Source organism: Coffea arabica, chromosome 11e, assembly GCF_036785885.1.
Source record: "Coffea arabica cultivar ET-39 chromosome 11e, Coffea Arabica ET-39 HiFi, whole genome shotgun sequence".
Classification (NCBI taxonomy): domain Eukaryota; kingdom Viridiplantae; phylum Streptophyta; class Magnoliopsida; order Gentianales; family Rubiaceae; genus Coffea; species Coffea arabica.
In genome coordinates, this window is record NC_092331.1 from 51,559,154 (window position 1) to 51,631,242 (window position 72,089).

General features: G+C 34.8%; 4 protein-coding genes and 1 non-coding gene across 9 annotated transcripts in view; 3 read left to right on the forward strand and 2 right to left on the reverse strand.

Moving 5' to 3' along the window:
* The first annotated feature begins 13,428 nt into the window (after positions 1-13,428).
* Positions 13,429-16,370, forward strand: LOC113718981 (uncharacterized). Its single transcript, XM_072072123.1, has 3 exons — positions 13,429-13,654; positions 14,925-15,292; positions 15,756-16,370. Exons 1-3 carry the CDS (start codon positions 13,429-13,431, stop codon positions 16,368-16,370), a joined length of 1,209 nt encoding a protein of 402 aa, XP_071928224.1.
* A 461-nt stretch (positions 16,371-16,831) lies between these two features.
* Positions 16,832-20,166, reverse strand: LOC113719568 (uncharacterized). 3 transcript variants are annotated; one of them, XM_027244791.2, is made up of 5 exons: positions 19,516-20,164; positions 19,106-19,294; positions 18,561-18,671; positions 17,572-18,050; positions 16,832-17,469 (listed from the first exon to the last, which is right to left on the reverse strand). In XM_027244791.2, the coding sequence occupies exons 1-5, from the start codon at positions 20,006-20,008 to the stop codon at positions 16,858-16,860; spliced, it is 1,884 nt and encodes a 627-aa protein (XP_027100592.1). In that variant the 5' UTR covers positions 20,009-20,164; the 3' UTR covers positions 16,832-16,857. The 3 variants fall into 3 exon arrangements, with proteins under 3 accessions (XP_027100592.1, XP_027100591.1, XP_071928769.1); XM_027244790.2 differs by having other exon boundaries at positions 19,097-19,294; positions 19,516-20,163; XM_072072668.1 differs by lacking the exon at positions 18,561-18,671 and having other exon boundaries at positions 19,097-19,294; positions 19,516-20,166.
* A 16,156-nt stretch (positions 20,167-36,322) lies between these two features.
* Positions 36,323-41,655, reverse strand: LOC113718721 (zinc finger protein 4-like). Of its 3 annotated transcripts, none has more exons than XM_027243621.2 (3): positions 41,300-41,655; positions 39,239-39,336; positions 36,323-37,298 (listed from the first exon to the last, which is right to left on the reverse strand). In XM_027243621.2, exon 3 carries the CDS (start codon positions 37,207-37,209, stop codon positions 36,463-36,465), a length of 747 nt encoding a protein of 248 aa, XP_027099422.1. In that variant the 5' UTR covers positions 37,210-37,298; positions 39,239-39,336; positions 41,300-41,655; the 3' UTR covers positions 36,323-36,462. The 3 variants fall into 3 exon arrangements, with proteins under 3 accessions (XP_027099422.1, XP_027099425.1, XP_027099424.1); XM_027243624.2 differs by having other exon boundaries at positions 39,225-39,336; XM_027243623.2 differs by lacking the exon at positions 39,239-39,336 and having other exon boundaries at positions 41,300-41,654.
* An 11,822-nt stretch (positions 41,656-53,477) lies between these two features.
* LOC113717767 (uncharacterized) lies at positions 53,478-54,905 on the forward strand. The gene is made up of 2 exons (XR_011825614.1): positions 53,478-53,648; positions 54,468-54,905. It is a non-coding gene; the product is annotated as an uncharacterized protein (transcript).
* Positions 54,906-65,947: 11,042 nt separating this feature from the next.
* The window catches only part of LOC113718757 (histidine kinase 4), a 9,827-nt gene continuing 3,685 nt past the window's right edge, over positions 65,948-72,089 (forward strand). The window contains exons 1-9 of the mRNA XM_027243671.2: positions 65,948-67,198; positions 68,115-68,518; positions 68,722-68,955; positions 69,077-69,246; positions 70,885-71,103; positions 71,183-71,369; positions 71,462-71,513; positions 71,630-71,859; positions 72,080-72,089. The exon at positions 72,080-72,089 is cut by the window's right edge and continues 89 nt beyond it. Coding sequence (XP_027099472.1) covers positions 68,186-68,518; positions 68,722-68,955; positions 69,077-69,246; positions 70,885-71,103; positions 71,183-71,369; positions 71,462-71,513; positions 71,630-71,859; positions 72,080-72,089 — 1,435 coding nt within the window. The 5' untranslated portion in view covers positions 65,948-67,198; positions 68,115-68,185. The remainder of the gene's footprint in view (positions 67,199-68,114; positions 68,519-68,721; positions 68,956-69,076; positions 69,247-70,884; positions 71,104-71,182; positions 71,370-71,461; positions 71,514-71,629; positions 71,860-72,079) is intronic.

A 72,089-nucleotide genomic window follows, 5' to 3' on the forward strand; every position in this document is an offset into this window, starting at 1 on the left:
ATTATTTTGATAGGCAATATGTCATTTGTGATGTTATTGGTAAGGGTACAATGCAAATTAAAATGTATGATGGTATTTTGAGGACACTCACTAATGCTAGACATGTTCTGGATTTGAAAAAGAATCCCATCTCTTTGGACACTTTGGAGGCTCTTAAGTGCAAATACATAGTTGAAAATGATGCTATGAAGGTTTTTAAAGGTGCTCTTGTTGTTATGAAAACTTGCAGGTCTAATAGTTTATTTCTTTTTGTAAGGATCTACTGTCACAAGTTCGGTTGCAGTTTCGTCATCATTTTTATCTAATTCTAATATTATCAAATTATAGCATATGCATTTGGGATATATGAGCGAGAAAAAGTTGGGCATACTAAGTAAAAGGAGACTTATTTGCGGTTAGAGTATTGGGCCATTGAAATTCTGTGAACATGATATATTTGGGAAGCAGAAAAAAGTTAGTTTCAATTTACCAGTAATTCATAAGATGAAAGGTACTCTTGATTATTTTCATTCAAATTTTTGGGGTCTATCTTGTATTCCGTCTAAAGGTAATGTCAGGTTTATGTTGATTTTCATTGATAATTATTCAAGAAAATTTGGATTTATTTTCTTAAATATAAAAATGATGTTTACCTCACTTTCAAGCAATAAAAATTTTTGATTGAGAAACAAACAGGTAGACAAATCAAGCAGTTTAAAACAGATAATAGTATGAAATTTTGTGATGGTGAATTTGATGAAATTTGCAAGAATGAAGAAATTATTTCGCTTTGCACTGTCAGAATGATGTCTCAACAAAATGACATGACCGAACATATGAACAGAACACATTTGGAAAGAGCAAGGTATATGATCACTAATGCTGGGTTGACAAAGGATTTTTGGACAGAGACAATCTCTATGGTTTGTTACATTATCAATTGTACTCCTTCTGCAAATTTTGATTTTGAAACTCCTGAGAAAGTCTAATCAGGTATTCCTACTGATTATTCTGATTTAAAAATTTTTGAGTGTTCAACATACATGTATGTGAATGTTGAAAAATTAGTGTCTCGAGCAAATAATTCATTTTTCTTGGATATGTTTTTGAGGTAAAAGGGCACAGATTGTGGTGTCCTGATTTCCAATTTTTAAAATTTATAATTAGTATAGATATTCTTTTGATGGACTTTTTATGTTATCTTTCAACAAAGAATCTTCTAGTTCTTGTCATATAGATGATAAGATGCAAAAGCAGGTAGAGTTTGAGATTGATAGTTCTGATCTTTTCATTCAACAATTGTCAATAGATGCACCTGAATCTACTTATGAAAATAATCCAAAAGAGGAGCAACATTTCATAGGAAAAAATAGACCAAAAAGGGATATTCGACTACCACAAAGATATGTAGATTTGATCCCATATGTTTTGTCTGTTGCAGAAGAAACTAATGGAGTTGATAAGCCTACTACCTATTCAGAGGCAGTTTCTTGTGATGGTTCTGTTAAGTAGTTGATTGCGATGAATGAAAAAATTAAATCTCTCCATCGAAATGGGACTTAGATTCTTGTGAAGCCGTGTTTAGATAAGAAAATTATTGGATGTAAATGAATTTTTAAGAAGAAAGATGGTATTCTAGGATTTGAAGATGTACAGTACAAAGCACAATTGATTGCAAAGGACTATAGTCTAGTACAAGGTATTGATTTTAAAAATGTATTTTCACCTATTGTTAAGCATAGTTCTATTCATGTTTTACTTGCTTTGATTGTCATGTATGATTTGGAGTTGGAGCAGTTTGAAGTTAAGACAGCTTTCTTACATGATGAATTTGAAGAGAAAATTTATATGAAATAAGTTCAGGGATTTGAAATTAAAGGAAAGGAAAACTATATTTGTTTGTTAAAGAAATCCTGATATGGATTGAAGCAGTCTTCAAAACAGTAGTATAAGAGGTCCGATACTTTCATGTTGGGTCATGGTTATTTAAGAAATATGTATAATAGTTGTGTTTACTTCTAAAAGTTAGATAATAGTTTTTTCATTTATTTGTTGCTTTATGTTGATGACATGCTTATTGCTGTCAAGAATTTGTTAGAAATTCACATTTTAAAGTTGCAATTAAGCAGTAAATTTTGAAATAAAACATTTGGTAGTAGTTAAGAAAATTCTTGACATGAAAATCAAGAGAGATCGAAGAGTTGAAAAGTTATTGTTAACTCAAGAAATTTTTCTTGAGAAAGTCTTGGAGAAATTTAATATGAAATATGCTATACTGATGACTACTTCTCTTACTAGTCATTTTTGACTATTTGCTATTTAGTCACCACAGTCAGTGGAAGAGTAAGAGTATATAGCATAGGTTCCCTATTCCAATGTAGTCAGTAGTTGACAGGTGTCGAGCCTGTGCAATAATAATAAATACCTACTCAAGAAAAATACAAATTTTGTATATAGCGGTGAGTAGGGTCCAATCCACAGGAACTGGGGATAAACTTGTTTCCTTTCGAGTCAAGATAAATGGGGGGTTTTAGGATTAAATGCTAACGAACTAAATAAATCAACTGCAAAAAATAATTACTTGACAGAAATAAATGGGGAAACTCTAGCCAAGGGTGTACTTCAAAAATGGTTCAGGCACTAATCATTGATTCACAAATAATTCCAACATTTATTAATAGATTGGTTATAGCTGTCATGCACGCGATAAACAACCAATCTTTCCTTAATTTATCGATAGTCAAGGTACGACCGTTGACTATTTCTCAATAGCTGTCATGCACGCGATAAACAACCAACCTTTCCTTAATTTATCGATAGTCAAGGTACGACCGTTGACTATTTCTCTAACCCAGAAACAATCCTAGGTACGACCGTTGACTATTTCTCTAACCCGGAAACAATCCTAGGTACGACCGTAGGATTTAATTTCTAGATTGCATTAAGGTTTAGAAAAGCCCAATCCTAACTAACAAACACGCTACGAGGGTTTGTTTAAACTAGATCGTATGTTCGCCTGACATAAACCCAATTATGCCAGTTGCTACCGGGACAGAGGTAATCGAACAATTACGGATCCAACTACCCCTAATTAGCAAAATAGCCTATATGAATAATTAAATATTGCGCACCTATTCAATCATACACGATAGCTATACTAACAATTAAAAGCAAAAAACACACAAATACCAACAAATGCAGGAAGTAATTAAAGTAATTCAGATCTCAAAGTTATTATTGAACCAAATTTTCAGTTGTCCCCTTGACTAGAAAGCGGAGATTTAGCTACACATTCTCAAAGGGAATCCGCAGGACTCCCTTGATAACCATTGGTTCCTTCTCCACAAACTAACTAAGAGTAAGCCGAAAATCAGCCGCAGCAAGTGACGGCCGTCTTTTACTTCCAAGAGTTCCAACTCTTAATCACGCGGGATCCGGCCTTTTGTCCTCCCCAAAGTCGGCTAAAGGAGAGAAGTCAAGACCAAGTACAATGCTGTTTTTTTTCTAGTAAAAAGAAAATGAATTATTTAAGGAAACAACTACTAGTCGAATGAAAATCAAGTTTCTAGTCCCCGTAATAGCTGACTCCTTCGAGTATTAATGACAAAAATGTAACCTATCAGTAGTATTATATATGTAATGATTTGTACTCATTCAGATATCGCATAAACAGTCAGTGTTATTAACAGATATATGTCTTATCCTGAAAAAGCATATTGGTAGGCTATGAAGCCGATTTTCAGACACTTGCGAAAGACTTCAAACAGTTGTCTGAAGTTTGGGAGAAATATTGACACTTTGATTGGTTTTATAGACTTTAACTATATCGAGGATCTTGACAGGAGAATATCACTTTTGAGATTATATGTTCTGTATTGGTGGTTGTGCAATTAGTTGAAAAGCTACTTTCCAACCTATTGTAACTTTATCTACTGCGGAGGCAGAATATATGAATTAACCGAGGCAATTAAAGAAGTCTTGTGATAGGTTGTTGAAGCCTGTGCAATAATAAAAATAAACCTAATTGCCAATTAAAATAACCAAAACCCGATTTCAAGTACTGGAGCAGGGACTCTAAGTGTGCAATGGGTTACTTGATTCACCCTATTCCCGAAGAGTTTACTTGATCCGATATACCCGAATAGGATGACTTTTACACAAATAATTATTAATTTGTAAACAGGGCAAGTAGGGTCGTATCCTCAGGGATTGGGTGTATTTGTCTCTTTAGAAATTCAAAGTAACACAGGGGGTGTTTTTGTATAGGGGGTGACAATTAAAACAATTCAACTAAAATAAAATAGCCAACTAAAAATTAAATGATAATTCACTAAAATTAGAGTAACAATAATTAAAGATCTAGCTAAGAAATAACTTCAGCAATGGTTCACCTAATTGATCATCGATGCACAAGTAATTCCAGTTATTTATTAATAAATATGTTATAATTGCCAAACGAGCGATGGCAGTCAACCCCTCCTTATTGTATCGGTGATTAAGGTACGCCCATTAATCACTGCTCTAATTGAGAAATAATTCTATGTACGCCCGTAAGATTTAATTCCCCAATTGCCTTACGTATTAGAGGAGCTCTATTCTAATCAAATAACACACTACCTGGGTTATTTCAAATTAGCCTGCGTATCCCCCTGACACAAACCTAATCGTGTCAGTTGTCACTATTTCAAGGCAAATAAACAATTACGGATTTAAATGCCCTAATTGACAATAGATTACCAAATTAACTAATTATCCGGATCCAAGACAATCAATTAATTAAATAATCATAAGTACTGCAATCAAGGAATATACGAATACCAATAAATAAAAAAAAAGATAAAATTAAATCGATCTCATAATTTTTGTTAGGCGAACTAAAGCTTACATTGTTCCTTGACTAGAGTAAGGAAATTAGTTCATTCTTGATGAACGAAGCTCACAGGAAATTGAAGCAACAATAGCGGCCATTAGCCTTGTTCGTGAGAATTCAATTTGATCGATTGAATAAGGAAAAACCAGCAACTACAGAGAATGATTCAATTCTTCATAAGGTTCCTGACATGCGTAGGAGAACTCCACTGCCAAAAGCTAAGAAGGAAAAGTCAAAAAGAAAAAGCTAAGCTAGAGGTCCCTCATACGAAGAAGGAAAAGCTCCCCCAAAGAAAAGTCAACAACTAAGCTTCCAAGTAGTCGGCTTTGTTTCTTCCCTCCTTCCCTGCCACTGTGCGGCGCCCTCCAAGCCAAAGAAAAAAAACCAGCCGTCCTCTCCTCTTCAGCAATTACCAAAATGGGCCAAAGTTTTTCTTTGCGAACAACGCCCCTGGGATAAGCTCTATTACTTGGACTCTTTTCCTATTAAATTGGCACTTGTTATCATATTTTCGTTCTACTCCCTGAAATAAATGCAAAATATCAAAAGTGAGTAGAATTTAACAATTAATCCACATCGGGTTAGGTAATAGGGGAAATTAATAATAAAATAAATGATAAAATTGCAACCTATCATCTTGTGGTTGAAGAATTTGTTTGATGAGTTTAGTCTACATCAAGGTATTATTGCAATTTACTATGATAGTAAAAGTGTCATTCACTTAACTAAAAACTAGATGTATCATGAAATGATGAATCATGTTAATGTTAAATTTTACTTCATTCGAGATACTATTGCTAAGAAAGAAGCTCTTGCTCAAAAAATTAATATTAAGAAAAATCTTGTTGACATGTTCACGAAACCTCTTCCAGTTCACAAGTTCAAGCAGTATGTAGATTTGATTGGTGTTCGTTATTGGTGATTTCGACTCATTGGGACTTATGTGGAAAAGATAGAGCAAATTTACTATTGTCAATGTTGGAAATACGCCAAGGAGAAGATTTGTTATGTGTGGCATTGTCTCATCTCATTTTTTGTAAGGGAGTCTTTTCTCTTAATTGGCTATAAATAGAATGGGCTTGTAATGGGATTAAGTGCATCAAATCAAGAAAGTTTTAATGGGTTATTTGAGTCTTTGGTTCATTAAATCTTTTGTTAAGTAAAATATTTTGGACTCTCTTATGTTTAAGTACTAGGTGTTTTAGGTTTAAAAACACCTTTTTAGACATTTTTATACTCTTTTCTTCATAGTAAAATTTTGCTTCTCCTCTGCCTATGGACGTAGGTCAGTTTGATCGAACCATGTAAATTCCTGTATTCCTGTTTTATTTATTTATATTTTGTTATTTGTCTTTTGGGATTGTCAAAAACTCTTTTGTCAATTTCTTGGGTCAGACCTAACAACTGTGACTTGGCATAGGTGAAATTTTTTCAGGCACCAAATTTTGTCAATGAAAGGTTCATAACTTCTAGAGAAGCAAACTTCTTCAAGGCCTAGCAAATCACTTCAACATTCGACTACTGTGCATAGCACATACTAGTCGTTTCCTCTCACATAGGGTTGCAAACGAATCGATCCGCTCGCGTCGAGCTCGAGCCAGCTCGAGTCAAACTCGAGCTCGAACTCGAGCTCAGAATATTAAGCTCGTTAGCTCGCGAGCCGGCTCGCGAGGTTGAGTATATATATTTTTTATTTTTATTTTTATTTTTATTTAATAATAAAATTACGTATATTAATTTTTTATTTTTTATTTTCATAGTAAAATTACGTATTTATCCTTAATATTTTATTATTTATTAAGAAAAAATATTATTTTATTTATTTTTTAAAAAATAAAATAATTATTTTTTATTTTTTTCGAGCTCGAGCTCGAGCTTGAAATTGCCGGCTCGTCGAGCTCAAGTTTGATAAAATTCAGTCGAGGCTCGGCTCGATTAGCTCAAAGCTCGACTCGGCTCGGCTCGTTTGCAGCCCTACTCTCACACCACAAAAACAATGGTGCCTTCAGTTCTTCTATGGCAATGAAAGTCGTAGGATCTATTTGTAAACTGACCATTTACTCAACCTAGCAATCAACATGACTAAGTGGAAACACTACACAAGCAAAAATTGTTGCAGACAAGTGGTAGGACAACGGCAATTCTAGATTGGAAAAAAAAACAATAGTATGATTGTGAAAATTGTGGGAGAGCAACAATTTAGAGCTCCTGTTGGCTGTTTCAATACTAAAATATCAGAATTCTAACTAGTAGGCAGCCGCAAAAAGTTTCTGATCATGAAAAGCTTTCAGTAAATGGGACTAAATATATCAAGTGAAATTCTATAATTCCTTTCTAGGAAGTACGAGTGCAAAAATCAACAAGAAAATGGAATTTCCAATCAAGTGAATGATAAGGATCTTTAGATCATTAGTTCCAAATCAAAGTTTCTCCTCCTCCTTAATTTTCATAATTGATTTTTCAACTGAGTCACCCCAGTGCTGCGCTTCAATCGTCTGCAAAGTAGATATTTCCACAAAATCAATGGAAGCATCGTTGAGCTTCTCACATTTTTGTAACGCCAACTACTGAAGCTTAGGCATGTGATCTTCACTGGCAATCCATTCGACAATGTTTGGATTGTCTAATTTCAAGAATTTGAGTTCTGGGAACTCGTCATCACTCATTTCCCATGTAGTATCCTCAAAAACTATTGAAACTAATTTGAGAACCTCATGATTTTCCAATCTGCCAATTGTCGGAATATGATCCCACTGCAAAGAGAGATGTGACAATGACAGCCTTTTAAGACTTGAAGGAAAGCTAAATTCACCAGCATTAAGTGCCCTACCACAATATAGTATTTTAAGTGACTCCAAGTTAAATCTTCCGATCTCAGAAATTCAGAGCTATTCTGTGAAAAGAAAATCCCCTGATTTTGTAAAGACACAACTCAATCTTTTAACATTAGACATCCTTCTGATGATTTCCTCCATATGATCCCCACAAGAAAGATAGGGAGTTGAGAAAGACACCAAATTGGACAATGCTGGGTTTGTGGTCCAACCCATTTGGTAGGCCAAACCACAATTTAATCTCATTAGGTTTCCAAGTCAATTCTTGACTTGAGATTATGGCATGTGACTACTCAATTTGACTCAGTGTTGTTAGACCGGGACCGAACCGGCTAATTCGACTGTGAACCAGCCTTTTTTCCAAACTGGTTTGTAGCACAAAGCCCTTTTGGTTAAAAAATAGTCAAAAACTATCAAAAATCGGCTAAATCAGTGACCCGATTCAACTGGTTGACACGGTTCTCAAACTTTTCTTTCTTCTTTTTCCCAAACATAATTGTAACACTTTCATTTATTAATAGGAATGAGTAAACCCACTTACTTAGTGCAAATATCAAGATCACTCGTTTTCTTGAATGATCTCTAAATTAAGACATTTTCATTCCTACGATCTTATCAATTTAGGATCAGTGATTCTAACTTACATTAAATTGTTTTAATTTAATTTTTCAAGTAGTTTTGGAGAATGGACATACTTTAGTCATGAATTTACATTTTTATATATAATTATTTGGTGTATATAGAAAATTTATATTTTCTATGGTTGGCCAAATATAACCAAGAACTTAATTTTAATATTTTCAAAACTTATAAAAATATAAAAGAATTATGATATCATGCTGATATCAACGAGTTTTTTAGAACGGTCTAATCGATCCGACCAATTGATCCCTGACCCAGTATTAATCGAGTCTCTATCTGGTCCGAATTTAATAACATTGATTTGACTGGTACTTGGAGCCGCACAAGAGAAAATAAACATCAATCCACACAACAACTGTTCTAGCCGCCACTTTTCTTTCTTACTGGGAAATGAAGAGAGAGAAAAAAGTGACTTGGGAGAAAAGAAGTTAGAGAGAAAAACTTCAAAATCTTGATTGAATGGTGATTTGAAACCCGATTGAGATGAAATTTTAGCTACACGATACTCGTGTCAAATTCTACCCATCGACTAGTTTAGATTTTGGATTTCCTCTTCACTTGATAATACCCTTCCAAACCCACTTTTTTAATAGTTGTAAATTTTGGGAGATGAATTTGAAACAATTTTGCATGATTGATGTTGGTGATGTTGTTGTCATATGAATGCTTCGGGTAGACCTGTGTATTCCTATTACTGTGATAATGAAATTTTTTTTTTACTAGACTAGGTCTTGTGTTTTTTTTTCTCAATTTGCATTTTTCATGTTAAAAATTTTGGTGTCTTGTACCTTTTATTTTTTTTTTTTTGCATTTTACTATTACTGTTGACATCGTGACTTAGTAATTTTGTTTGTTCCTATTTTTATTGATATTTGGAAAAAGAATATTTTGTTTTGGGTTAATTCTAATATTGTATGACTACACCAGTATCCCTTTCATAACAAAGTAGTATCAGAACAGTGAGGATGGCCTACTCATTTGTACTGGTTAAAATAGATGATTCAGATAGTGGTTGTATGTTAAAATTAAATGCAACTAATTAATCGATTTGAAAGCCTAAAATGAAAGACTATTTGTGATACAAACCCCGCCAGAGACAGAAACCCATATTTCACAAGTTCCGAATCTAGAAGATTAATACCTATGGTTTGATAGCGAAAAAACTTAACCCTAATTAATTCTAGAAGTCACAAACATGTTGACTCAACCCGTAACTAATCGAATTAAAGAACCAAATTTACAAGATAAAAGGCGCCAAAATTCAGGAGGTTGCTTCTAAGAAGCCAAGAGAGAACTCTCTCTTCATACCAATAGTTGGCTGGAAAATATCACTCTTATTCATATATTGAATATCGTTAGACAAGACTTTATTATAACCTTTACAAGACACAAGTATTCTAATCAAATATGGAAACAAATTACTACTTTTCTAAAACTTTAGCTCGGCTCCAACATAAGTCAACATGACCTAGCCTTTATTTCCTAATCAAATGACTTAATCTAACTCTTAAACCAACTCTTAACTAATGATTAACAAAGCTGGAAATTTAACTAAGCAAATGACTAAAGCATTAAACTTGGAATAGTTTCGGGTTGCAATTCCTTCACTTGTACCAACATCAATGACTTGACGATAGCCTTCATTCCGTCAACTAATATGGCTAGAAGCTAAAGGAAACAAACGACTTCAAGAGTTTAAAATTGAAACTGGTTTGGCTCAAACTTGGAACAAGTTGGACATAACATGTTCTCGAATCTTCACTAAAAACATGATGCTTGAGAAGTCAGGTTTATATCATTCCCCTCTTCTTGAAAGAAATTTGTCCCCAAATCAACGACTTGTTTGGACAGTATCAACATTGGAAACAACTTTATGATGACTAGCCATTCCATATGTCATTTGTGCAACGGCAGGATGTATGTGAACTCAAAAGGAATATGAAACCAAGCACACAAAGGGGCCTGATTCAGCAAGTTAAGAACATCATTGGGATGGTGCTTGACACAAACATTCATGTCACCCAATATATGAGGCAGCAAAGGATCGAAATCCACTTCATATGACTCATACTAACTAGCAAAATGTGAAGCAGACAAAAGGAACAATTGGGAACTAGATTCTGAAGGCTAGAATAAGCTTAAAAAACGACAAGGGGAAAGCATCAAATGACGTGATAAGGGGCAAGGCTGGAATAAGCATCAATTTGTATTGTAGAGATTTTTTTAAGCATGTTTTAGGGGTTAAGAATAGACCAAGTGATATGAGTGATTAAAAGTGGGCTGCTATGCATAGAAAAATTGTTGGTAATATTAGAAAGTGGATTGATCAGATTATTTTTCCAACACTTTGCTAATGAAATTAGAGCTGATGTTCTGTGATAAAAGTTTAAAAGTATGTATAAAAGAAAGACCACTTTAAATCTTGTCTGAAGCAAATTACTGGGATCAGATACAAACAAAAGGTGCAGATATTACTAAGCATCTGAATAATTTTCAGGGCTTGATAAATCAAGCAACTACATTGAACTTGAACTTGGATGATGAGGTACAGGCTTTGCTGTTGTTCAGTTCACTGCCGGATAACTGGGAGAAAATGATGATTCTATCAGTAATTTAGCTCTAAATGGTGTGTTGACCATGGATATAACAAAAGAGGTTATGATGAATGAAGAACTCAAGAAGAAGGAACAAGGAATTGTGAATGAATCTCAAACCTTGGTGATAGAAAAGAAAGAAGAAAGGGAGAGAAACAAAAATAGAGGACCCCACAACAGGAATGATAACGAAAAAATAATGCATTCTTTTATTGTAAAGAGAAGGGCATTATATGAAGGAGTATAGAATTCTAAAATGGAAACAAGTTGAGAAAAAGGGCAAAGACAAGGCGAACCAAAAACATGATGAAGAGACTACAGTAATTGTGACAACTCATGATGATATGTTTGTGTTTTGTGATAATGGTCATGTGAATATTACCTGCCATGACAGTGATTGAGTAGTTGACGTGGATGCATTCTACCATGTTATCCCTCTAGGCATTTCTTCTCAACCTACACGAAAGGAAACTTCGGTTATGTTAGGATGAGAAATGAGGTCTCCTGCAAAATTATTAGTATGAGAGACATATATTTGGACACAGATATCGGGTGCCAGTTTCAAAAATTACTCTACCTGTAAAGTTGATCAGGCAAATTGACAATAATCATTAAGCTGAATGTAATATGGTTTTGAAGTCAATGAAGATCTTAAAAAAAATTTAAGTATTTGTTAGTGTAGTATGTTCTAGTGACATGTTTTTGTGCTTAGCCTGGAAAGTGGAAACCTTGTTAAAAATCATCTAATTTCAATGTTTAATGATTTTGGGGTCTCTGGAGAAGCAATTTGAACTACCATTTTATCTGCCAGCATGTTTTTTCCAGGAAGAAGGCTTTAAATGCCCTCAGAACTTTGAAAGAGTGAAACTATCAGTTCGTCATGTTGCTGGCAGGTATTCTGGTCTTGTACAAGGAATTGCGACCTTTCAATAGTGCGGAAGAACCAAGCAATTCAGCTTCCATTCATAAATTGAACAGATCTCCTATTGTCAAGTTTATCTTGGGTAAAGCATCTTCTAGTCTCCCCTCCATATGCACTCATGCTAGTGATGATAAAATATGTTGATAAAATGTTGTTTCCCCAAAATTCGTCTTTTGAGAGTTGAAGCAGAGCCTTGTCTAGCGTAGGTTCCTGGTTACAAGAACGTCTTATTCCTTTGAGTAAACTTGTTTCTTTCTCACGCCTGAACAATGTAAGTATTTTGCTTTCAAGTGCTATTCAGCTTGGCCTGCATGCTCTCTTCAATTTCCTTTTATATCACGTATCTTTTTATTCATCAGCATCTCATAGAAAAATGTATAACAAGGAATTGCAAGTCTAGAAATTCATTTCAGCCAGTTGAACGAACTCGAACTGTTTTTTTTAAGAACCAAGAAGATTTGTGTCAAAATAATAGATGCCAAGAACAGCAAAAGGCCTAGGACATGGAATGGATCTTGAAGTACTATTTCTGCATCCACCTGATCAAATCTGCCCATATTGGAGTTACTCGTTAATGGTTGATCCAATTTGATGTATTCATCCACTAGGTAATCGTTGGCTTAAAAAAATTGATGATGCAAAGCAAAGGCATACAGTTCCAGTAATGCTTGCAGAAAGAATAATCAAAAAAGAAGATTGGAGCCACTATGTACACACAGAAGACTAAGATCTTGAAGGCATCGAGTTTGGAATACCATCAGAAAAGAAAAATAGGATGCCAGATCCATTAATACAAGCAACGAGAATGGGCAACAGTGAGGTAGCTCTGGAAATCCTCTCAGTCTACCCTGAAGCTGCGTATACCTTCGATGAAAAAGGAAGGAATATACTGCAAATTGCAGTGGAGTAGAAAAAAAGGTTCTTGTATGACTACTTGATGCCTAGTGGTATTGACAAGGATAGGACGCTAAGTGATACTGATCACGAAGGAAATATCATTATACATCTCGCAGCAAGTCTGGGATCCCCTCGCAGCACTCCCCCTGGTGTTAGGATGTCCTCTTGTTTAAGGTACCAAATTAAATTAATACCAATATTGCATTGCCTGTTGTATATTGTTTAATTTTCTCTTCAGGACTATTTGCAACTTACAATTGAAATTTGGCTCCACAGCTAGTACAGTATGACTCTTTTCCATATCTCTGGCAACTACAAAATTCTGAAGGGAAGACAGCAGCACAAGTATTTGAGACGAACCATGCGAGTGTACGCAAAAAGGCTGAGAAAACTATGAAGGAGATGGCCAACAGTGTGTTGATTGTGTTTGTCCTCATTGGTACCATTAACTTTGCTACAGTTTTTACTGTCCCTGGAGGTTTCAATCAAGACAGTGGAGACCCCGTTTATCTCATGTTGGCTGATACATAAACAGAATTTCTTCACTATAAAACATATGAATGTTCCATAGGCCAAAAAATCTACCCTTTTTCAAATTCAGAACTTTAAACGGTAAGCTGAGGACATCATAGAAGAATGTCAAAGTAGGCAAGACATTGGACCTTTTATTTCCTATCATCTTCTAAGCCAATGCCATCTTTTGGCACCAGGGGTAGCAAGAGGAAGTGGATGGCAGCACTTAGGAGCTTATGTAAATCTTGGGGCATATTATCTGGTTGGAATTCCTGTGGCTTTAATACTGGGATTTGCACTACATTTAGGAGGAATGGGTCTCTGGAGTGGACTGGTGGCTGGAGCCACGGTGCAAAGTCTTCTCTTGTCCATTATCACAGGCCTGACAAACTGGGGAAATCAGGTTGGAATGCTAAGTCCACTAAATTACTTGAATTTTCTTTCGCATTATTTCACTTCAGCTAATTCTAGAACTTAATTCATTAGTGATTGGTAAAATCTTGTTGATACGAAGTCAGCTAGCTGCCTGACTTTTATTCGTGTGGATTGATATATCTGTAACAGGTGATTGAAGCTAGACGCAGAATATATGAAGGGGAAGAAAAAAAGGCCACTTCAGTGTGAGTCAATTGGATGGAAAAACTAGCAATTGCAGGGCACAAATGGGCTTTTTCATGTGCTTCATCTGCAGTAAAGTACAACTCATGAAGTGAAAACTGCATTTTGAGAAAGCTTAATTGCACGAGGTGTAAGGGATTCAAAGATATGCTATAATTCATTACCAAATTATTCTTTTCCTGTAAACTATTGCTAGAATTTGTATCCCAACATTGGAAACGGGATTCCTCATAAGACCACAAATGGGATAGCTAGAAGAATTTATTGGAGTAACATTCGCAAATATGTCAAATCTGCCCGACATAAATTGGAGAAGGAAAACGGAGTTCACTTGGAAAATAAAGTCCTACTTCCAGACATTATCCACCGTAATTTGGCATGGCAGCAATGGTAATGGCTGCCATTAAGGACTTTGAACTGATAATTGATTAAGAATAATGCTAGTAGATAATTGCCATTATCCTACTCTAATTTTAAAATTATTAAATGAAATATAATAATGGCAAGGCTTGATGGCAATTTATCTGGTTAAAATATACCTTGATTCTCACTTTACCCTCTAATCTTTATTTTTTGTCACTTAACCCCCTAAGAGACAAAAATACCCCTCTATTATGCAAAATTTTTATTTTCAAACTCTCTACTCCCTTTAATCATTGAACTTTAGCCTGCAATTTGATTTTGACCACTCTAATTGATGGTGGCAAACTTTCACACGAGATGAGTACATATAAGAGGGAATGTACTAACAATTGATTATTTTTAAAAAAAAATGGCAAGAAAAAGATTGTAATAAGGAAAAAAACTCATTGTAGGAAAACAATAAAAAAATTCCATTACCGATACTATCTTTAAAAAAACTTACTAGATAGTAAAATAATTTTTACTAGATAGAAACAATATATTTACAAAACGTTAACTCGTTCTATCATTAGTCTACTATTAGTTGATGGAGGCCTATGATACTGTAAGATGGAGCTTTCTGCTTTAAGTGATGAAAATTTTGAACTTCCCTCCTATTTTCATTACTTGGGTAAGGAATTGTTTCTGCACAGCCAGGTTATCAATCAATCTAAATGGCTCGTTGGTGGGTTATTTTGGTAGTAGTAGAGGATTAAGACAAGGAGATCCCATTTCTCCTTATTTGTTTTTGCTGGTCATGGAGGTCTTCACGCAACTCTTTGATGATAACAACAGAGCCTTGGGCTTTGATTATCACCCTAGATGTGAGTCTTTGAAGTTACCTCATGTCATGTTTGCTGATGACTTATTTTTAATGGCTAAAGCTAATGCCAAGTCTCTAAGCACTATTAGAGAAACATTGAATGCATTTGCTGAGATGTCTGGACTTCGGCCAAATATGGCTAAATCTGAAATCTTCATAGCTGGTGTCCTAGATGAGGATTGCAGTGCTATTGCTAATGTGATTGGTATACCATTAGGCCAATTACCAGTTAAGTACTTGGGAGTGCCCTTAATATCTACCAGGTTAACTACTACTGATTGTTAACCAATTATTGACAAGATGCTTGCACGTATTAGAAGCGGGTCTGCTAGGAAGCTATCATATTGAGGTAGATTAATGCTCATAAAATCAGTTCTAAACAGTTTTTTGGTGTACTGGGCAAGCATATTTGTTTTACCAAAGAAGCTGATAAAGAAAATTGAAAGTCTACTGAATGCCTTGTTATAGTCTGGTCCTGAGCTATCGTGTAGTAGAGCTAAAGTAAGCTGGAGAGAAGCTTGCAAATCTACTTCTGAGGGTGGCTTGGGGTTCAAAAGTTTGAAAGAATGGAATAAAGCTTTGATGATCAGGCATATTTGGGATATATTTCACAAGAAGGACTCTCTATGGATTATGTGGGTACATGCTTATATACTGAAAGGCAAAAGCTTTTGCCTTTTGGGCTATTCAACCAATTGCCTCCTCATCTTGGAATTGGCGCAAAGTATTAAAACTGAAACCTCTTGCCAGCAAACGTATCCAAATGGTAGGAGGAGATGGGCAGATAACACACTTGTGGTATGATTGGTTGCATCCTCTTGGACCATTACTCCAAGTGTTTCCTGATCGCATAATTCACTTGTTTAGGAGCTTTGCAGATCCAAAAGTATCCTCCATTATTCAAAATGGAGAATGGGTTTGGTCTTCTGGTAGAACATACACAGGTGAAGTAGTGCAACTGGTGAATGCCACACCGCCTTCACTTTTTCCTATGCCTGACCAAATTGATACTGCTGTATGGACTGCTGATTCTAAAGGTTGCTATACTGCTAGTTCCGCATTTAAGGTGCTCACCACTCTTTGCCCTTCTGTTTCTTGGAGTAAATTGGTATGGGAAGAGCAGCATGTTCTAAGGCACTCTTTTATTCTGTGGTTGGCGTGTCAAAATAGGTTATCAACAAAGGATAGACTACTAGAATGGGGAATGTTGCTAGGCCCCTACTGCACTCTGTGTTCTGCTGCTGATGAATCCATTGAACTCCTGTTTTCTCTCTGACCTTTTTCAGCCTCTATTTGGTCGTGTGTACTGAGGAAATGCAAGATAAACGGAGAACCTAAAGGCTTTTGCTTCTTGTGTGAAACATGCAGCTTTTGCTGCTACAGTATGCTGTTTGGAGAAGTAGGATCCAGAAGATATTTAGTAGCCTACAAATTTCTCCCTCTGCTGTCAGCAATCAAGTAATTAGAGAGATTCGCAGCATTGTGCTAGGATGGAGACCTATACCTAGGCTTCAGCAAAATCTGGAGCTGTGCATGGAATTAGGAGTTTCCCTTGCTGCATTTGATCCCATTCTTTTGTAAATAATATAGTTTGGCAATAGAGTTGGATTACCGTTCAATCTGTGATGCAAATTGGTATGGGGGGCCCCCAATCTTTGTGTAAACTCAACCGCTTATCAATAAAAGTATAAAGCGTACAAAAAAAAACTTGTTCAAACTTTTTCAATCTGCACGAAATTGACATGAATAAGCAAGGTCAGTGCTTAATATTCTTGGCCTCTATAACAAAGGCAATAACAAATAAGGTGATACACATAGTCGACTATAACATATGATGTTTCCATGAGCACAAGGGCCACCAGACCATAGATAAAGAAGAACGCCACAAGGGGTCTGAAGTCGGTAATCACAACTTTCTGCACTATTAATGCTTGGCAACATGCTACAATTGTGAAGACCGCGGAGTAGAAGATGGAAATCATGTTCATCACATAGTAGCAGGGCAGGGAAACATAAAAATCCTCGGTTTCAAATCGCAAAAAGATAATCACAAGCAGGGTCCCCATGGTGAACAGAGAGGAGAACAGCCCTCCTGCTAAGTAGAACATCAACAAGCTGAATTCCCAACGCCGGTTCTTGAGAAAAATGGCCTCTCCAGTCGTTTGATCGAAACCTCCAGGTACAGTAAAAATTGCAGCAAAGTTTATGGTACCAATGAGGACAGACACAATCAACACAGTGTTGGCCAATGCTCTCACAGTTTCCTCTGCCTTTTCACGTAGACTTGCATGGCTCGTCTCGAATACTTGTTTTGCTGTTTTCCCATCAGAATTTTGTAGTTGCCAGAGATATGGAAAAGAGTCATATTGCACCCGCTGTGGAGCCAAAGATCAATAATAAGTTGCAAATAGTCTGGAAAAGAAAATTAAACAATATACAACAGGCAATGCAATACTGGTATTAATTTAATTTGGTACCTTAAACCAGAGGACTTCCCACATCATTTGCTGAAAAACTCCAGGGGGAGTACTGGGAGGGGATTCCAGGCGTGCTGCGAGATGTATAATGCTATTTCCTTCGTGATCAATGGCACTTAGCATCCTGTCCATGTTAGTACCACTAGTCATCAAGTAGTCGTACAAGACCCATTTTTTCTCCTCCACTGCAATTTGCAGTATATTCCTTCCTTTTCCATCGAAGGTATACGAAGCTTCAGGGTAGACACTGAGGATTTCCTGAACTACCTCAATGATGCCCAGTCTCGTTGCTTGTATTAGTGGATCTGGCAGCCTATTTTTCTTTTCTGATGATATCCCAAACTGGCTGCCTTCAAGATCCTTGTCCTCTGCATGCACATAGTGGCTCCAATCTTCTCTTCTGATCAACCTTTCTGCAAGCATTTGTGCAACTGCATGGCTTTGCTTTGCATCATCGATTTCTTTAAGCCAAGGAAAACCTAGAGGCCGAATGCATCAAATTGGATAAACCATTAATGAGTAACTCCAATGAGGGCAGATTTGGTCAGGGAGATGCAGAAATAGTACTTCAAGATCCATTACATGTCCTAGGCTTTTTGTTCTTCTTAGAATCTGTTATATTGGCACAAATCTCCTCGGTTCTTAAAAAGAAACAGTTTGAAGAGGTTCAATTAGCCAAAATGAATTTCGAGACTTGCAATTGCTTGTTTATTCCTTTTTCTAGGACATGCCGATGAATAAAAGATGTGTGAAGTAAAAGGAAATTGAAGAGAGCATGCAGGCCAAGCTTAATACCACTTGAAAACTAAATTCTTACATTGTTTAGGCATGAAAAAGAAATTAATTTACTCAAAGGAAACAACATGTTGTTGCAATTACGAAAGTAGGCTAGACAAGACTATGCTTTACCCAAAGGAAAACAAAATTTTATCAACATATTCTGTCATCACTAGCATGAGTGCATACGAAGTAGATACAAGATGCTTTACCCAAGATATAATTGGCAGAAGAAGATCTGTTCAATTTATGAATGGAAGCTGTATTGCTTGGTTCTTCTGCACTATTGGCAGGTTGTGATTCCTTGTACAAGACCGGAATACCTGCCAGCAACACAATGAACTGATAGTATCACTCTTTCAAAATTTTGAGGGCATTTAAAGCCTGCTTCCTCGAAAAAACCAGCTGGCAGATAAAATGGTAGTTCAAATTGCTTCTCCATGGATACCCAAAACCATTAAACACTAAATTAGATGATTTTTAGCAAGGTCTCCAGGGTAAGCACAAATGCATGTCACCAGAACATAGTACAGTAAAAATTAGTTTAAACTTTTGTCTCCCAATGTCGGGGAGGGGAATAATCATGTGCTTGATAGGATTTGCATTGACTTCAAAACCATATCACATTCAGCCCAGTGATTATTGTCAATTTGCCTAATCAACATTGCGGGTACAGTACTTAAGTACTTGAAGAAATTCGAATGAATGTCTCTTAAGTCTGGGAAAAGAATTACATGTTGCAACTTACAGCACGTACACCAATAGATTATAGTTCGGAGTATATGCAGAGGAATGAGGGACTTCCTCCCAAGATCTTTGAGCGTGTAGGCAGAACCACTCCTGAAGGACTCTGGTTTTGCAGCCAAAAGATGTAAAGCAGTTTTTCCTTTTTCATTACGTTTGCCAGCAAGATCTGGATACGACTCCAATATGCCAATTGCCAAACCTGTTTGATACAGTAACGCGAAACATGTAGGAAGCAGTAAACTTGAAAAGGACAAACATTTAATGCAACAACATCCCAAATCATATTCCAGCAGCACAGACCTAGACAAAAGATAAGACAGCATAATCTGATAAACTGAACAAACATAGAGTTCAAATTCAGCAACAAACTTGACAGCTTTTGCGGAAGCAATCAAAATTTTACTTGATAGAGAAGCTTACTATAACATTCTCCAATGACAGCAGCATGAAGGATTGTGCATCCATCATTCCTCCTCATCATGCAATCACCGATGTACTTTTCCAGAAGTGAGAAAACTTCCTTTTTCCCACATGCAGCAGCCACAAAAAGAGGGGTTTCACCCAGTTTGTTGCTCTCAGACGCTAAATCCTTTTCTGTCCTTAACATGATCTCTGCGACATCCTTGTGGCCAAATCTTGCAGCTTCATGCAATCCAGTGTCGCCATTAACATTCTTTGCCTTCAGATTTTCACTGGTCACAAGACCATCCTGGAGAAGTAATCTGAAGGCATTCACATTTCCGTAAATGGCCAGAAAATGGAGAACAGTATCACCACATTTATCAAGTGGTTTCACACCTTCTTCCCTCCAGAAACTGCGAAAGGTATCTACTGACTGTTTTTTTCCCTCTAAGACTGCTCTATAAGTAGCAGATCGGTTGCTCCGATCCTCGTTGAATCTTGAGCTTGCCATTTTGGATAGGTACAGAAAAAAATTCTTCAAGGTTCTTATGAGAGTGCTGTATGATTACCACGAACATTGGCCCCACCAAAATGTGATAAAGGGAGCACGGAGTCTCAGACTTTTGCATCAGCTAAATTGTGCAAGCATAAAAGACGAAAACGTCGACCACTCTAAATTGTGCTAAAGGTGGGACGAAAACGTCCCACCCCCCTCTCCTCCCACCCCCCCGGGGGCGGCTCCCACTAAAGTTTGGTGTCATTTGAACTTTCCCTGGTAACATTTTACTTTTGTTTCATTTTTACCCATTGACTAACGGTCAACACTAACGATTGAGCAAAAAAGATATTGATGCCTTCAAAATAATAATTAGTGAAAACAATGTTGGAGAATATCCAATTTTTTTGGTCTCGGGAGGATGTCCGTACTCCTTACAAATGGAATCCAACCACTTAAGAAAATCACATGATCTTGAAATATATTCTAGAATCTAAAATCAAATCACTTCATGCATAAAATAAGTCATAAAATAATTAGCAAAAAAAAAAGAATACCATCCAAGTTTTACAACAAATTTTTCTATTGAAATATTCAAATTTCCATGATATGTATAAAATAGATATCTTACCAAAAGTTGTGTCGTACCTCCATTTATTGATTTTCACAATTTGAGAAAGAATATGTTTAACAATAGCAAAGTTTTGAATTTGCTTGATATGATTAGACTTTTTCTTTAGGAACTCAATTCTTGATTCTCTTAGAAAAAAAAGGTGAATATCATTAGAAATGGGTGACATGAAAAACATGGGCAAGAAAAAGAAGAATAGAGGAAAATGGAGAAAAGGTAAAATTGAAACTTTAAATAGTTTTTAATGGTAAAAGCTAATGTGACTTAATAATAGGAGGTAAAGTGCAACAAAAATAATTCTAGGAGGACAAAATCCAAAAGGCATCAAACATTGGGGAGCTTAGTGCCTTTAAGATGAATTTCCATTCTACGAGAAAAGAGTCAACTTACAGGAGGTGCAAGTAACTTTAATGACATAAAATGAGCTTCTACGCTTTCACTATTAACTATTAAGTTAAGTCATGTTATCATATAAATATATATATATATATTAATTTTTTCTAGTAGGGAATAGTGAAATCTAAGAAGCAGGGAGTCAAGACCTTTTATGTCCTGTGAATTTAACTTCAACCATTAGACCAAAACCTTTTAAGCATCTTTATCTTAATTATTAATACTTACCAAATATTTAATTAATTGCAAATAATGAATGTAGTTTATACTATTTAATCAATATATGTCAAAGATAAAATTATGATCCTTTATTTAAAATGCATTTTTTGTGATCCACCAACATTTTCAAAATTGTAACAGCTCGGTTCAAAATTTCAAACTCATCCACTTTTTGCTTGAAAAAGTTCACATATGTATCATGTTTTATAAAATTGTGGAGTAAAAGTGAAAATACGTATGTTTTCATTTTTTTTTCAACAAAAGTAAGAGGGGGTGCATGCAGATCTTATTGAGAAATTGGAACAAAAACTAAAAGAAGTATATTTGGCATTGGGATAATATGTCTAGCATGCGAGGGACAAAGAAAGCATAATGCGCAAATCTGAGGACTACTTTTGCAGTATGTTCTTTATGAATTTACTACCGATTTCTAAAATGAGAAGCCGGCCCAAAAAATCAATTGAGAGGCCCTTTGCTAAAGTAGCCCATTAATAAGCATGCGATGAAAAAGCATGAACAGTTGTAAATGTTTTGTTAATCCAACTACAAATGATGGAATTAAACTAAACTATTCTATTTGTTTATTTTCTAACGCTTTTAGTTTCTTGTTTGGTGTCTGTTTATTTAGTTCCGTATTAATTTAGAAAATTTCAAATCAATTTCCACAATTGTGCTTTTTTAAGAAATTTTGCAATTTATAAATACTATTAATCTGGTGGATTATTATCCGAAGAATTGAGTCGAGTCGAGTTTTGAAGAGTGAGTTAAGGAAAAACCTCTAAATTGAGATTTATGAATTGCCGTAAGTGAAAAGTTATAACTTGATATTGTTGTTGAATTTTGAGTTAATAAAATTGTTGAGTATTGTTTTTGTGTTTATTCTCCTCTTTTTCCCATATAGTTTTATATGTATTAAAATTGCTTCCTCTGTGTTTTTTTTTTTTTGGGCAAATAAGTGGTATCAAAGTCCTACACTTTGTTCGTAAGACTTGTTAATGGAATTGGGGCACAAAATTAGAAGATTTATTGAAATTGGAACTTTAAATAGTTTTTAATGGTAAAAGCTAATGTGACTTAATAATAGGAGGTAAAGTTTCAAAGTTATTAATTTATAGATGCTTTACAGTACTCCGCTCACTAAGTTGATAGTAGGTATATACTCTATAACACAACAAATCTAGTTACTAAGTCGCTGTACAACTTTTAGATGCTAACATGAACATAATGTACATGAATTCAATAATCATGAGTGACATATAAAAGTTCTCAACTAATGTTAGCTTTTCATATTTTTCCCATTTTCGAGCCTTTGCCGACAACCACATCTACTTTTCACTGATGTGCACCGCCCTTAGCATTTTGTGTTACTCTAATGATCTGCTGATCATTTTTTTTACTTCTTATCAGCTGTCTCTCGTACACTTATTAACAAGCTTTCTCAAAATTCTCAAAATGTATTATTAGTTTTTAATATGTTGATCTAGAGATCAGAAGAAAAGTAACGACACAATAATAGTATAATTTTATAACATTATCTAACTTTAAATATAAATAAATAGAGAGACCAATGGAGAGGATCTCACAATAGTATAATTTTGTAACATTATCTAAATTTAAATATAAATAAATATAGAGACCAATGGAGAGGATCCTAACTCGTGTGTAAACTAGCTTTAGACAGATTCCAAAAATATAGCTAACTTCGATGCCTGAAAGTGGAAGTGGCCATTATTTAACCTGGTATTTGGGCATATTAATAGGACTCAATTAGACAAACGAATAATAATAGGGAAGTCAAGTGATTAGTAGCTATTAAAAGGTTCGAAAGCAGATGGAGTTAAGGAAATAGCTTCTTTAGGCATGCTAAATTAGGCAAAAAAGAATCGAGTGCTTTATACTAAGGAGAGAAATTAAGTATTGAACTTATAGAGTATGTATGAGGCATTAAAAGAGAAATTAAGTATTGATTTTATTGAGTATGTATGATTACCCTTGTTTCTTTTTCTTTCTTGTTATAATGAGTAACACTTTGTTTGAAGAAAGCATAATATTCATATTAACTGAACTAGTTTAATCTAGTTCAATGAATTAACTGAAAAAATTTTGAAGCTTTATAAGCACATAATTTTTTCAAGCTTTATAAGCACATGCATAGTTGTATATAAAATATGTGTATGTGTTAGTATCTACTAGTATCGTGTAGATTAATGCCGTAACCCTAAATATTTCCTTCCAGCAGTCAAGACTTCAAGTATTGATCTAAGTACGCTTATTATTTTTCTTGCAAATCTTTAGCAAACTCATAAACTAGTAGCTACTAGATTCAATAAATTTCTATATTTTATCGATTGGTAAAGTTTAGAGATACGTTGGATTTGCAGAAATTTACTGGTAGCAATTGATATATGGATTGAGATTGTCCAATAGGGTTTCGTTGTAGGCCATCAGAGGAAGAAATAATCACCCTCCTCTGGTTAAAGGCTACAAACCAGCAAAAACATACAACGGATGTTGTCCCGGAGAAGATACTCTACGGTGCTGATGCTTCTCCCTGGAAGCTTTTCGGCAATGATGATTTTCGTTGGGAATTGTGTGATGATAGTGGAAAGAAGCGTACGAAAAGAATGGCATATGTGTCTACTAAGCTGTCCAAGATGAGTGCCAATAGGATTGCAAGAACCGTTGGTTACGGGATGTGGGAGGGACAAGCTAAGGCCCAAGACATTCCCAACTCTAGAGGAGAGATAATTGGTTCAAGGAAGATGTTGAGCTATGTCTTGAATTCTGGTTCGCTCCAAGGTGGTGGATGGATCATGCATGAATATTCACTCGCTGGTTCTTTGTTGGATCACATAGGCAGCACGGATTATGTTTTTTGCCGGATCACAATAGATGATGAAAAATATAATGAGGTGAAAAAAGTGGCAGAAGCCAAACAAGGAGTTAATCAATCTGGCTCCATGAGATGTACCAAGAATCCTAAAGTTTTAGGCAAGAGATCGGAGCCAAGTTTTGTGCAACAAAGATCCAACCCAAGTAAGATGCCAAGAAGCGGAGTAGTAGAAAAAGAAACATCAGGGAACGCTGCTGCTAACTTGGCAATGGGAGCTAGTACGGATGGAGCAATTGAGACACCTAATTCTTTGAATAACCATGAGGGATTTGTTATCAATCCTCAAGCAATTATATCCGATAAGTTATTTGGTATGGATGGACAAACTTCCTACAGAGATGCCTCCCTTGAGAGTGGTCAATCCGTGAATTTGATGGGTGGGATTGGTGATGGTTTTGGATTGGACGATGACATGGTACAATTTACAGCTCTGTTGGATGGGATATTGCAGGAAGATGGTGGATCAGTCCAACCGGAAGTAGCGTTACAATATGTATGCACAACCAATTTCAGTGGCAAATGAATGGTTCCAAGATGCCCTGCAATCTTGCGGACTTGTGGTTTGATCAGGACCTGGGGACAAAATGAAGAATTGATGGGGACTCGAGAGATAACAGGAAGAATTAATAGTAGACTAATGATAGAACAAGTTAACGTTTCGAAAATACATTGTTTCTGCAATTTTGGATTAATTTTTCCTATTATTTATAGTGCCACAGTTCCTTCCTAGTTAATGCTATAACTGCAAATCATAGCTCTTGAATTGGCTTAATCTTTACTGTTATTTGAGCAATTTTAATATAGTGAGAGAATTTTCATAACCATTGGTTTAATAACTGTGAATAGCTAGATTGTATTGTTGGCAATAGCAAGGATATATGCACGTTTCGGAGATAAAATTAGACTGGATGCTTTCACAGAGAGCACAAAAATTAAAAGTGACTGATCAGAGATAAAATCTAAACCAAAGGGAAAAAAATACCAATAATTATTGCATTACGAGTGAGGTAGTACCAAAAAATAATAAAGAAAGAAAAGTTAGGCCTCTTGAAACACAGCCTCAAAAGAACTAACAAACTCAGAAGTATGCTGATTTTAGTAGATACTGATGAAAAACGGAAGCATTGCAGGGAGTGAACACTCATCCCCATTGAAGTAAACTTTATTGCGAAATCCATCACCAAGGGCCACTGATATATTGTAATTTTGTCATTAATTTTATAATTATTTTTCTCTTTTATCTTACCAAATATTGCGTTAATTAATAGATTTTACTTAGTTTTGATAATTTGTGCTGGTTATAGGGATTTGGATAAAAAGAAATTGAATAACGTGATTTCCTCACTAAACTTGCTGTTCCGTGTAGCCACATCAAATTCAAAATTCAGCACATCTGGAGAGCTTGGGAGTTGAAGTGCAATGTTCAACTATGAACTGAAGTCTCGAAAGTGGGGTCACAATATTTTATCAAAGATATGTTATTGGTTTTCCTCTTCGGTCAAGATAGAATTTGCTGGAGTCATTTCTTTGACTTTAGTTGGTGGTAGTAGACTAGTAGTAGTATTGTAGAGATAGGAAACAAAAACGAAAATTGCGGCACATTGATTGACTACTAGTCTTGGTCAGCCAAAAGGGCGGAGCAAGTCAACTTAGAATCGGTTTGCTTATCTTTGGTTTTTTTCGGCTGCAATAGACGGAGGAGGATATTAGCATCTTTTTCTTTTTCCTTCTTGAGGATACTTTTCATCTCCAATTGAGAATGTTTTCGGCTATTGATTCTACAAATTTGCATGGGATTTTCTCGATAGAGATTAACTAAAACTTTATTTCTAGTCAAGGAACAACGAAGGATTTAGTTTATCTAAAATTATGAGATCGAATTGATTATTTTTATTTTTTTTATTTACTAGTATTTGTATGTTCTCTGATTTAATTTCTTATGGTTATTATTTTATTTGAATATTAAGGGCGCCCGATATTTAATTAATCTAATAACCTAAAACCAGTTAGGGCAGTTAAATCTATAATTGTTTAATTGTTTTAAATTAGTAGTGACTGATATGATTGAATTTGTATCAAGGAAACGTATGGGCTAATTTAAAATAACTCTCGTAGCGTGTTATTTGATTAGAATAGAGTTTTTCTAATTCTTAAGACAATTAGAAAATTGAACTCTATGGTCGTGTCTAGAGTTATTTCTTGATAAGGAAAGTGATTAACAGTCGTACCTTGCTCACTGATACAGTAAGAAGATGTTAATTGTCATCGCTTGTTTGACAGTTATAACTTGTTTATCAGTGAATGAATGAAATTATTATTGCATCCATGATTAATTGAATGAACCATCTCCGAAGTTATTTATTAGCTAGAGTTAGAGCTGTTAATCGAACCGGGCAGCTCGCGAGCCGAGCTCGACCCGGCTCGATAAGGGCTCGACTCGGCTCGTTTATTGAGAGAAACGAGCCGAGCTCGAGTTTAATGATAGGTCATTATTTGTCGCTAAATCTATAATTATTCTTCCCTTGATTTCAGCCAAATATTGCGTTAATTGATGGATTATACTTATATTTGGTTAATGGTGCTAAATTGTAGGAAAAAGAGAAAAACGTGACAAAAAGGGGCAATCTTCCAATTAATCTGATAGTGGCACGTTCGGGATCGATTTCCAAGTTCGATTCAAACTCTGGCAGCTGTAGAGGAAGATTTGGAAGACTTGAATTCTAATTATTAGTCTTATGGTTGAATTAGGAAACTTGAAATACTTTCTTTTGTGGTTTATTTTGCTATTTAGGAAACTAGTTCTATTTGGTGGTAGATTTCCATTAGGAAACTAAGGAAAAAGCCACGGTTGTTGACCTTGGAAAGTGGGGACCATTGCAATTGTCTCCCAATATTGCTTTGACCGAAATTGAAGGGAGAAAAGGCTACAAAAGGCCAGCCGACTTTGAAGAGGAAAAAAGGCCGGATCCCGCGGGATTACTACGGAGCTAGGGATCTCACGTGATTATGACTTGGCCAGGGAATAAGAAAAAAGAGAAGGCAGCCGCTTGGCTCTGGTCCGCAGAGTAGTTCCTCTATTGTAAAACATTGACGCAATTTCCTTCAATGGAATTGTGTGAGTTACTCTCAATGGAGAACTAACCTCCTAATTCTAATCAAGGGGTACAACTGAAGATTTGGTTCAACAATTTCTGTGAGATCTAATTTATTTTAATTGCTTCCTCCATTTATTGGTATTCATATGTTTCCTGCTTTTAACCGTTATAGCTCATGTGGATGATTGATTAGTGCGCAATAATTGATTATTCATATAGGCTATTTTGCTAAATAGAGGTAACTGAATCCGTAATTGTTCGTTACCTCTATCCCAGTAGCAACTGGCGTAATTGGGTTTATGTCAGGGAAACATACGATCTAATTTAAACAAACCCTCGTAGCGTGTTTGTTAATTAGGATTGGGCCTTTCTAATTATTAATGCAAACCAGAAATTAAATCCTACGGACGTACCTAGGGTTGTTTTTGGGTTAGGGAAATAGTTAACGGTCGTACCTTGACTATCGATAAATTAAGGAAGGGTTGGTTGTTTATCGCGTGTATAACAACTATAACTGATCTATTAATAAATGTGGAATTATCTGTGAATCAATGATCAGTGCCTGAACCATTTCTGAAGTGTACCCTTGGCTAGAGTTTCTCCAATAATTATTTCTTTTATTTATTTTCTGTATTTAATTTATTTAGTTAGCATTTAATCCTAAACCCCCCATACCTTGGACTCTAGAAGAAACGAATTATTCCCAATCCCTGTGGATTCGACCCTACTCACCGCTATATACAAAATCTGTATTTTTCTCGAGTAGGTACTTATTATTGCACAGGTTCGGCACCTGTCATTTAACTTGATGCTCGTTTAATAGACGAGCTCGATAGGCTCGAATAGTAGGGGTATTAGTGTCATTTCATTATGTATTTGATACTCTACAAGCTCGATAGGCTCGAGTTCGAACTCGAAATTGCTTGAATAGTAAGGGTATTAGCGTCATTTTAATTGTGTATTTGATATTCTACAGGCTCGACAAGCTCGAGTTCGAGCTCGATAAGCTCGACTCGATTTTGAACTCGAGTTCAAGCTCGAGCTCGAGTTTTCTACCGAGCACATCGAGTCGATCTCGAATAGTTTGTGAAGCTCGAATTACTAATCGAGCGAGCTCGAGTTGGCTCGATTAGGGGTTCGAGTCGAGCTCGATTATCACATGCTTGAGCTCGACTCGGCTCGTTAACAGCACTAGCTAGAGTTTATTTATTATTGTTTCATTTTTAGTAAATTGTTAGTTAGGCCTTTTATTTGAATTGTTTAATTATTCATATTTTTATAAAAATTTTCCCATATTCTAAACTCTAAAAGAAACAAATTATCCCCAATACCTGTAGATTCGACCCTGCTTACCGCTATATACAAAAATTATATATTTTTTGAGTAGATATTTATTATTGTATAGGCTCAACACATGTCAGTCACATTAACTCCTGGAGTCTTTTTCTTATAAATAATATAACAGAATGCTGCAAATTGACCAGGAATTGGGAGATCTATTTGTTTGCTACTTTGTTATGCTTAGACAAAGGATGGGTTTTATACTTTTTTTTTCCATTTCTCTTCTTATTTTGCCATTACTCTTATATTTTGCCAACAAAATCACAATACTATCAATTATTCCTAGTCTTCATCATGATCAAATATCAAACTAGTAATTTTTTTTTATAACTTTGAATATGATCTAATTCTTTTGGAACTCTTGATTGTTTATTTATTTTTTATGGTATCAAAATCAACAATAAATCAATAATAAAAAAAATAAATGGTCTAAAATCATTTGTAAACTACAGTAGTTCCACCACTTGACTAATCCACAAACTTTTTTAAAAAAAATTATAGTGACACTTTCTTCTCCATTTTAAAATGAATCTCTATCTTCAATAAAGTACTATTAAAAGCAACCTATCCTAATGAGATTTATTATTGTAGTTGATTATCAAACAACAAATATGGGTATAAAAAACTTGACACTCATTCTTTTATAATTATGCTAAATTACTATACAATTGTTAAAAAGAATAAATTAAACTTTATTAGATGAAGGCATTTTAGGATATTCATTAAATTTTTTTACCCTATTTTAAGATTTTGTTACTAAAAGTGTCAAAATAGGGGAGGTAAGTGAAATTTAAAATCCAGAATGAGTTTAGTGAAATTGCTAGAAAACTCTTTGCTAGAAGAGTTTTCTGAAATTATCCCTTGAGGAAAATCATAAGGATGCGTTTTAAATGCGTATAAATACCTATATTTACTGACTATGCATTGCGTACGTGCTTGAGTATTGTGTAACTTGTCCAAAGAAATTAACATGATGATGCCATCGTTAGTTTATAATAACTATGTCTGTTCTTTTCTAACTACCGGAATTATTGGAAGGATAATTCTTAGATCACAGGTGCTGTGAGTTTCACCCTCACAGTAACATACACCTATTGAGGGTCAATTACAATTTATCCTCTAAGATATATTCTAATTCTTATTTTACCCCCTAATCTTTATTTTGTATCACTTCACTTCCTAAAAGACAAAAAACCCCCTCCACTACGCTTTTTTGGAAAAAAAAAAAAATCCTACCAATTTTTCCTTTTCTAAAGTACGTTTTTTGACAAAAAAAAAAAGAAAAGAAAAAGAGAGATGGAGCAAATTAGGAGCAATCCTAAAAATGAAAATATTGCACGTGTCGAGGATTTGAAATCAAAGCATCAGGAAATAATTTGAGAATGTAGATGAAGCTTAATTGCACCAATCCCTCCATAGTTAGAGGCATATTGTATTTTATACTGACTAATAGTCCAATCAATGTCTTTGTATGGGGGAAAAGCCAAAAAAAAAAAAAAAAGAATTTCTAAACAGTGGCCATTGATTTCTCTATGCTTTTAACCAGTGTTTTCAAATCCCAGATGGGAAACAGATGCTTTGACCGGTGGGACTGGGATTGGCAATGGCGATAGGCCTGTCAATTGGGTTGAATTGACCGAGCGGCTCTAAATTTAGCGGATTAAATCTTTATGCAATGTGAGTTAAGTTAAGCATGGATCAAAATATTTTGCCTAATTTAAATATAAGCTAAATTTAGGTTGCACTGAACTCAACCTACTTATCGTGCCTTGGTCGGGTTGGGGCGCCGGGCTCGGACCGCAGGGGATTAGTCGGGCCCCGTAAGGATTGACCCATACACCCTTGTGTCGAAAAAAAAAAAAAAAAGAACTCAACCTACTTAATACTCAACATGAACTATATGTAGACCAGGGCTTATATGTAGGAACTAAGAAGATTTTTTTTTTTTATCTAAATTCATTCTGATAATTACAATTTAAATGGCTAATTTTATGATAAATTGTTCTTTTTCAATTTTGATTTGAGAGATTTATGGATATTATGGTAAATTACATTTTTTTTTTTTCATGAAATTCAAACTTTTATTGATATTGCAACTTTTCTAGGTAGTATAGAATACATATGTATTAGCTAGTTGCTTGGTTTAATTAGATTTTGTCAATGTGAAAAGCATATGATGTCAATTTTGGCCCTGCCCGAATTAGGTCCAATATCCAACCTTTTTTCTAAGCTGAGCAGTAGCCATAAAAAGAATGATAGGAGCTTAGGTTCAAAAGAATGATTTTTTAGGGCAGCTAAATTTGAGCATGTCAAAGCCCCACTCACATAGACCAATTAACAGACCTATATGGCACTAGTTCAGTTGTACATTAAGCCAGCCCATAAAAGTTAAAATCAATCAAACTTGATCAAAGGCTGGTGGCCACCACTAGCTTGAACCCTTGCCTCCCATCAAAATGCCATAATTAAGTGATTTGCTTCAAAAAAATTCAGACGGGTGTGTTGTGCACCCGTTTGATCCGGTGGTGGTTTAGTCCCCTTCACGTTATCCCTAGGCCTCCTTAGGTCCGCCCCCTCCCCTTTAGTATAGAATAGATTAGATTATACAACAGTTGTCGTCTCCGAAAAAAAAAAAATCAAACTTGATCAAAGACCGGTAAAATCATTCAGAAATGGTAAATTAGGGAGATTGAACTAGTTAAACACTATATATATAAATATATATATATATGATTCAGTATTTTTTTTAATATTAAAATAAATTTAAAAAGTTTGACATTTGACTCAACCAATTGAACCAGTTGAAGCGATTAACTGTGAACTGGAGCTCATCTGGTTTATCCGGCCACCGAACTGATTTTAAAAACATTGCTTTTAGCAAACTTCAACTCAAGTTCTCCCAACTATTACCAACTCTGCTCAAATCCCCCTCAAACATGGTTACTAAAATTTTTGTTATTAAATTTGCACATTGTGCCTCTTAAATATACATTCTATAGTAAACAAGAAAGAACTAGATTCCCGTACTACTAACCTAAGTGCTCCACCAAAAATGCACATTCAGTTCTTTATATAGAAACATAAAGATTGTGACTGAGTTTAATAAGCAAATGAACCATTATTATGTTCAGTCACCTTGAGCTTGAGGCATTAACTACTCTTATAGCTCTTAATGGACTCAGCTGGGTGATTTCTAGAGCCACAGAAAACGAGTATCATATAAGAGAATAAAGGTCTTAACTTGTCCAAAGCATGAACTGTATCTTCAATCCATCCCTGCAGGTACCTGTATATTATATACATGCCTTTCAGTAGCATGTTCAAGATACTTCGCCTTTTCAGCATTGGATTCTGGAATTATGAACTAATGACAGCTGCTAGCAGTAAAGACTTTATTTCTTCAGCGTCCATTTCAATATGATAAACCGATCTTGATCAAGTCTTTGGTAGAATATTACCACATTTATGAATTTGTGGTAGCAGCACTTCATCATTCCTGTGACTCTTGGCTTGTGGAATGTTGAACAAAGACGCTATAGTTTGTAACCTTCACGCTAAGACATCCATGATATCCTTCTTTTTTTTTTTTTTTAATACCAGATCCACAAAACTTTGTGTTTACCACTTGAATTTTATCAAAGATTTAAGTCAATGTAGTTGTCATGTACCTTGTTTTTTCCAAGAGAAGGAAAAGGTTGAAGTAGTTGTTGTACCACGCTTGGTTGGGATAGTCTCCATTTCCCGACCATTTAAAACTCCATGGATCCTTCAATACCTAGTGTAGCTTCAGCAGTTTACTCCATAGGTTAACTCACCCTATGTCTTAATATTTCTCGTGTACTCAACATATCACCATAAATCTGATCCCATACTGATCAAATAACAAAGAGATATAGACAAGAAAGCATAAATGTTGATGGAGAGGGCAAAGGGAATTTTCTTCTCTGTTTCAAGTTGCAGCCAGAATCTGATAAAACAAAGGTAAAGAGGCCTAAATAGCCAAAATCCTCGTGCGGCTGTATGCCAATACATGCAGAAACTTCCAAAGGAAACTGAAATTACTAAACTTTGTAGTACAAAGAATCACATTGAAGTAGCAAAACTAACAATAAGCCAATCAACTACAACACATATCAGCAATACTGAGAACGGACCTCGTTTTTATTTTTCTGACTCACATTGCATCCCAACACTTCTCCTGAATACTCAACAAAATGGATGAAGCTCACCCTTTTCTTGAGTTTCTTGTGGAGGACCTTGAGCTGCTATTAGTCCATGCTTCTTCAAGTTCAATTCCTGTGGAGAAGATCCAGCTGGTGAAATCTCTTTCCGAAGATCTCAAATTCTTCATATCCTTTCTCAAAGAAGTACCGGAATCTTTCTCTGAGAAGCATAGCAGTGTCCAAAACAATGAGAGTTTTAAGACTCAGGAAATGTCTAGTGTTCTCTTAGTCAAAAGAATGGAGGAACAGGTCAAGTCTATCAAGAAAATATATTGGGTGTTGATACTGATGTTGTAAAATATATAGTATTTCAAAAATATTCTTTGTCCCACATCGAAAAAATGAGAAGTATTATTTTCTCTGTCCCACATTGAGAAGTGAGAAGGGTTGCAGTCTTTGTCCCACATCGGAAGTGAGAAGGGTTGCACCTCACTCTAAAGTCTATAAATAGGATCCACTTCTCCCTCAGAAAATCACCCCAGCAGCTTCAGTTAATATCTTTTGATAGCTGCTCTATCCCTCTCTCTCTCTCTCTTTTATTTTTTTGTTAGTTGATATCTTCCTGATAATTCTGTTCTCATCCTTTTTATATATATATCTGCTGGTTTTAATTTGCTTGTTCTGGTCCTTCTAGTTTGCAACAAGAAGAAAGTTTGTCTTTCTTGTTCGCAATAAATAGAAGAAGGCTTGTTTAATCCTGGGGAAACATTTCAATTTCATGAAATAGTTTCTTAGGACAGTGCTACGCACGACTCAAGCAGATAGTGTTAACATTGTTGTAGCCAATTATCCAACAATATGCTTCTTGTGATGAAGATTTGTCCAGAGGAAGCAGCAATGGCTCTAATGCAGAGATAGAAGTTGTATTGGGTTACAGAGAGGAGAAGAAAGCACTGCTAGAAAGGCTTACTGGAGGACACAAGGAACTAGAAGTTATATCGTATGCTGGCGTGACAAGCACTCTTGTTGATCATTTTAAGGTACGTAGAAAAGGAAACTTGTGTCACAATGAGCCACAAAGAAAATTGTTGGAGCAAATTTTAGGTACTGTTTCTGGTGATAAAGACTCTGGTTACGGTGTCAAGGTTCAGGAATTGGGAGAAAGGTTGAATGAATTATTGAAGGGAAAGAGATATTTAATTGTCATTTATCAGAGATTTGATATTGGGATCTGGGTTGATTTGAAGAAGTATTTTCCAAATGATGTCAATGGTAGCAAAATTTTTGTGTTCCGTCCTTGTAGCTGTCCTGATTATCAAAATGAGGAGGATGGATGGAATCCATTAGCATCAGAGTTGCACTAGACACATGTACATGCAAAAACAAGGGTAGATCACTTCTGCAGAAAAATGAGAAATGTTGCTTGCGAACTATTTCAATCTCCAGCGCTTGCTGTTTTGGCAGGAAAAATTAGCTCTATGAAGAAAGAGATTATGCAAGTTTGTGTGGATGGCTTCCCTGATGTCAGAAAACTAGATGGAAAATTTGAGTCGGAGAATTTGGAGAGGAAGAGCAGTAGCTCCATCAAAGGAGAAGAAATAATTGTAGGTTTTGATGATGAGGCACGGGTTCTGCTCGAGAGGCTAACAGAACAAAACAAAAAACTCAAAAGTTATCTCAATTGTTGGAATGGCAGGTATTGGTAAGACAACCATGGCTAAAAGACTGTACAACCATCCACTCATTGTTTATCACTTCCACGTTCGTGCATGGGCATTTGTCTCTCAAGTGAACAAAAAGGTAATGTGTTGCAAAAAATCTTACTTCATTTGATCCGTGATAAAGAATCCCTACGTAACATGAGTAATGAGTCAATGGGAGAAAAGTTATACAAATGCTTGAAAGGCAAAAGATATTTAATTGTCGTTGATGATATATGGGATATGGAGGTCTGGAATGATCTGAAGAAGTACTTTCCAAATGACGAAAATGGCAGTAAAATTTTAATGACAAGTCGAATAAGAAACGTGGCTGGGAATCCTAGAAATGGTAGTCCCACGTACTATCTGCGATTTCTCAGTCAAGATGAAAGCTGGGATCTATTTGAGCGCAAAGTATTCCCTAATGGCAGCTGCCCTCAGGACTTAATGGAAATGGGAAAGAACATTGTAGCAAAATGCAAAGGATTGCCTCTTGCAATTGTGGCTGTATCTGGATTGATTTCGAAGAAAGAAAAGACGCGTGAATGGGGGTTGTGTATTGCTCAAAATATTGATTTGTACATTGATATGATGCAGAGCAGTTCATGAATGTTTTAGAGTTGAGTTATAAACACTTGCCTCAGAGGTTGAAATCATGCTTTCTTTACCTTGGAGCATGTCCGGAAGACTATAAAATCTCCCAGCTATCTACTTCAGGTTTTCTCCAGGATCTGTTGTCAAGAATTCCTAATGTCAGAAGTTTGGGATTTCATGCCACTTTATCAAACAGTGAGGACCCTTTATCTTTGCTTGATCTTGCAAATTTATATATGCTTGAAACGCTGAAATTTGAATATCAGACTTTTGGCATGGTGCCTGTAAGCATTTGCCATCCTGACAAGTTCCCATCAAGTTTGAAAAAATTGACTCTCATTTGGCAGCCATGTAAATTGGGAAGAGATGTCCATTATTGGTTTGCTACCTAACTTGGAGGTTCTCAGAGTAAAAGAGAATTTCTTCAGTGGACCAAAGTGGGAAACATGTGAAGGTGGTTTTCTGCATCTCAAGTTCTTGAAATTGTCACATATGGATCTTCAGGAGTGGATTGCCTCTGCTGATAACTTCCCTAGCCTTGAAACATTAGTGCTAAATGGATGTCTGGATCTTGCTGAAATACCATCTGCAATTGGATAAATTTGCACATTGCAACTCATTGAGGTATATATCGCTCATCAAAATCTGCTGTTGATTCAGCACTGCAAATAGAGGAATCACAGAGAGGTTGGGGCAATGATGACTTGAAGGTCCTCATTCACCCAGCCAACTGAGTCATCATACAGCCAAATGAATATGCCTTCCACGCTACATCTTTTACTATCACATCTAAATAGTTTTCCACATTTGGTATCACTAATTCAGCTAGATTTATGAATTACAGGAAAAAAGATTCATCTGCATGGCCCCCTGAAGCTCAAATTAAGTACTCTGTCAAGTTACAAAGGTCCTGAAAGGAGTTAGAATAGCTTAGAGCCCTCCCATGCTTTGAAATTTGATCAACAAGAAATTCTGGACCACTGCTTGCAGATTTTGTTTTATGCTTACTTTTTTGCTTTTTTTTTAAATGTAATATGAAAATCCTCTCCTTTTTCTTGCACCTCATTCCGTAAATTGACTTTTCCATATTAATTCAAGGTCAATCACTAGGTAATGATGTGACATCCTGAAGAATACCAAAAATATCATTCTGTTCAGCTAAGCACATGTTCATGCATTCAGTTACAAGACTGCCGAAAATCTGCATATTCAAATGGGCATATATTCCTTGCAATCTTCTTACTGCAGAAAGTTGAATAACGTAATTAATGAACTGAAGCATCTGTTAGAGACAGCATAATTAAGTTGAGGAGGAATTAGGATTAAAAAGCTCATATTCAACCCTTAACACTTAATCCCTGTACATTAGCAAATTGTCACAAAATTATGAATTCAGAAGAAATAATTATGACTTCGTATTACAAAAGAGAAGATGACTCGTCAAAGTTTCAAATTTAGATCAGGTGTTGTTGATGAGTCTGCTCTAGGCGGTGGTGCCACTGCTACAAAATTGATGCTGGAACTTTGCCCAGAATTCAAAGCCAGATTGCTGGCAACTCCTTCAACTTGTCGGAAACTGCCAGGCCAGTACATTTCTACTTCATCATCTTCCATATACACTGGCATACCAAAATAACCTTGTTCAAACTTTGCTCCGCCTCTTATTGCATGGAGAGGCCTATCTGATGACATAATTGGTTGGTGCACCGAAGCATGAGCTTCAATGCCCAAAGACCGAAATGCAGATCCATGAAGGGGAAGAGATGCCAAGCTGGCATAGCGATCTGATATCATATTCATCCGCATGGCCCTCTTTGCAAGTGTCCTCTCCCTCTTGTGTGCATTTTGATGACCGCCTAATGCCTGCGAGCTATAGAACTTGCGCCTACAATAGTTACAGGAGAATACCCTGGACACTCCTGGAGTTGGGGGATGAGGAAATACTTCACCATTATTCTCACCAACACCCTTCGAATCAGTATCACTGCTGTTGAAGCCAAGAGTCAAGTCAAGAGTAACTGGCCTTGGATCCCTTTCTAGATCAAGTGAGTGTGTGAGAGACGGTGAAGAAGTAATGCTCTCCTTCGAAGGACCAGGAGAGACTTCTTGGGTGGATATGTTGGAGGCAACTTGACTGCTCACCTCAGAATCCTCTTCAGATTCAAGGTTAATAGTTGGTGCCTTCATTTTGGGGTAGAGCACTGAAGTACAAAGGAGTCCCTTGACTAGTAATAGATCTTGTTACCACTCACAACTAATGCTTCTTGTTTATGAACCTGAAAGTATTGTGCCATAGTTATTACAAAAAAGTATTTCCGAAAGCAGCACACATACATGCACTAACAGAAACATAGAGGAGGAGCAAGGACGACCATCTCTAACTTATTTGGAAACACACATGGCGATAGAGGTAAAAGCAGTTGTACTGATTAAGGCAATTTGAGATGACGTTCCTGGACAAAACAGTGTCGGCAACCCCAAATAAATAGGTAAGAAGGTGCACACAAGGAGTACTGTTAATTCATAATTTTCAGATTGCAAGGCATTGTGAATTTTAGTAGCTTGGTAAAAGAGTACAAGCACATTAAAACTCCTGACAGGCTGTAAGCTTCAGTGCTACCTTTCTTACCCATTTCTATGGGTCGCAAAAACTACTTTTACAGGATTTTGTAGCAAATGTAGATTGCGCAAATGGTCATTCCTCGTGTTATCATTCAGGTTTAAATAGGCTAGGCTAGACACACTTCCCTAATTCAGACTTTCTACATAAGCCAAGGAGGTTAGACAGTACATCTGCCAAAAGCAAGCTAGCATCGGTCCATGACAAACCTCCAAACCCCAACAAACTCAAGGTGACTTTCCAACAAAATGATGTTTATTAGAAACTAAAAAAATTAACAAAAAATTAAAAAAATCAGAGGCAGCTAAATTCCATGAGACAGGACACTAAGCCGAGAAACTAAATTGGTTGATGGAACCATCCTATTTCCTTTGGGCAACTAGACAAGCTTAACCAGGTAGGACACAAACAATTCTCAATTGAAAGACCACAAAGAATGTAAATCAATAGGCACACATCATTTGTAACCATCAGAGTCACAGTTAACTCCCATAGAAAAAGCAGGAATAGAGGGCGATCACAAATACTCGTTACTTCAGCTACGAAAACAGCAGGTGCATCTAAATATCATTTAAAACCCAAATGCATATTCATGGTGGGGACTCCAATACATTCTGAACGTATACACTTGTACTCTTCTGATGAAAAACAAGCTTTCAGGACAATGGATTCTCTTTAGGAACATCAAATGGAAAACCACTTGTCCCCTATCTCACATAATAGTTACCAGGAGAATGTATAGGCTATTTACACTTCTTATCTTACAGTACTATAAAGCCAATAGTTCTGCAAATGGTCATAGAACATGCAGCTACTTCATTGGACAAGCCAACGAAAAATTCTCCTTATAGTGTTCCTCATAAGATGGCTAAACAAGTTTCCACAACAAGGAACAAGAAACATCAATGTCGAGTCCTTTTTTTTTTTTTGGGGGGGGGGGGGGGGGGGGGGTGCTGCTTCATGATGGGTAACGTAGATATGATCCTATCCTATAAAATCTTCAACTTAAACAAGATGATACAGCAGTTCAGATACACATATACCAGTTCCTATCAATGTCTTAGTTCTCTCTTTTAGCAAGTGTTTACTTCTCACCTATACATTTTCAAGAAGTTAAGGCCTTAGAAATAGATTTCTAGACCCAATGTAAATTAACATAAACGGATGAACGTCATTGGATGGTAACTAATGCAATTCAAGATCAATAAAGAAACTGCCAGATAGATATCAACATTTTTTTATGACAAAGTTCCTATCTATTAATTTTATGGAACAAGGCCACCATCTCAATTATGTCGCAGGCAGAACACAGCCAGCAGTATCCAAGACTTTCTGATATCATTCTTGCTTATCTTCTTTAGCATGGACTTTTAATGTTCTAGAAAAAGTACATGGTCAATCGCTCTGATTCTTAGATGCAAGTTACTTGCAAATTATTTGCCACTTAGTTAATAATAACATCTTCCACTGAGCGAACTGTAGTCAATGGAAAAGCACAGAACTACATTCAAACCGCAAAATGGAAGACTAATGGCATTTTTAGTATCATGAAACTAAAAGACGTGAGATTAATTCTGTATACCGACTTCCATATACCGTGGATTTCAAAATGAAGCTTATGCCTGAATGACCACGTCAAAGCCAAATAGTAAGCCAGCATATGTAGGACCCTGTCTTCTCTAGCACCTGTGTGCCTAATTTCAACATCATGACGAAATTCAATTCATCAAATCACCATTAGGTTCCTTAAAAATGATAGAATGTTAGGAAGCAATAATTTGTTTGGGTTTATTGAAGCATATGTTGAATGAAGCCCCAGTCTGAGTGTTTCCTGCATTCCCAGATTCAAAATCCTTTCCGTTTTCTATTATGAAATTCCATAGAAACAAAGTATATAGGTAATCGAATTAATATACAGCAACAACATGAAGGAGAGAAACGATAATGAAAAAAAGATTTCCAAAGGATTTCTTTCTTTATCCTTGGTTAAGACAAACCTATTCAAAAATCATGGATTTTAAGAATCAACGCATCCATTTCAATCACGCAGTTACCAAAACCAGGTGCAAGAAAGAGAAGTATGTATATTGCTTGCTCTTCTCTTCTCATTTTCATACCAAAACATTCATAAATTGATTAGATTCCCTTTGTGGTACTAAGGATCCATGTGGATTTTTAGTACATTTTCTGCATAATTACGTCTTTGGTAAAGATTAATTGTGACTACAATTAATCACTAAGTCAGTCATGGTCAAAGCCCACATGAGAACTCTTAAATCATCAGCTAAGAAATATCTAGTCAAGAGTAACTCACTTATCATGGCATAAGAACCCTCATATGACACACAATAAAAAGGAGTAAAGCAGATTAAGTAAAAATAGGTAGCAAGAATTGCTTCAACAAACCAAAATGGTAGTGGCCACTTAATATCTTTTTGAAAGCCAAAAACTGTTTTGCTTTAGCTCACAATTTACCATCTAAACTTTGATGGATGCTCCCTAATATCTCAGGACTGCTCTAAACTTGCCACCAGATTATACACCCAAACTTTCTTTCATTTGGTTAATCTAACAATTTTTTCATCAGAAAGCAGTTTCACTCAGAAGAATATATGTGCCCACTGAATAGTAGGTTAAAACCTCCATGTCATTTGACTCTAAATAGCACAGCTCTGTCTAATTCTAATGTCAATCTAAAGTTTACTAATTCAGTTTGGAAATATTTTGCAGCCTTTGCAATTCTGGATAAGTTTTATATTCTGATTACAATGCAAAAGAAGAAAATGAAAATTTTGATGGAAAAACAATGGGACAAGCACACAAATAAAATTTTGACTTGTAAGTCCATGTATGCTAGTTTTTTTGGTATCCAAAACAGAAAATGGGCAACTATCATAGTCCCTCCATTGACCCAGAACTAATAAACCACAGGAGATACAAAGGAACTGGTGAACTATTTCTAGAACACAACCTTATGACAATAGCTATGAGCAACAAACAGATTAACCAAATAGTAGTATAATGGTTTTACCATCCAACAGAGGAGACAAAAAGTATCCAGAAACACCAATAAGTAGCATGTGACCCAATATAAACACCAGGTCAGCCTGCCTAAGCAAAGAGCCTCAGATCTAATATATCACTCAGTAAATATGTTTCTTGTATTTTAAAATTTTGAAAATATTAATTTTCTTCTAGGCATATGAAAGAAAAGACTCCAACCCTTCAATAATTAGGGGCCATAGCAAAGGATATTCTATGAATACTACAAATAAGCATCCTCATCAGAGCTGAAGTTTAACCAAACAACATAGACAACGAGAAAACTTGAAACATCATTTAGTAGAACATCATATAAGGTTATGCAGAACATCTTCAGGTCATATGTCAAGAAACATGGAAGACTTGAACCATCAAACTGGAACATGTCAAGAAAAAAGTGATAAAAGCCAAATCCCCTGTTAATACAGCTTTGTTTTATGAAGAAACAAAATTCCAGATAATCAAGAGCCCACAAAAACCAGCCAAAGATTTCAACAGGCACATGAAAAAAAAAAAAACTAGATCATATATTACTAATCATCTACCCAAAAAGTAAGCGTACTAACATCCAAAATCTAGCCTGCAGCATAAAAAAGGAAGTAAGACACTGCATACCTCACGAGTTTGCCAAAAGCAGCAGGCTTCAGCTACTCTGATGACAAGACAGGCAGAAAGCTTTCAAGTTCTGTAGTTTTTACCAAATACGGTGAGAACAAGAGCAGAAGAAGAAGAAAAGATAACAAACACGGCAGTAGATGGAGATAAGATCATGAATGAGAGAGAGAAAGAAGGAGAGAGAAGGTGGTGGGACGTCAGATAAGTCAGAAGAAAAGCAGAAAACAGACTTGACACATTTTTGTTGGTTCTTTCTTTAACTACTGTAGTACTACTACTGATGCAGTCGCACACTACAAGACAGAGAGAGAAAAGGGCAAAGGACACCATATATTGTGTAAGTCCCACAAAAACTGATGCTGCTGTGCTACTACTAGAACAATAAAGGGTGTCTGTTTCTGTACTCTCTCTGTACTGCTTTTCCTCTCTCATCGATCATCTTCCACCCTCAAAAAAGGCAAAAAAAATAAAAAAGGAAAACCAAAAAGAAAAAAAAAAGAAAAAAAATCTAAAAAGTTGTCTTTAGATTCTGTTCAGGGTTTTTCTACCAAATTGCTTTTTTTAGCAACTTGACTGGACACCCATAACAATTCCCATGCCCACCTCCATTCCACACTGCCTTTTACATGAATTGACAAGCACATCTAGTCTTCTTTCTAGCATACAGTAATGGGTTCAGATCTTGAAAAATTTTCTGTTCCAAGTACAAGAGATAATGTAGATCCAAGTCAGTGAATGTAAGTACCATGTATCACATATAAAAAATAAAAAATGAAGGGTATTGTTTATTTGTATAAGTATCCATTGAACCCTCGTTAAAATAAATAATGTGTTTAGATAAAGTATTATTTGAAATATTATTTAAAATAATTATTGTATTACTTTTTATGATATGATGTATGTGAGATAAAAAATAATTAAAAATATAAAAAAGTGGATTGAAAAATATGTTTATGATACAAACGAAATATTATTTGAAATAATTCAATCATCCAAAAACACTCAAAATTTAGTATTAATTTTTGAGTAAATTTTATATACACTGACAGTGCATACACTATTACCGTTGGATCCATGATACATGTGCAAAAATTAAATTTTAAATTCAAATTTTAGATAGTTGTCATTCATCCAATATTGACAGTGTATACACTGTCGGTGTAGGAAATATTAATTCTTAATTTTTTAGAAGATTATGTAATGCAACAGAAATCAATAGCTATAATTGTGTATATTTACACAATAATTATGTCTAATTTAAGTGTAATAATGAGTGTATCCATTAAGAACATGGCAATAACCACCAAGACCGGTCCTTAAGGTTTAGTAGGATAGAAGATCAAGGCGTCAAATCTTGCCTTCCATCAATTGCTACATTAAGCGGCTCTGCTAAAAAATTCAGACGGATGCGTAGTGCACTCGTCTGGCACCGTTCCCACCACCCCGTAGACCTAGTTAGGCCTCTCCTAATTAAATTAGGATAGAATACGATACAGATAAAAGTGACGGTGACAACAAAAAAAATTAAGAACATGGCAGTTCTAAAATGGAAAGAAGATATTATCGTGGTTTAGTGCTATTGCAATGATAATAATTGTGCAGAGTATCATCGTTACTAATGTCTAAACATGCCACATTTTCACCATCTAGTCATGCCATTAGGCTACCAGACAACGGACATGGTCCACAGCCACTAACTCAAATATGCTGGCCCCTGAGAAAAGCTGTGTCGAATCTGTCACAAGATTTTAGTCCCCAGTTTAACTAAACTAAGTGATGAAAAAGAGCCGATCCCAGGTGGTTGTCCAATTAATATTCATTGGTTTGTACTAGTTATTAAGCTTTAAAGTTTATAAATTGTTTCAAGAAAACGAAATTTGGTTGATGTCTAAGTCTTTTGATGGTAAAAGACAACTTGCATTGATTATTTAAAGCAGTCCAATAAATATAAAATCCAGTCTTTATGATTATTGGAGTTATTCCCTACCATTTATTTGAGCCCTGAAATACAATCCTTGGAGGTTTTGTTCATTAAACAAGAATTTATGGCTTTTTGCTAATTTAGTTAGTTGATAGTGAGGATTTATGTTAACCTAAAATTGGGTGAAGAAACCAAGGATAAGAATCTATCAGTTTATTAATATGTTTCATTTTCTACAGGCCACGGAAATTGTAATCCGTGTAGAACTTGAGTTGCACCTGCACGCTCATTCCTTGAAAGGTCAATTATTTATTGACGCAATGAATGGTTGATTGGACCTGCATTTACATTTAAGAATGTACTTGCATGTGTTTTATGAACATATACAAAGTACAAAAGAATTTTGCAATTGTTAAGAATCTTGATCCTAAACTAATTTGTGGCAGAAGTGGATGTATTGGTGTCAAGCAGTAATTGAGCATAAAGATGTCAGGAATGTGAGTAAATATATGTTAAGACTGCCTTTAAGTAAAGCTGAGGTAAAACAGCTCAGATCATTTATTGTACACCATGACCTGCAGAAATTCATTCAAGCAGTTAGTTGAATCTAGACAATGTTAAAAAAAAAAAAAAAATTGCAGTATATCTTGGGAAAATCATCAATGATATGAATTAATGTTATATAACAAGAAGGATAAATTTTCAGTGATAAAACTGAAAGAAAACAGCCTAGGAAAGGTTAGGATAAGATAATCAAGGCTAATATAATAACCAAGTCTACTCAAACAATAATATTGCACCAAATTAATCAATTGCTAAGTAGTTTTGAGTATCTTTTGAAGGAGTAACGGCTATTATAAATTATGTTGGACGATTTCTAATAATCTTGTAAATAATAATTTCTTTGCTGTACTTTTAGAAAAAATTATTCTCAAATTTCAAGCGAAGCCATAAAATCTAAAACAAAGTAGAGAGTGTTGTTTCCTTTTGTGAGGAACTCATAAAAACAAGTTTCAAGAACAACAACAGAGAGGACCAAATTTGGAAAAAAAAAATATACTCCCAATTAGAAGACTTTACCTATGTATCATGCACATTGCCATATGGTACTATGTTCACACAATAATCAAAGTGGTAGTCACAATTAGAGCCGACAGCTTCATGTTCGCAAAGCAGCCACCCACAAGACCCGAGGCACAAACCCATTGGTTCACCACTTTAATTTTTTGGTTCTTTCTCTTTCATTTACAATTTCTTTTTCACGAAGATTAAAGTAATGATAAGAATGGTTAGATGAGAAGATTTGGAGAAGATCTCTTCCCAACTTCTGTTTTTGTTTTCTAGCTTTTCTTTATGTCCCAATTGCACATTTTATATTACTTCTCTTGCTTTCATTATTGTAGGTTCCTTTGTTACACCTGTTAATCAATAAACTAACTAGTGGGAGGAATGTTCATCTGCTTGGAGCCACTAACCTCTATTGAATATACGTTTATGTTCACTATAATTTTGACCTCTTCTTTGTTTGAATTTATAAAACATTCCGTACTATATAAGTTCTTTGTTTATTTTTAGTTTCTTAAGCCATGCATTGGAGCTATGTTAGTACTTTTCTATGTAATGTAAGTATAATATGTGCATACAAAAGAGTAGGCCCCATTTGACAAGTAAGTTTTTTGGGTGTTTGTCTAAAACTTTACTATAGCTTACTATAGAAATTTTTAAAAAATTTTTTGAAGTGTGTTTTTTTTTTTAATATTTTGAAGTGTATTGTTTAAAAACTTTGAAAAGTTTTTTGAGGTTACCGTAGCTAAAGTTTTTAAAAAACTTGTAGCAGATAAATTTGGAAAAAACTTGTCTGCCAAACAAGGCCTACTTTCATAAACTTAACCGTGAGTTTTTCAATGTTTAGCATAAATTAATGTCATGAAGTTGTGATTCTTTGAGTATCTGCTTGTTGGCATTCCATAAATTGAATAGTTTTCCAAGTTTGTAATGGTCGATAAAGCTGAAGATGTAAAAGAAAGTCTTTGTAATTGTACCTACTGATACTCCTACTCGTGAAGAGAAGAAGAAAAAAATGCATGAGAACCTATTTTATAAGAGTATTGATCAATATCCTTCTATTCCATCAGTAATATTATAGTCTTGCGTAACTTAACCATGAATTTGTCAGTCTTTAAAATAATTTTATGTCATGAACTTGTCAATTTCAACCCAACTTTAAGTCTAACAATGGCAAGGGACTAAAGATTTTCACTTTGGGGAAAGGCCACTGGATTCTCTACCCACTATGAAGGTATAAAGTGCAAATGCCTGTGCATTAGTTTCATACTTAACTAAAAAGGTGCTTAATCATGTTCTCATTACTGTTACATTTTATTCATGTAAAAGAAAAAGAATGTTGCGTTCATTTAGTTTTCTTGTCATAACTGATTTAATTAACCATGAGAGTGCTTGTATAACATTTGTTATTACTAATAATATTACTTGCACAATTTCAATAATTACCCAATGTTGATAACATATATTAACTTCCTCGAGTTTATCTAATTTTCAGTCTCTCTTTTTCTCCACGAACTTTTACAAAAGCGCAAAGATTCTTCACTAATTTTCAACGTTTCGTAATAGTGGGATCATCTTGTGACATCGTTCTTTGAATTACTAACCAATATGAAGAACAATGACTCACCAAAAGGGCATAGAAGAGGGAATTTATGAGTGAAAAGTCAAATTCTAAGAAGGAAAAACTTTCTAAGTGGAATTGCAGATTTAACAAGATAACCAAAGGAATAGATGAGGGAAATTACGAGAGGAAATTTCCGTAGCCCGCTCTTTAGTAGCAGGTCCTCAGTTCGACTCTCATTGGTAATGTGCTGACATTCTTAGACAGGGCTCTGCCAGCCTCAGGAAATTAGTCTAATTCACAAGGCCAGAATATCCCGGCGTCGTAAAAAAAAAAAAGGTTAATATCTAACTAGATAACTAATTGAGAACCATAACTTTGCTTCCTTACCTCGAAACATCAAGAGAAGCATAAACAAAAATGCCTTATTTGCAGTGATATTGAAACAAAAGGGACAAATAAGATATTACATGATCAATAGTGAAAATGGAATTCAACTTGAAGAAAGTGTTGTTTAACTTTTAAATGGGACCGAGGGTGTGAATTTAGTCCTTAAAGTTCATTACATGTGTTACATGTTTTGTTAAAAAGTACAATTTGTTTCAGAGAATGTAAAAAGTGTACATAATACAAAAGTTTTATAATTATACTTCTTGATGTGTACTATACATGTACAGTACAAGTTTTTACTAATTATGGATCCCATACCTTTTGACTAGAAAATTCTCTCGAGGAAAAAGTATGGATGAGACAAGGAAATTAGGCACGATCATGTTATCTGAAAAACTTTAAACTTGCTCCTGGTAATAATCACTCTTTCAATTTAAACACAGTATTTACAAAAAAACTTCGCCTCTTATATGATCTTTTAGTCAGACCGATCATATTGAAACTTGAACACGTTATGGCTACATAATGGAAGAGCATTGTTTTAGCCTCTTCCTAAATTTTTACATATTATACTTTACCAATAAAAGTTCAAGGTATGATGGGATTTTAATTTTTTTTTATGAAGTTGAATTTGTATTTTATGTGTTACGCAAAAAAAAAAAATAAGGATATCATTAAATTTCATATACATGGATATAACATCAAATTTAATATCTCATAGACAAAAATACAAATTGAAACCATTGTTATTATAGTGTAACATATGCAAATCATTGTATTTAACCCTGCCTTTTTAATTCCATAGTATTTAAATGTATTGTATTATTCACGTAAAATTTATAAGTGTAATTTTAATGAACTCATATTTTTAGCAAACTTTTAATCTTACTTTCAAGCAAAATATTTAATTTTAGGCATTTTCGTACCTTATTTTACTAACAAGTACTATATAATAACTGGATGAAATATTTGTGATATCTCAATATTCATTTACTTTTCAAACATAAGATTGGACTTCGATATCATCATTTCTTTTCAACTAATTTTTTCTATTCATACCCTTCGTCGATTATTTCGCTGTCAATTTATGGTATATTTGGAAATGAGTAGATTGTTGGTAAGATTTGACGAATGTAAATAGCACTAAGCAAAATCTAACATTTTGCTTTTTAAGATAAAATAACTGAAACTTCATTTATAGGTAAACCTGTGTGATGATAAATTGTATAAAATGGTTTTGATAAAAATTATGGCTCTGTTTGGATAAATAATTTTTTCACAAACTATTTTTGTTTGTGGGATCTACAATAACAAATTCTAAAAACAATTTCAAAAGCACACAATCTCAAATATATCTATAAATAAACAAATTTATAGCCTTATTCTTCTTCCAATCACCCTCACTCACCATACACCACTATCACCACCATCACCTCCTCTCTCCTCCTCTATTCTCCCCATCCTTCCTCTTCCTCCCCCTTCCTTTCTCTTCCTCTCTCCTTCTCTTCCCACTACTCCTTCCCCTTTTCAATCGCAACTCCTTTCTGATTGTGATCGAAGTGTCACAAGCAGATATGAGATTTGAACCCTTTGGTTGCAACTGGAAAAGGGGAAGGGACAAGGATGGGGGTTCTAGCGAGGGGAAAGGAGAAGAGGTGAAGAGAGAAAGGTAAAGGAGAAAGGAGGGGAGAAAGAGGGAGGAGGAGGAATGAGGGGGCGAAAGAGAGAGAGAGGAGAGAGGAGGCGGAAGGGGGTGGTGGATGTGACGGTGGCAGTGGCAGTGATGGGTGGTGTAATTTTCAATTTTTAAAAAATATCTCAAAAAATTTTAAATTCTAAAACTACCCTAAAATACATTCTCAAAAACATCTCAAAAAAAAACAAACCATTTATAATAAAAAATTTTCACATATACTACTATAGTAAAATTTTTGAAAAATATTCAAAAAATATCTAATCCATAGGGAGCCTATGGTTTTATCGGTTTTGAGACGACTTATCCATAAAAAGTAATGAATAGCTTATTAGTTAAACTAGGTCATCTTTTCCAGGCAAATAAACGAAACTAGTTTATAGAAACTTAGTTAAAGATCAAAGATAAATGAAAATCAGAGGTTAGAAATTCTGTTTAACAAATTAAGCAAGCGGTAGCACTAAGGATTAATTAAGCATTCATTCCAATTTACTTTTAACTCATCACTGGTGACTGATAGCGTAATTCTCTTTCTATGTAACATTTCCTTGTCAATGGTTAGTTGTGTGGTATGGCATTTTAGTGCAAGTAATTAGTGCAAGTAACATTTCCTTGTCAATGATTAGTTGAGTTGTATGGCATTTTAGTGCAAGTAATTAGTGATAAAATGGGATGATTCATCTACAGGAGCTATTACTAAGAAAAAAACACGAATTTTAATGAGGGGTTGAGCTTAAAACAAACACTCAAGGTACATGTCAAATCAAGACAACTTTTAACACTGAGTTTGAAACAACAAATAATGTTTATGAATAATGTTTATGTCATATCAAGAGCACTATTAATCTTCAGCAAGTACCATTTGGCTCGGCCACTAGCCATTTGGTCCAGTGGTCATCCCTTTCTTTGGGATGCTGGAGGTCAGGGGTTCAACCCCTACCTCCCACAACTTGCCACCCTACGTGGCTGATCTTTACTCCCACGGAGTAGCTCGAGCGGTCCGCTCCCCCTCCTTAGGGTATGGCGACCTTCCTGACTTGTTCAGGGTTCGAGTCCCGCTGTTAACGTGTTCGATGTGGAGTGGGGCCTCCTCTTCCGGATCGCAGGGGATTAGTCGGGTCCCGTAAGGATTGATCCGGACACCCCTGTGTCGACAAAAAAAAAAAAAAAAAAAAGTACCATTTGGCTCCCTTCCCCCTCCCCATCCCCCTCCCCCTCCCCCTAGAATAGGCTAGCTTAGGTTATAGGAATTCTATCGTATCGACAAAAAAAAATAAGTACCATTTGGCTCCATTTGTTTGGACATATACTTATAAAAAAAATTATAACTCATTTTCTAACCATATTTTTTGTATCTCTAAAATACATTTACCAACAAAGGTATGTTATGGTAAAAACATCCCAAAAAATAAGCATCCACACAAATATGTTGTCAGACTTGAAAGTACAATTTGAAAAATATCATGACTTGTCTGTGTATTGTTTTTTGGGGCCTTTTAGAAGTTGGACCATTGATCCACTTTTCAGCTGTTACTAAATCGTGATTCGCTTCGACGATGAACGTAAGACAATGGGCCTTCAATGTTAATGGGCTTCACATGCTTCTGTCCAAATAAAAAACGTGCTTTTGTATCGCAACAACTTGCGAGGAATTCATGCACAAATTTAATGTTCTTTATTAAAAAATAAAAATACAAATTTAACCCACTCAATTCCAATACTTAGGGATGGCAATTGAGGCGGGTGCCCCAATTTCGATGAAGTTTGGTACTAAATATAATATGCAACCAAAAAAAATGTAATTTTAACCACACTAATTCCGATGAAGTTTGGTGATTAAAATTTTATATCCTATCGCTTTTCTGGTTCAACACGTAGTTATTAATTTTCTTACTTATCATCCAGTTTATATTAGAAAACTTTGCTAATCGAGCCAGCTATTTCACTTTAGTCCAAAATCGTAACAATGTTCAAGAAATTGATTGAATTACAAGAAGGTGAGGAACAAATCCTACAATTGCATTGTTTTTCTCCTTGTACTGGTTTTACATTGGCTGAAGAATATTCCTTAACTGCAAATTGAGGAAAAGGAATTGCCATAGGAAACAATAAAACAATTTGCTTATTTGGTTGAAATGGTTTGGGAGCGAAGTTGCAACAACTTATTGCAACAATTTACTAGCTACATGTTTTTGTATTTTGGTGGCACAGACAATAACTATTGCTTCAAACATAAGGACAAGAACATTTTGTGAACATTTTTAAAAAAAAAAAAAAATTATGTCATTTGTTGAAAATTATTGGTAAAAGGAGAAAAGATGTCCAAATTTGTTTGACATGTAAATGTGGATGGGTTACATCTAAAGAAAGTTTCATGGTGACATTTTATCTTAAGTATCATCGCGATATATAGTCACTAATTAAGAAACAAATCAACAAGAGAAAACCTATCAAGATGATATATATTTTGCCTAAATTATTGTCTTTGTGATTGCCATCTAACCTTAGTGGCTCCCAAGTCCAGGGGCAGATTTGCAGTTTGAGATTCAGCCCTACTAATATCTCCTTCGATCGTGAACCCATCATTTTCTGCTGCAGAAAATTTTCACCTAAACTATTAATCTTTGAGATCATAGTCAACTAGCTTTATTGCCTCTAGATCTTGCGAAGGGGTAGGTATGCTGCTTAAGTCTCATCTGTATCTCCTTCAATTGTCAAGACATCAATTGTTGGCGCAGTCAAGTAACCTTCGGCTGGAGCATCTGTGCCTGTCCTGCACACAATTCATCCATTAGTCCATTTGCATTTTCCAAATTTGGTCAACAAGAAACATTAGAATATTTTCCTTATGTATCTATTGAATATAAAAATCACAAACATTTCAGTTAGTATGTATGACAAAAAATAGATGAGGAAAAATCTACTAATATTTTCTCTGCTTTAATTTTCTCAAAACTTGAGTCTCAGCTGCCGATGAGGTCTTGGTTTACTAGGTTTAGATATTACCAAAGTGTGAGTCTCTTCTAATTTTATGTAGTATTTGTCTCACCAAATGTGGGTGTAAATTATAACTTTGAATTAGAATATGATCCCTTGTAATCTCTTATATTGGTCTCACAATCAAGGGTTATATATAATCTTATCTTAAAAAATGAGAAGGAAGAAGAAGAAGAAGCGGAGTCTTAGCTTTGTATACTCGACAATGGCGGATCATTTTCTTTTATTTTGAGCCTTTAAAGCACAAGAAACAATACTTTATGCTTTCACCTTTTCAAATCTTTTGATGATTCGCTCCTTTTTTCCCTATCGCTTTGAAAGCATGGTAGTGAATCATAATACTTATATCTAAATAATAGTCTAATTAGTATTCTAAAATCACATAAAAAGATGTGAGTCCAATGTTATTTTTCCTGCAAAACAATAAAATTGTTCGGCAAAAGCATTGTAATTTAGAGGGTGGGTAATAATTTTAAAAATTTAATAGTGGAATCACTTTCCTTTTTGGTGTGCTTATTGTTGCCCTTAGGACACCTAATAGAAAAAAAAAATCCATTATTATACACTTTCATGCATCCCTTGGCCGATTTTTTTTTTCTATTTTATTTCTCAATTAACATGTGCCAATTGTTCAATCCCTTCTTTTTTTTTTTGGGTAAGACCGAGTATATAGTTTTTGTTTCCTAAAAAGATTAACAAATTAAAGAATTTAACTCCTAAGATGTCATTGATTTTTTTTTTTTTTACGATAACGATAACATTTCTATAAGTTAATCTATCCTAATCTACAAGGAGGGAGCCTAAAGAGAATACTTGCTAAGAGATCTCCTTTTGAGAGTTGGCATCCTATTCTTCCCTTTTCTTAGTGGTGAATGGCCAACGGAATATCCTTAAAGAAAGATCAATGGTATCATACAATGGCGCAGCCAAGAATTTTGGGTAGATTAATGAAGTTAAGAATGTAAAAGAAAATGTTTTCTTATAAGTATGATTTTGAAAATTATGAATTGAGTGTTAATCTTTTCCATTTCTTTAGTTTAATGATTCAGATTTGATATCTATTTATAACTTTATGAAAAAAAAAAATTCAAAGCAAAATTTTATAACAACTTGGCCCCCTATGCTTATTTTCTGAATTAGCAAAATACATACATCAAAGATTGGGAACCAAGAGAGAGAGAAATCAAAGAATGCCTAAAGAAAGGAAAATTTTCAGCTTACATTGTTTAAGTGGAGACGAGCAAGGCAAGGAGATGAGCAAAGTCCTGCATATTTGATCAAAGTGAACTTTTAACAAAAAAAAAGGTCTAAGGAGAATGCTATTCTCGAATATCAGCCCCACTCTTCTTATTCTGCTTGTCCTCTAAAATGCAAAACATGCATTTCTTGCAATAGATTGATTAGCGTGGCAAGAAATTACCTACACACTTGGCCCCAAGTGTCTAGATCTGTTAGGGCACTACCTGATTGGTGATACTTCTCCATTAGATTTGCAGACTCCAAGTTAAGATTTTTATTTTTATTTTTAATTAGCATACAGTCCACACGACTACAAAAGTGCAAAACTGAAAAATGTATTATAATGATTTGATGTATATGAGGCAAAAAAAGTGGTTGAAAAATGTGTTCACGAAAAACGTAAAAAAATTTTGAAGAAAAATGGCAATTCAAATCCAGCAAGTTCCTCCAGAATTGACCAAAAGATAAATTTATTGTATGTATCCATTAGGGTACGATAAGGTTAACAGTAAAATGAAGATACATAAACTAATTGCAGTAGAAATTACACTGCCTAAACACTATTGTCATTGGTCATCCTATCATCATAAGACATATATATACGTTTAGAGAAGGATAAAATTGGGCTAAATAAATTACTCCATTTCCCTCATAATGTTTTTCAGGCATATCTCCCACATAATTAATCCCTTACATCAATAAATTCGTTGCACTAGTCTTATCAAAATAAATAAATTCATTGCACTAATTAAATTGACTTCATTTGCCGAAATTTATCGAAAACTTTCCTATCATAAAAATTTAATAAACATGTTATTCCATGCTATGGTCCTTCATAAATTACGAAAAGAAAAAAGAGAAAATCATTTCTTTGTGCATTATCAAACAAGTAATTCATGATTCAAAAAAAAAAAATTGGAGAACTTCAAGCTCGGGCCTGGGCTAAGTCAAAAAGTAATTTGGTGTTGGAAGGCGTTTAACTCCCTACAACCACCCTACCAAAACTGTCCCCTGGACAAACAACTTCCTCATATATCAAGTCAAGCTTGTTTTAACTATGGATTATCAACCTTAATACTTTCATTGAACTAGTAACATCAGGACGAATCTAACCTCAAAAGCTGTACAACCAATAATAAAGCAAGCAGAATTTTGGAGAAATGAGTCTTTTAATTCATCAAGCAATTGAGCTTTACGGAACCATCTCTCATTTTATTTAGTTAGGTAAGCTAATCTTGGCTATAGCCAACAATTCACATCAGTTATATATATATATACACACACACACACACCTCATAACTGATCATGCATGTCTGATTAGCAATGGAGAACGTCTTTCTAGTTTCAGTTGCTATAATCTTGGGCTTTGCATTAACATGTTCAGGAACTGTGTATACCGTGGGCGATAGGTCTGGCTGGGATATTAGTACAGATGTTGATACATGGTCGAAGGACAAGATTTTTCAAGTTGGAGATGTTCTATGTAAGTGATCTTATGCCCTTTTGCTGCCATATTTTCTCCATTCACTATAGAACGAAAATTTCTTGAATAGGGTCGGTCCATCCCTTCCGAGGCACTGTAAATTCTCATATTTTTCAAGAAAGTAGATGTTGTTGCATGTTATGATTACTCATTTATAGCTCTAGGGTCTCTAAATTTACAGTGGTGATTGTGAAGTGCAATTAATGGTGAAGATTATTTCAATTTGAAATTGAATGGATGAGATTCAATGATAATCGAAATCTGTCTCCATTTATTATTTTAACGTCTACATATGTTATACTTGTATTGAGCTTTGTTGGCCATGGAGTCTGATTTTCCCCCTTCGTTCATACTCTAAGAGTATGTTAATAGTATCACTTTTTGTAAACATTGTACAGTGCAATTACAATTATGACTAGAAGTTGTAAAAATTCCCAACTCTCCAGTTATTAATCCACTTAGGGCATGTTTGATAAAACTGAAATCTGAAATCTGAATCTATTAAATTATTGAATTACTAAGTATTAAATTTAATACATTTGAGTGCATATCACATTCAGTAATAAGTGAATAACTTATTACTTAATTTTGAGAGCAAGTTTTGCCTAGAAAATTCAGCGCCACTTAATTAATTCAGATGTTCAGTTTTTGGTTATCAAACGGTGTGAATATGTTAAAATTTGAATCCATTAAATTTAAATTTTGAATTGAGTTATCAAACAGAGTCTTAATTTCTGCAAAACATTTGCTAATTCAATCACCTTATACTACTACACATGAAAAAAAAAATTTTAATTGACAATTGACGACTTATTGCAGTGTTTCAATATTCATCTTACCACAGTGTAAGCGAGGTAACACAGCCAAATTACGAGGGGTGCAACACGACCAATGTACTACAAACGAGTAGTAATGGGAACACATCAATTCCCTTGAAGAATACTGGTGACAGATACTTTGTCTGTGGAAACAGGTTACACTGTCTAGGAGGAATGAAACTTCATGTACATGTACAAGATGATCGAGCCCCATCACCAGCATCTGCACCTGAAGCAGAGGCAGGGGGGTCCCTGCCCCCTGGTTCTACTAAGAACAATAACCCTCCTAGTTCAGCCATTTTCAACCGAGTTGGGAAGGTTGATTTCCTTTTTCATGGCATTTTGGGGCTTGTATTGTGTATTATTTGTTGTGGTGTCGTGTGAATTTTAAACAATTTCGCCTCTTGATGGGAATTAGTAGAAGGATCATTCTTGTTTAGCTTGGATTCTTTTTCTTTCTTAGAACGTTAATTTCTTGTTGGAAAATCACTCAACAGAAGCATTTGTAGGGGTTCTGATGACTCCAACAAAACAGGAGTAATCCACAGGAAACAATTCAGTCAGTTAATAATAAAACAAAATACTAAAATGCATCCCTCAACAAGAAAAGGGCATAAACAATTATTAGTATTTAAATTGTCTGTGAGATGTCAAGTAGGGTTAGTATAACTTCTCCCAAGTAATTGCAGACATTTTTGCACAGTATTTATCTTTGTGAATCACAACCTCAAATTTTTGGGCAACGACCACTCAATAATGATATTTAGGGCAGTCAATTAGTCTTGTAAGTCTGGCTTGGCCATGTTTGGATTATAGCTTTATAAGGAAAATTTTTTAATAATATTTTTATTTTATATACATCAAATCACTACAGTACAATTTTTTATAATAAAACAAAACTCCAAAAAAGTAGCAATCCAAGCGGCGGGCTGCATGTCCGTTCTCAAAACTGCTAGGCTTTAAGAACACAAGTCCAGTAATAATTTTGGCCCAAAACCAACAAGTAACTTTTTTTATTTGGGCCAGACACAACTTCCAAAAGGCTTTAGCTCACCAGGCTTAATTGACTAGGAAAAGTGTGAAAAAGGAAAATGGCCAAGTATCAATAATAATAATGTGATGTGATGTGTATGAATAAAAAAGATAATTAAAAAGTTATAAAGAGAATTATGGGGGTAACTTTCTCAAATAATTGTCCCAAGATGTTTCTTGGTCATCCCACAGATGTGCTGTGGTCTAATTGGAGGCAGAAGATGATATGCTGTACTCCAGAGAAGGAGTCCACGGATTGGAGATTTGCAGTATTTCATTAAATCCAATCGAGTGCATTTTTGTTTTTGGAAAGGCCACTCTACAAGATCAATAAGCCACACATCTGAACCACAAAAAGTTATATTTTTGTTCTTTTTTTTTTTAGAGAAAAAGTTTGCATAGATTCGACTCTGATCATCATTATAAGTCAGGATATGCTCTCGAAATTATAGGTCGCTCTGGTCCTCGTCATTGATTAGGTATACCCTTGAAACTATAGATCGCTTACAAGAGTTTTTATAAATCACTTGCCAACACAACTCTCATGTTCGCAGTAAAATTTAAACACACGATCTTTTATAACGAAATGATCCATCCTTATCAATTGAGCCAACTTGTATAGATGTGTATTTTTGTTTCAATTTAGACTTTTGCCGAAAGACCCTAACAATACAATATTCATCTCCTCCACGCGGAATTAAATTCTCATATGCAACATGATAAATTCATTAAAGAAAAAGTCAAAATGAATAAGTAATTATACGAACGAGTAAACCAACCTTCACACTAACAATCTATGTCAGTATGTTATCATCTCAGTATGAGGAACTAAGCTTTAAACTTGCCATGTCATGGCCAACAAGAAACATAAAAGAGGGTTAACCCACAGTTGATTAAATAAATATAAAAAAAGAGAAACATATTGATGTCTATGATCATGAACCATCAAAGATTTGAGCCATTAATTTCTGGTGGGGTTTTGGTTCCACTTTAATTACTGAATCATGGAAACAGAATTCTAAATTAGACAAAAAAGGGGGGTGCCATCCATTGATTTGGGTCGAATAAAATATTAGATTCTCTTGTGTCATTGAAGCTGACCCAACTCATAAATTGAGATGTGAAAGATCATGGGGAAACTCCATTGGAGATATGACTTAGATTTTGTTCATATAATCAAAGAATAGACAAGAAGGTTTCAGACTACGGTTTTTTGGTCTAATTTTAAGTTTTTTTTTTTTTTTGGTCAATATGAAGACTATGCTAACAACCTTGGAGCTTTGGCCTCTCTTTTCATATATTTTTCATGCTAAAAATTTGACTTGGAGGCTCGAAATATTTGCTATTTTTTGCTGAGAAAAGGGGAAATATCTACTATTTTTATCATGAAAACTCAAATATTAGTGGCATTTTCTAACAGGGATTGGCTTTCTACGAGTTTGATTGAGGACGACAAGTTTTTAGCTAGACCCCCAAATATTCAATCACATTTAGTTCAATGAGACAAAAACATACAAACCGGCAAACACCTTGTCAATTTCAATCTGTTGAATTTAGCTATCAGCTATCAATGGGAAAATGTGGATTGTTTCTCAATTTATTTTCTTCAAGTTTAGGGCTCATTTTGTTTATGGCACCACATGTTTCCATGTTTAGTTAATGTGTTGGCATGAAATGAGCAAATCCCATTTGAAAAAGTTATCCGTGAACTTGGAAAAAATAGTCACCAGGAGGACGTGCAATTATTTGCCCAAGATAGGGTTTTGATGCTACAACTATGGAGTTTTCTGACTAGTTTCTTTAACACATAGTCTGTTTCATCTATATATATATATATATATATATATATATATATATATATATATATATATATATAGGTAAGAAAGTCTGTTTCATCTATAAAACATACATTACATTGTCCCATGTCTTTTTTTCTTTTTTTTTTGTCGATGTGAGTAGAGATTCCATCTAAACTGGTCAATGAAAATCGTCACATATTGTGACAAATTTTATGGGAGGCAAGGTTCGAACCCTTGACCTCCCGTGCCACCAAGTTTAAGAAGGCTTAGAATGACCACTGGACCAAAGGCCTAGTGGCACATTGTCCCATGTCATTTTGACTGTTTTCGAATTTTATTTTGTTCAATAAAAAACTAATAGTTGGGGTTCTTTCTAGCAAGTCTCTTAAAGACACTTGTTATGCAATCCCTTTCCCATCATTAATTCAGGGGAGAGGGGCCAGTGCAGATTGAGTCTAGTGGGTTCGATTATTGTATTTTTTATATTATTTGGTGTGTAATTATATTATATTATTATATTCGGAGAAAAAGTGATGTATATAAATAAAATATTTAACATATATTCAGTACAATATTGTAATGTATTTATACACTAAAAATTTAAATATGTATAACGACGGGACGAAATCGCACAAATCATAATTGTAGCAAGTACTTGCCCATTAAGTGAACAAGTGCACTAACTACAATAATAAAGAATCTTACTTGAGTAATCTAGAAATCTAGATAAGATCACACAGCGGAATATATTAAATGAGGAAACAGGTCACACCACACGGAAATTTTGATTTGGGAAGAAAAATAAGGACTAATGGGCGCTTAGTTTAAATTATTTTTATTAAATAGGCATCCGTGTTACTGTTTTTCTTGGACAATTATTCAAAACCGTCACTAACTATTAAGAGATTGACGGAACTTAGAAATTTTATTAAATGTAAAATATACAAGATGTCTTCAAATTTAGATGATTAATTTCCAAGAGTGGTTGAAATTAGAACACTAAATTTTCCTCAGAAGTTTGGATTGCTATTTTCTAGAGTTTTTATAGAAAAATTTTACTGGAGCGCTTTGATGCATGTGAAATAAAAAAGTTATTGAAAAATGTATTTACGGAAAACATTAAAATTTTTCCTTAGAAAATAGCAATCCAAACATCAACTGCATGTCAGTAGTGATAGGGTTTTGAAATATTTTCGTTAATTAGAAATTATTTTTCGTAATCTCAAGGAATGAGGTTTGCATTCAATTATTCATCCTTAGGTCTTGAAAATGAGATATAATGCTCATCCCTGTCAACATGAACCTTTACCTTGGGCTTGAATTTGGAGGGTCCTTGTAACAAAAGTACTAATAATATCAATAAGTTGGAGGGTCCATTATCAGCCTAACCCTTTATTCAAATGTAGAGAAAGTGTGCGAAAAGAGTGAAACAGAAAAACAAGAACTAAAAAGAAGAATTTGGTAAAGGACAAATGATCTGAAAAATTGACCAAGAAACTCATTTTGACAAGGCTATGTGAAATTGCAGTACCAAAAATAAATAGTTGTACATCATGATAAGGTACATTAGGTTAAATTGTAAGAGTGGACCCAGGCCAAACCTATAATAGGATTGGGTAACTTGTGAGTACCAGTAGTGTGATTTAGCAACTTCACAAAACTGAATCGAATTTCGATAGTACCGTCCCATAAGAATAGACTGAAATCGTGAAAACTCTACTGTCATGCAAATGGATGCCAACAACCTTGTCAAGTACAACAAAAAGTATGAACATACTAGGAAAAGATTATAAACACGTATGAATGCAAGGGATCAGGTTTCTACCCTGTCACAATAGCGGTGGAAATAGGGTATTTTTGATTGAATGGTGAAGATTAAATGCGCTTCAAATCCTCTGTTCCCAAATCTCTCTCTGTCCCTTTTTGTCCCTTCAAAGATTTGAAACCACGTAACTATAGAATAAGAATTCCCAAATTATCACCTTTCTTCTCCTTTCAGAACAATAAAGGGCGTACACCCTCATACTGCAATGTGAAATAAAACATGGATAATAGGAATCACAATCCAAGCAAAATTTTTCCATTCTTCACATTCTCATGTAGATCAATCAAGCTTTTGTATGTCAAAGGATTCTACCTTTGTGTGATTAGTGGTTAAACAAAAAAAAAAAAAAAAACTTGCTCTCCATTATTCTAAATAAATCTTCTCCTAAAGAATTTGAAAAAAAATAAATAAATTGCCCTCAATTTGTAGTTTCTAATTAATTCTAACTAGAAAAGGTTGTGGGGAAATATTCAACATAATAGTTTGCTGAAAAAGTTTGCTTTATTAACTTGGTATCTCTTGAAATCGAGGCCACAAGAATTATGGGATAAGCAAGGGGATAAAAAAAAAACAACTTAGCTGTATATATGACACAGTATAGATTACAGAGGTATTTTAGTAAAATTATAATTAGGATATAATGACCATTAAAATGAGTCAGGTAATTAATTGACACAAAACAACGATGTGGCAACCAATTCTTTAAGGGATAGCGGGACAGAGAAGGATTTGGGGACAGAAAATTTGAAACGGATTAAATGTGGGACATCAATTTTTATGTGCCAAAACAAATTATTGTGTTTTAGCGTCTACATTTATTATTTTTTTTCGAGAGAAAGTGTCTACATTTATTATATCAATATTTACACTCTATGTGTACCTTATTGTTATCAGTGGTGACAGCAGAGAATCCTGATCCGATTCCAAGAGTTTGTACTTGGCACGAGTTGGGTTTGAACGTGAGCGGATGATAGGCATCCATACCTACATTGGATCCGTGTATAAAAATCATCACAATTATAGTCGGTTTAGAGGAAGCATGGATGATATCTGATAAATTAACCATTTTCTTTATTTGGTACATGTGATTCAATTTTGGATTTTGAGAACAAATGATAGACATCCATAGAGTCGGTTTAGATGGAGTATGGGTTATATCTGTCAAATTGACCATTTTCTTTATTTGGTACATGTGATTCAAATCAAATTTGGACTTCGAACTCGAGATCTTACCGTTATAGTTACGGAGACGACTCGAGTATCACTAAGCTAAATTCATTGGTAATTAGCTAAGAATCTCTCATTTGGGAATCATCCACTAGAAAACAAAGTAATACGGAAATTGGTACCACATCATATATTTTTATTTGAAAAAAAATAAATAAAAAGAAGACTAAGGTTACCTCGGGTCAAAGCAAGACGGTACGCAAGGACATAGCCAAAATCAAGGGAGAAGATCTTGGTCTTGACCGAGCCGTTGGATTCGGCGACCGGCACGAATCGGACGGTTAAGGACAACCTAAATGGCTAAATCAGGGACCACACACAAACATAGCAAATTAAGAGCACGCGTCGCGCGCAGACCTAGTAGATAAGCAAGTCCTCTCTTTGGCTTCTGGGATCTTAGTAGTTAGTAGTACTATTGTCTAGCATGTACATATGATCAAATCTGCCCCCATGTGAAGGGATGATAGCATAGCAGGATATGATGATATCATTAATTGAACAGGGAAATATAGACTTTTTGTTTGGAAAAGTGATGGGAAACTTGACTAAAAACACATGGCCGACATAAACATATAACACTTTGAGTGGCAGAAATTTGATGGGGCGTAACCATTTGCATTTGGATATATATAGAGGTATAAGAGGACAAATCCCTAAAGAAAAACTAACAAATCTTTGTGTTTTGCTAATATGGTCCCCATGAAATCTTCTTGTTATTCCACTAGATGATATATTCCTCTTCGGAAAAAAAACTAGAACTAGCATCATGCTTGGGGTGAAAATTTCGTTGCATGGATTGGTGTTAGGTCATGATAAGATAAGCTATGTAAGGTTAAAATTGCATTTGGCAAAGTTACATGTAACAATTATGGCTTACAGGGAGAAAGTTCTAAAGCGTGTAACACGATTTAAACGAATCGTAATTTAGAGCGAACTAACGTATACGTATTGCAATAGGATGTTACATTCAGTCACTGTTTAACGTTCACAATCATCAGTACATATCAGTTACATCAAAGTTATGTAATATTACAGGAATTCAACATTTTCAAAATTTTGCATTATTCACCTAATGCTGGCAGTATATAGTTTGTCTCGGCCCCTCGTCCACTTAAGAAGGAGAGTGGTCTGAAAGGGGATTCTGAGCATTACCAACTCTGAGGGCCGCCCAAACAAAATTAATATATTAGCGACCATAAGATTTGTTAATACTTTTAGCTAATCACTTTTTATCCTCCGCGTTAGGGTACAAAGAGAAAATATAAACAACATGGTTTACACTTTACGTCAAAGTGAATTATCATTAATCAACACCATTGTGGCCTGCGCCCGGTCTAAAAGTCCATTAGCCTTATTAGCCTTATGGAATTTCTTAATATATCGAGCATTAGAGTTTCTAAAAGAATCTTATGAAAAGAATGAAATGCCTGCAACTTTTGAATCTTTTCTTGATCAACTTTGACTAGTTTTAGGGTAGGATGAAAACAAGTGCTTGCCAAAAATTTTCTTTGGTCTAAGAAAATTTTTTAATTAGCCCATGATTTCATACTAGTTCAGCAGTGGAATATGACTTTTAAGGGGGATAATTATGGTAAGGTCAACTGGCCAAAGTACTTTATGGAACCGCATGAATCAATTTAAAAAATGAAGCCATCTGTTAAATTCACCATTTGACATTATATTCAACTTTTTCTCTATTGTTTTCTAGGTTCCTAGCTTCTATTCATATGAGAAGTGAATCGTCTCATCTGCAACACAAACTTTTTGACAATTTCAACCCACAGAGAATATTAGCAACTGAATCCTAAAAGTGGTAAAAACATAACAATTTAAGCTAATCTGAAAAATTAATTTATGGGCTCGAGGTGAAGGGTAGAGGCAGGTATCTTTTTTAATTCAATTTTCAAGAATCAGGATCTTTTAGGAATATTATTTGGTTATTCTGAATTTTGATCTTTTCAATCATTTACATTATCCGGCCTTTGGGATAAATAACATTTATTAATAATTAGCCACCATCTATTTTCGGGTAATAAGATATTGTAATTTTTAGGATGCTTCTTCACTTTTCCGTTGTCTTTTTTCCCTATTTAGAATCACAAATTATTCTGAAATTTAAAATTTAGCCACCATTATAGATTGTATATTTTCTTGTTGGAACCTTTTTCTTTGTCTTTCGGTCGTGTTTGGACTTGTTTTGGGGGATCTATTTGTGAAACACCCCTTGCAATAGATTTGTGTTTTCTTTTTTGAAAAATGTTGAGAATCTAATTAAGACTTGACATTTACGTTCTTGAAACGAAGGGTGTTTTTTCACATTAAATTAATTTTCATTTTGGCAAAAGTCCTAGCCATGTTTACACCTTTCAAGTGGTGCTCATCCTTAAATAATATTGGTACTTTATTTCCCCACATTTTCAAAAAATCTCCAAATTGACCACTTCTTTAGGGAATTTAATTTGAAACTAGGGATTTTTTTTAAGTGGGAGGTTTTATAACAGAACCCTCTACGTATAATTTCTTTTGTCTTATCGCCTAACTCAACCCTCTTCAAATTGGAGCTATAGTTCTTGACTTTTACATGTAGATGACGATCTTTGATATCAAGTAATATGGCAACAAAATAGAATAAATACATTAAATATTTAACATATTTTTTGTGCTAGCAAATCTAAAAGCTTAGTACATAACTGTTTATCAAATGATATGCGTCATAAACAAACAAGTGATGAACATTTAAACTAACCCGTTCCAATAAAATTTCTTAGAACTTTTCCCCTAGTGAGTGACCTGAATTTCATTTCCACAACAATTATTGGGTTACAATGTCAAAATTGCATTTCCTAAATCCTAGTGCAGTTTAGACTTGAAAAGGGGCTTTTGTCACATTAACAAATTTTGTTATGAAAACAAAGATTGAACCGTGAAATATTTTCTGCCATCAATCTATAATTTGAGATATGGAAAATTAAATGAAAACAAGGAATATTTTCCCATTTGCTTTGATAATATTATGTGGAAAAACGAATCACAAATCACCATATTCACCAATTCAGTAGTTGCATCACATTAAATTACTTATGCATCAAGCTTACGGTACCAAGATGAGTTTATATTTCACGATCATCATACTTAAATTAAGTTATCAACCAATCAATCTCCAAACTCCAACTATAGTATATATTTAGAAAACAAAAACTTTAATTGCGTTTCTAAGTTGAATTTCAAGTTCAAATTTACTGATAACAGCCATATCGAAACATAAAAGAGAGCTCAAGTTTTTGAACTTTTAGTTGCTTTTGGTATTTTGAACATGTAAAAAAATTTGAGAAACATGAGAGAATCAAATTCGTAAAATTTTTAAGAGCTTATTTATGGTTTTGTTGTGGAAGGAAACCTGCATCTTTATAATTTTAGCTTGCAAGAGGAGGAATAAAAGGCAAAAATTAAATAAAAGAGAAAAATCAAGGCAAAATTCTTCAAAAAAAAAGTGGTTATTTATTGGAATTGCATGGATTTTCTTCTTTTGGCAAATGGAGTTATTTTGTTACTATTAGATGCAATTCTTGGCTGCTAGCCATTTGTTCAAAATATAGTATCAAATCAGCCATGGAAGTTGCTTATGAGGCATTCGTCTAGCAGTTAAGGTTCTAGACTCCAGAAATCAACAGTATTAGTATCAAGTCTCATAAATTGCAAGTAAATTTTGTCTAACTTTTTGTCAGTATTTTTCAATCCAAGTGTGAGTTATTCATAATTAATGAGTTGTAAGTTATTGTATTGATGGTACAATTGAATAATCAACTATGAATCATTTGCAATTGATGAGTTATAACTTGTTGTATTGATCCTCCAATTGAATAGTCTCTTATAAAAAGCAAAAAAAAAAGACCTAATTCAGTGTGATAAATAACAAAACACATAGCTGCCTAGGTACCAAGACTGAAAGTGGGAGCTAGTACAAATTTGGGGACAATTGCTCTAGTTCCCCTTAAATGTCAACCAATGCTTTGCTTTGCTTTGCCACTTAGACTTTTGCTTGTTTTGGGTAGAATTTTGCCGTCTAGACTTACAGTTTTTGTTATGCTTTGCTTTGCCCCCTCAACTTTTCATGATGTATCAATGTGCCAAAATCATCATCCATTTTTGGTTAAATCTGACTTAATGCTAGTGTGTGTAGCGTTGATCCTTAAACGATAAATCATAGTGATTGACAACATCAAAATCATCAAATATTTGCACGTTGTTCATCTTCTATGGAATTGGTAAGGCGTACTTAATGGAAAGACTTTAACAGTTCTTGATTACTTGTATGCCCATTGTAGCCTTTGAATTTTCTCCGCCACTACAGTATACATCAATTTTTGGAGTAAACCACAAGCGTCCCTCCATGCCAAAATGGGGAAATTCAAGAGAGGGAGAGAGAAAAAAAAATGTTTTAAGCAAATTTGAGTATACCCATAAAGGTTAACATGTCACAAAAGCTCTTTCCTTATCTGGTTTAAACTAATTTAGCGTGCGTTTGATAAAACTGAAATTTGAAAATTGAAAACTGAAATCTGAAGCTTGAATTCATCAAGTCATTAAGCTATTGAATTGCTAAATACTAAATCTAATACATTTGAGTATATATCATATTAAGTGATAAGTAAATAATTTATCACTTATTTTTTGAAGCGAGTTTTGTCTAGAGAATTCAGTGTTAATTAATTAATTTAGATGTTCAATTTTTTATTATCAAACGTATTTGAATACATTAATATCTGAATTCATTAAACTAACTTAGCGTGCGTTTGATAAAACTGAAATCTAAAGTTTAAAAATATTAAGTCATTAAATCATTAAATTGTTACTAAATCTGATACATTTGAGTATATATCATATTATATGATAAGTAAATAATTTATCACTTATTTTTTTAATGCAAGTTTTGTCTTTAAAATTTAGTGACACTTAATTAATTCAGATATTTAATTTTTGTTATTAAAGGCATATGAACATGTTAAGATTTGACTTCATTAAATTTTAGACTGAATTCTGTTATTAAACAGGGTCTTAGTACACTAGATATTAATAGTTTTTAATTTTTAAGGGACAAGTCACAGATAAATCATAATCATAAGGATATTTGGCAAAAAAAAAAAAAACAGGAAATATGAACTTGCCTTTACGTACATATAACATAACTCTTTCCCTATATATATATTTTTAGCTGTTTTGTTCAAATTCTAATGTCCTCTGCGATCAAAATCTTAGCCGAATTATCAAGAATTGATGGCATAAAAACTTAACAAGATTCCTTATGTATTCTTTCTCACACTAGAAAAAAAAAATACTAGGAAGAAGGAATTGGGAAAGAGGGGCAGTATCGTAAATTTAACCTCTAGACACTTGGCTTGCATGTAATTCGCTAGGAATGAGATCTGCTCCTTGTCGCCCTGTCATTTTCGCTAAGATATCCGATAGCGATATATAATTTCTTTTTCCAAACGTCACTATATTTTCATTTTCATTTTCATTTTGCCCCTTCAGAAAAGTAAGCATAAGAAAATTTTCATTCCTATAAAACCAATTTCAGCTTTCATGTCAGCTGGTCACACACACACACATATATATATATTTGAACTTCAACATTAATTTTTTACACTATATCTCACATAACTGAGAAAATATATAGCTTTCGCTAAAGAAAATATAGCTTTCACTACGCCTGTCTTAATTTTTACGATAGCTCGATTTAAAACAGTCAGTATTTAAAATTTTTATATTTTGATTGGAAATAAAAAGTCGGTTAAACATATATTGAAAATGAAAATGACCAATTTGCCAAAAGTAATTTGAGAGATTCTCTTGTTTTATTTTCATCTACTCGCCTTTATTCCAATTTCCATGAGATGAATACAAGTTTCAACAGCTCAGCCAACTCTTACCGATTATATTCCCATGTTTAGCTATTAAAGCTGGATAATTGCCTTACCCCACATAACCTTTCAAAAATGTTCTAAAAAAACTATAACATACCAATGACATTTTTACAAACAGCCAAGCTGCTGTTGGCCTTTCACTCTTTTTGAGAGCAGCCAATCATCTCTCTTCAAAGGGCCATTGAAATCATTTCTTGTTCCTTTTCAACTGTATTTTTTAACACAGTCCCCCTACTTCTCCCCAAATTACAAAATAGCCCTGCAATTCATTTTCTTGGGCAGTTTCAACTTTCAACTTCTCTTTATTATTTTAGTTAATGCAGATAGTTAATGCAGTTGCAGCTGATTGAACAAAACAACATCCATTTGTCCTTTTTCTTTTTCTTTTTTCTTCTCCTTCTAATCCTTGGGTGAGAGGATTCCATAGCCAAGACATGATGATATTGGCTCATAATACTAACAGGTCATTTTTTTCCAATGAAATCTTCACAAAAGAAAATGATAATACCACGATTTAAACGTAAATTTTGGTTAAACGAAATATTGAACTCTCATCAATTGAGTCAACTTGCGTGTATAAAAACATCCATATCTCATATAAGTTAGGAGTAGTTTACCTAGTGATGAGGATAAATGAAATGTCCAAAATGTCTGCCAAAAAACACGTCCTAAACGATTTTTAACAGAGGAGCCTTCAAATAAACGGATACGAGTAAGCAAGAAAAGAAATGGTCAAGAAAGGGAAGGCAAGCAAAATGGCCAACTGGGCTAGGCTAAAAATCTTTTTCTGAGAGAAAAACAAAAGTTGTAGAGTGAGAAGAAGGACAAGAGAAAGAGAAGGGTCAGGACAATAGTTTAGAGGATTTGGGGGACAAGAGCGTATCTGCAAAAATCCTCATATTCGATTCAGTTGCTCTAAAAAGTGGTAAGCAGCATTTCTTTATTATTCCAATAAAACCCATATTATTGCAATTAATTAAACTCCTTCTCAAGTAGTAGTAGTACAATACAAAGGCAAAAAACCAAGAAAACAGTTCATTTTCTTCAATAAAAAGTGGGTTTTTTTCCCTTTTGTTTTTTAAAGTAGTTTTGCTTATCTGATACTGCTGATTATTCTTTCTATTGGCATTATTAGTGCTTAGCTGGTCAATGATCTCTTGGTTTTGTTCTTTGAGTTTAGTGAAGAAGGAAAGAATGTGGTAATATTTTAAAGAGTGATGAACAGAGAAAACAGTGAACGTGCTCTTCTTTGTCTGGATTCTCTATATTCTAACTGAACTTCACGCTTGCAGAGATATAGAGAAAGAAAGGAAGAAAGAGAGAGAATAGGAAGAAGAGGGTATTTTACATTTTCATGATTATAGTAAAGTTTTTCACTTTTTTTTCTTATATTTTTTATTGCATTCAGATCCTCAAGCCTCATTGTTAATTCTAAAGGAGACTCTTGAGGAAGAGAGAGGCTTTTTTTTCCCATTTTCTTTTAGAGCCCTTTTGGGAATTTGAGCTTTGTCCGTCTTTTGATGGCAGCTGCAAGACATGCTGCTTGTTCCACGAGGGGGGAATTTGATGGATAAGCTTTGATTTAGTCTTGTTTTGTTCTGTTTTTTTTTTTTTTTTAAAGAAGGGGAAATAATTTGCGTGCTGATATTTGATTGTGGGTTTTGGGGTGTCTGATTATTAGTCACACAAAACAATGTTGTAAGAAAGAGCCCTTTTTATTGTATTGCACAAAAAGGTGAAGAGTCTCAAAAGACTGCACATCCTCTGAGGAAAGTCATGATTCTGCCTCATGTGTTTATGAATTATATAAGTATCTTTTCTTGGTTGCTTGCTTTCTTGAGGTAAGGGATATGATGTGGAGAAGAGTTGAACAGAGAGGAAGTGAAAGTGAAGATAGGCTGCTGCTGCTGTGATGGGGCAGAAGACGCAGCAAAGTCATCACATGGTGGCTGTGACGGTGAATGAACAGTTGGGGACAAAGAGGAAGTACAAGTTCTTCCCAAGAGCTTGGCTTCCTAAAATTTTGGCACTTTGGATTGTACTTGTGTTGTTTGGTAGTAGAACTATATATACAAGATTGGATGCTGTAACCAAGGAAAGAAGGAAGGAGATTCTTGTGAGTATGTGTGATCAGAGGGCAAGGATGTTACAAGATCAATTTAGTGTTAGTGTTAATCATGTCCATGCCCTTGCAATCCTGATTTCCACCTTTCATTATCTCAAGAACCCTTCTGCAATAGATCAGGTTTGAGCTATTTCTTGTCTTTATAATTGCATTTCAGCTTGAAAATTCGTTTAATTTTGTCTCTCGTATTCAGGGTTTTCATTGTTGCTATCAGCTTTATACTTCGGTTCTTTAAAAGCTTATGCTTTTGTTGATTACCTGGGGCTTAGTTTTTCGAACAATTATGAGGTGACCTTACTTTTTTTTGGATGGGGAACTCTCAGAACACCTTTGCCGAGTATGCAGACAGAACGGGTTTTGAAAGGCCATTGTTTAATGGGGTAGCTTATGCACAGAAGGTTGTGAATTCTGGGAGGGAAGAGTTTGAGAGGCAGCATGGATGGATTATAAGGACAATGAAAGGGGAGCCTTCTCCTATTAGAGATGAGTATGCCCCTGTGATATTCTCTCAAGATACGGTGTCGTATATTGGATCACTGGATATGATGTCTGGGGAGGTAATGAATTGAATGTATTCAATCTGAATTTGTTTATGATGCTTGTGATTGGAAATTATTACATATTTCTGGATTACATTAAGTAAAATAAAATTGGGATTATTTATTATTTATTATACAGGAAGATCGTGAAAATATCTTGAGGGCTAGAAATACAGGAAAGGCTGTTCTTACAAGCCCTTTTAGACTGTTGGGTTCTCACCATCTTGGGGTTGTTTTGACGATTCCTGTTTACAGAACTGAGCTCTCCCCAAATCCCACAAAGGAGGAACGTATCCAAGCAACTGCAGGGTAGGCTTTGCATTTGTTTTTGTTACTTCACCATTACTTTTCTGAGCTTATGTTGGGAGCATCCCATGGCCACTCTCAAGTTGTTCAAATATGTTTTGCATTTATGGTTTGTTGTACCTGTGCGTTAAAATGAAGCTTGCAAGCATTTTTTTTTTGGGTGTAATACTTGTGCTTTGGAATGAGCCCTCTGTCAATGTCAACCATTTAAGCATTAATATAATATTGAAGAATTTCCAGAATATGGGACCTGTTGCGTACAAGCATAATCATCACATATCTTGTTATCCAATTTTCAACTTAGAGTATCCCAGCCATTCGATCATCCTAGCCAACATGTTTGGATTAAAATGCAAGCCATCAGATCATCCCAGCCAATGTGTTGGGATTCTACTTGAAGTTGATTGCTTCGTTTGGCTCTTTTCCATGATCATGTAAGGATTCAGTTTCAATGTTCTTAGATGGCACATTAATTGCCTAGTGTTGTCTGCAGAACTGCAACTGCAACTGCAACTTGTAGACAATCACATTGTGGTAATGAAATTGCTATGAGAGAAAAGTGTAGGTTGTACTAATCTATTTATTCACATCTGGGGGCTTCCCTTTTCTCCGAAAAGGAAAAAAAGTCTTTGAGATGGTGGTGCAGCTGGCATTGTTAATAGATTACTTGAATTACTAGACAACTAGGCAGAAATTTTACAGAAGGGGTGTTCCATGTGTGTCTAAAGTGGGAAAGGAATATGATTACCACCTACCATGCTACACTAATCCCCCTCCCCCCTCCTCAAAAAAAAAAAAAAAAAAAAATCCCTCCGCCAATGGAAAGCACAAAAAGAATATGGTTTGTCTCCTCCCTTTAGAGAGATTCATAGTGATGTCTCTCATGATTGAAGAACTTAGGGGTCGTGGTTTGATCCTATTTCTGATGAATTGACCTGCTGAGTTGTAACTCACAGTTAACTGCTTTTACATCATTCTATGTGGATGTGCAATTAAAAATACAACCCATTTACCATCTTAGGCTGGCCAATTCGATAAAACTTCATTGAGTTGATAAATGCTGATTCACTTTTGGTCTTTGTTTGTCGTAATACAATCAAGGTTCAATTTTCACCATCTCCATTTCCCTTTCCCTTCCAGCTTGCTTCGTGTCCCTCTCCTGCTAAAAGTTTTTAAAACGAAAGGCCTAGGTTACTAGTGTATGTAGTGAAAAATTTTATTTTAGACTATACATGGTTGTGTAGTAATCAGATAGAAAGTCAAAAGAACAAGATACTCTCTTTAAAAGGACAGCTCTCTCTTATTCTGTGAAATTTTTGTGCTCATGAAAAGGACATTAATATTTATGTTCAGCTTTTACTTTTCTTGGATGGTGGTGTAATCTTGCAAGGCAAGTATGATCACCTTGTCCATTGCTTTTGCATATTCACATTTTCTTGACTTCTGTTTTGATTATTGAGAAAATAATATTGAAGAAATACCCAACTGCTGACAATTTGAAAAATAAGTAGTCTTGGATGTAGCCTTATGTGTCAAGAAAATGTAATGATTAACTTGCATCGTCTTTCTTCAATCATCTTCTTTGAATGCTGTTCTTTTTATGAATAACTTCATATGCTAAATAATGCTCATGTTGAGCAGGTATCTAGGTGGAGCCTTTGATGTTGAATCTCTTGTCGAAAATTTACTAAGTCAACTTGCTGGACATCAAGCTATTGTGGTGAATGTTTATGATGTTACCAACTCTTCTGATCCTCTAATTATGTATGGAAACCAGTATGAAGTTGGAGACATGGCTCCTGAGCATGTCAGCAGGCTTGACTTTGGGGATCCTTATCGTAAGCATGAGATGATGTGTAGGTAAGTTCGCATGGCCTTTGATCCTTGGGCTGGTGAACCAGGAAGCAATCTCAGGTTCTTTATTTGGGTTTTTGCACAGATATCTTCAGAAAGCTCCAACACCATGGTCTGCACTGACCACCGCAATGTTGGCCTTTGTGGTTGGCTTTTTAGTTGGATATATTATATATAGTGCTGCAATTCACATTGTCAAGGTTGAGGATGACTTCCATCAGATGCAGGAACTGAAGGTTCGAGCAGAGGCTGCTGATGTTGCCAAATCGCAGGTTTTTCATCCGAACTTTTTTGGATGAGATCTTTTACTGTTGTTTCAATAAATAATCTTTTCACCTTTTTTTATCCCTTGTGCTAATGCCAGTTTCTAGCAACTGTTTCTCATGAAATAAGGACTCCAATGAATGGTATTCTTGGTATGTTGGAAATTTCATTTCAATTCTACTACATTCAGTTTTCCTTTGAATCTTGAATACTTGTATGCTTAAAATTCCTTGATTTTATTCTTATGAATCTTGATATGTAAATGCAGGAATGCTCGCTCTTCTTCTGGACACAGATTTGAGTGCAACTCAGAAGGACTATGCTCAAACTGCTGAAGCCTGTGGAAGGGCACTTGTAAAAATAATAAATGAAGTGCTTGACCGTGCAAAAATTGAAGCTGGGAAGTTGGTACTGGAGACAGTTCCTTTTAACCTTCGCTCGATACTGGATGATGTTGTTTCTTTATTTTCTGAGAAGTCCAGGCGGAAAGGAATTGAGGTGAGGCTGACCGTATGGTAATAAGATTGAACAGTTCTGCTTATAAGTGTTCTTCTTGTTTCCTTGTTTTATAGAATTGATGAACAGTTGTTTACAGACTAATTTGATGGTTTTTTCTTGTGTTTCTGTGTCCCTCTACCTTGGTTGCGTGGGAACAACTGAATGGAACTTCAAACTATGTAATTGCTGGCATCTAATCTGTAAAACCACGGGACTTCAGTTGGCAGTTT

Excerpts from the sequence above, each read along its gene's own strand:
- LOC113718981 (XM_072072123.1), top strand. The coding sequence starts at position 13,429 with ATGCCATCTTTTGGCACCAGGGGTAGCAAGAGGAAGTGGATGGCAGCA. Across the intron at positions 13,655-14,924 it reads TGACAAACTGGGGAAATCAG|CCAGGTTATCAATCAATCTA; the intron begins GTTGGAATGCTA and ends GTTTCTGCACAG. Across the intron at positions 15,293-15,755 it reads ATTGCAGTGCTATTGCTAAT|GCAAAAGCTTTTGCCTTTTG; the intron begins GTGATTGGTATA and ends ATATACTGAAAG.
- LOC113719568 (XM_027244790.2), bottom strand. The coding sequence starts at position 20,008 with ATGGCAAGCTCAAGATTCAACGAGGATCGGAGCAACCGATCTGCTACT. Across the intron at positions 18,051-18,560 it reads TTCTGCCAATTATATCTTGG|GTTTTCCTTGGCTTAAAGAA; the intron begins GTAAAGCATCTT and ends TTCGGCCTCTAG. Across the intron at positions 17,470-17,571 it reads GGGAAGTCCTCTGGTTTAAG|CGGGTGCAATATGACTCTTT; the intron begins GTACCAAATTAA and ends TTGGCTCCACAG.
- LOC113718721 (XM_027243621.2), bottom strand. The coding sequence starts at position 37,209 with ATGAAGGCACCAACTATTAACCTTGAATCTGAAGAGGATTCTGAGGTG.